This window comes from Sorex fumeus, unplaced genomic scaffold, assembly GCF_029834395.1.
Source record: "Sorex fumeus unplaced genomic scaffold, SorFum_2.1 ptg000054l, whole genome shotgun sequence".
Classification (NCBI taxonomy): domain Eukaryota; kingdom Metazoa; phylum Chordata; class Mammalia; order Eulipotyphla; family Soricidae; genus Sorex; species Sorex fumeus.
The window spans coordinates 13,408,037-13,480,125 of record NW_026606111.1 but is presented as its reverse complement, the minus strand read 5'-3'; the positions used below and the strand labels follow the sequence as shown (position 1 = coordinate 13,480,125).

Sequence of the window (72,089 nt, the reverse complement as noted above, 5' to 3'; positions counted from 1 at the left end):
TGTGTCTCTTCCCTTGTTTTGCTTTTCTTTGTACCACATGTGAATATTGTTATAGGGTATTTGACAGTTTTCTTCAGATTTATTGCACTTTAAATGATTTCTAGCTATAATCATGATATTTATAAAGGTATAATTTTATTTTATATCGTCAAGTATACACATTTTCTTTGTTCAGATGTGTCATTGGATACTTAAGCTGTTTCCATATCTTGATAGTTTAAATAATATTGCAATGAACATTGGTGTCTATGTCTTTCCAGATTAGTAGTTTGCATTCTTAGGGTAGGTATATAGACAAGGAATTGTGAAGTCATATAGTAGATCAATCTGTGAAAGTTTTTTTTTGAGAAATATTCATAGCGTTTTTCAAGAAGTTGAACAAATATGCATTCTCACCAACAGTATATGAAGGTTTCTTTCTCTCCACACTCCTGCCAATACTTATTTCTTTGCTTTTAAAAAAATTATGCCAGCTGGAGTGATAGCAGAGTGGGTAGGGCATTTTCCTTGCATGTGGCTGACCGGGGTTCAATTCTCGGCATCTCATATGGTTCCCTGAGCATATGGATCCTGCAAGAGTGATTCCTGAGTGCAAATCCAGGAGTAAACCCTGAGCATAATAAATGACGATCATGACCATCCTGTTGTTCGCCGATTGCCTTGAGCAGGCCCCAGTAATGTCTCCTTCGTCCTAGCCCTGAGATTTTTTAAAAAGTGCCATATTCAAGGCTCTTTCAGGGTTAGGAGAAAGAGACCCATCATTGTTACTGGTATTTGGCATATTGGGTATACCACGGGGAGTTTGTCAGACTCTGCCTTGTGGTCAGGTTACATTCAGTAGCCTGCCAGTTTGTCCAAAGTAGGAATGAGATGATAAGATGTCACGCAGCCGCGAATGAGGCCGCACGGTTGCCGGAGCTGGGCTTTATAGTCTCTGAGTCTTGGCTGTTGATGGGATTACATGGTGCCAGGGGGCCAGTTGGTGGGTGTGACCCCTGCCTACTGGAAGGTGGAGGATCTGGGTGGAGGATGCTCAGCCCCGATCCAAGCAGGCTTGGAGATCTTAGCCCTGGGACCTGCATGCCTTTTTTCCTCTGCTGGTACCTTCATGTGTGTGGAGAATGATCTCAGCATGGTGGTGGCTGGTTCTGGAGGTCTTCGGCTGCTGGAGCCCTGTTCGGGGCAGGGAGGAAAACTCAACCCGCTCCCCTCTAAGGGGCCCCAGCGAGGACAGCCAGGTGCGGGACAGGAGACTGCGCTGTTCTCTTCCGTGAGCTGGGTTTTATAGTCTCTGGGTCTTGGCCGTTGATAAAACCCCTGAGCATAATAAATAAATAAATAATTTATGCTTTCCTAATGGATGTAAGGTAGAGATCTCATAGTTGTTTGAGTTTGATTTTCTCTACAAGTCAAAACTTTTCAAGTTAAATTACCTCTGATATTTAATGATTGATGTGGATTCAGAATAGTCTACCAAGATCTGAATAGTCTCCTTGTAAAGGAAATAGAACTTACCATAACTTTGCTAATTTTATACTTTTATTAATTTCAGATACTCTAGAGAACTCCTGAAACCCAAGCACAAAAATTTATAAGTCTATAAGTGTACTTCATGGTGTTTCACTAATAAAAAAAATGATAAAAAAAAAAACACAAAGACAATTTACTTTCCCAAATACAGACTGGACTGAAAGGGGGTATGGTGCCACCACCAGGTTAATCTGTACCTGTGAGGCGAGTTCATCAGCAACCTGATGGCGTCTTCAGACTTCCAGTTACCCAAAACTTGCTATTGTGCCTTTGGTCAGACCCCAAAAACGGGGCAAAGTTTACCAAGAAAGTAAACAGCCAAAAGTTAAATATGCGGGAGACACACCCACAAAACACCTCCGGCTCAGCTAGCTAATTGGAGGTAAGGCCTCTCTGGTTCCTGATAGAACTGCTTAACTGCCATGATCCCAGAGACTCAGACAAATCTCGGAATCCAGCGACTTTTGGCAGAGATTCGTCCGGTCCCCACAATGGGTTACTGTTGCCGGGCCACCCCAGGGCGCAAAAGGTATTGTCCCTCAGCCTGTTCCCCCTTGGTGGGTCCATGGCTGCCATCCTCCAGAGGCCACTGGACGGTCAGGTTTGGGCCCACAGTGACGAGACACGTGGGGCATCACGGGATGCGAGTGCAGCTGGCCCCTTCCTCCTCACCACAACGAGTCCCTGAGTTGCCACCCACAAACGGCCTCTCTGGCTCCTAATCAAACTGCTTAATGGCCATGATCCCAGAGACTCAGAAACAAATCTTGAAACCCAGCAGCTTTTGGCAGAAATGAATACAGACCCCGCAATAAGTTACTGTTGCTGGGCCACCCCAGGGGGGAAAGGGTTCTGTCCCTCTGCCTGCTTCCCCTTGGTGACTCAGTGGCCGCCATCCTCCAGAGGTCACTGGACAGTCAGGAATGGGCCTGAAGTGATGAGACACACAGGGCCTTGCGGGATGGGAGGAAGTCGGCCCTTTCCTCCCCGCCCCAATGAGACCCCGATTCACAGTCCACGAACGGCCTCTGTCTCCTGATCAAGCTGTTTAATGGCCATGATCCAAGAGACCCAGAAACAAATCTCGGAACCCAGCAGGTTTTGGCAGAAATCCCTCCAGATTTAATCGTTAAAATTTCAGAATTCCAAAATCTGAATTCCACTACTGCGGCCACGCAACATCATATTTTACTCATAACCAGTAATAGAAAACAAATTGTCTACTTTTGTCTTTGGAAGATCCGAGTGTTGGGGTAAAATCCCAAATAATAATGGTGGGTCAGGTGTCAAAATATTGAATGTAATCAAAGTAGAGAGAGAATAATGTGGAATTCCCCCAAGGTAGGGGGAGGATGTGGGATGGGGGTATACTGGGGTTTTTGGTGGTGGAGAATAGGCACTGGTGAAGGTACGGGTATTTCATTGTATGACCAAGACTTAAACCCGAAAGGTTTGTAACTGCTCTCACAGTGATTCAATAAATGAAATTATAAAAAATGAAAAAAAAAGTAAGGTGGAGTTCATGCCCAATCCAATCAGCCTAATCAGTGGCTGAATAAATAGTAGTACTCCTACATTTAAAAAAAAGCCAATGGATTAAGTTGAAAGTTTGAAAAAGAGAATATGAGAAAAAAATAGACATAATGGGAGGTGAGTACTTAAACTTTCCTCACTCCATGACCTCTAGAATCCTAGCAAGCAGACAAAAGACTGAAATAATCTTCTTCAGGTAAACTGGACCAATTTGGAGGCAAGACCTAACTGAAATGCTGAAAGTGAAGTTTTCACTGTCAACTATGAAATATTAGCAGACAAGGGTAAGGTGACATTTAAGAACACTTTCTTTCTTTTTTTTTTCTTTCTGGGTCACACCCGATGATGCACAGGGCCTATTCCTGGCTCATGCACTCAGGAATTACTCCTGGTAGTGCTCTGGGGACCATAAGTGATGCTGGGAATCTAACCTGGGTCTGCTGCGTGCAAGGCAAATGCCCTACCTGCTGCGCTATTGCTCCAGCCCCTTAAGAACACGATTAATAAGAAAAACAACCCCTGAACAAAGAAACAAAATTTAAAGATAACAGGGCAGAAAAAAAATCAAAATTATAAATTTTAACTTCATACTTAATCTTTAAACAAAACAACTTTTGTTTTGTTTTGGTTTAGTTTGGGGATATACCAGCCTGTGCTCAGCACTTATTACTGTCTGGTTGCGCTGGGATCAGTCCTGATGGTGTTTGGGGGGCTAGATGTAAGTGATCAAACCATGATCAGCTGCATGCAAAGTCAATACCTTAGCCCTTGTGCTCTATCCCTGTGTTTTCTCACCTAGATCAAAGTTTGTTTTTTTTTTCAATTTTATAGATCAAAATTTAACAAAGTAGGAAGATGAAACAGTTACCAAAAATGTAGAGGTGAGGATAAGAATAAGTTTAAAGAAAAGTTAAAACAAAAAGGAAAGTCAAGAAGATGCAAGAGACACACTGTGTGTAATTAATGTAGCAGAGTGTTTTCCATCAATCAATCATCAGGAGAAAAAAAAATACTTAATAGCTTATTGAACATTTCTAGACAATATTTTATTTTTCTTTAATATAAACAAATCAAGAAATAACATAACTAATCAGGCAAGTTTCTGTGTTAAGGAATATCTGCACGCTCTAAGAGGGAAACGCAGAAAGTACTCGGCTTCCTCCCAACTCTATGCTCTGGGCTTGCTCCTTGCGGTGCTTGAGAATCATTTGCAATGCTAGACAACAGAGCTGGGTTGACCACGAGCAAGGCAAGCAACTTCTCCACTGTACTGTGTCTCCCGTCCTAAAATAAAGCACTTATAATGTTTTTTAATTTAAAAGAAAATGTCTTTTTCTTGTGATTATTTAGATTCATGGTCTCAATTTTTTGCTCAGTTTTGCTAGCAGTATTCTGACCACGGTGCATGAACACAATTCTTTCTTCTTTGTCTATTCTAAATTTGAACCAGTGGAAAATTTTAAGTAAATTTTTGTTATCTTCAAAAGGTTTTCTGCAGAACCTGCAAGGGCAATTCCAGCAGAGAGAACCAGGCACTAATTAGCAAATATATGGATTTTTTTTTTCTGTCTTCTTAAGAGAACAGTGCTGAGGGCACAGGGGAGGAATAAAACAACAGGGATTGTGGGTAAATGTTAGTCAGCATCCTGGGAGAAATCCAGAACCCAAGACCAGTTCATCATTTATATCCTTCCTGTAATTCTGGAGCCTGCTCAGTGTGGGCAACGCAGACGTCAATTAGCAACTTTACCTCTACTTTGTCAACACCGGGTTTGCATGTTTTCTTTGAGCGGGTGGCTGGAGGAACACAGTTGTGCACAGAGCTCTTTTTTGGCTCTGTGCTCAGGGATCGCTCCTGTTGATGCTCAGCTGGGACTAGATGTGGTTTGGGGTCTAGAGCCCAGGTTGACTGCGTACAAGGCTGTGCCCTTCCCATTGACACAATCTCTCTGGTCCCAACAGTCTCCACTTTTTGATATTATGGAGCGCAGGGGCAGGAGACACCCACTAGAAAGTGCCTCCTCTGCTTTGTAAAGCTGAAAGCAGTGAACGAAGTAGGTCACAGGTATTCTAAGTTTCATGAAAAAGGAAATCAATATGCTTCCTGTGTTTATTTCTCTACCATGGCTCTTTGATTAGCATGCAGAGAATAGATTTTTTCTTAAAACACACGTTTTAAACTAATGGGATTTTACCTCAATAGTTAAGTCTAGCAATTCGATTTAACTATATCATCGTGTGTTCCCTTATCTCCCTTATCCCAATATTCACTACTTATTTCATCGAGGTGAAGGCGACTGTCACACTTCAATGAAGGATCCTTCATAAACTGCAAGTGCTAGTTGGAGAAAGCTGAGATTTGAGAAACCATGCTGTGTTTCCATGGAAACTACCTGTAGTTTTAAGAAAAAAAATCTCTGAGACAGATTTTAATCTCAAATGCAAGAAACACAAAACTACACATTCTAAATGGAGAAGAAGAGTGGGATAATGGAAGAAATGCTAATTTGTAGCAGAGTGATTGTTTTCTGCAAACTTCCAAACGCATTCTAAAGTTACATTTGTCATATGCATATCATTTATCAATAATGTGTCAGTTTGATTTTTGTCAGAAGTTCAGGCACATTGAAAATAAAATATTTTTCTGGTTAAAATAAACATGTCATTTTCTTCTTAAAGCACTTGTAAGAAAGCCATTTTAAAGGAGGAACACTATGAAGGAACTTTTTTTTTTTACTTGCATAATGAGGTTATGAAAACATAGTATAGACTCATCTCTGGAAATATAACATCATTCCCAGACACTAAATTAAAAGAAAAAAAAAGATTGAGTATTAAAACTTAACTGAGGGTAGGAAGGCATGGGAGAAATATGTTGAACAAATGATTATTCAGAATAAATGAATAGAATTCTTTTGCAGTGTTTATGATGAAAAAAACAAAGAAAAAGAAAAAAGTTCTGTGATAACTTCAAAAACATTCCTTAGGATGTTAGTTCAATTAAGAGTGAGCTGGAGGAAAGTGATATTGCTAAGGCTTAGCTAAGAGGCTTAGCTAAGACAACGAAAATGTCTTTTAAAAGTTTTGAAAGATCTTTTTAGTGTTTTTATCATCCAGAAAGATCAAAGCCAACTAGATGATTACTGATTAGGTAATGAACCTTACAAAATGGCTTAAACAATTATGTTTCCTTAGTGAAAGTCATTTTTCTACTGCAGTAGAAAAGACTAAAGTGATGAGAATTTCTTAAATGTCTGAAAAAATATTGTTATGATAGTTTAAATGAGGGGTTATTTAAAGCAAACTTCTGTGTACAGGGACATATAGAATGGAGTCAGGAAATTTCCCAGTTGAAATATATAGTCAGAAATCTGATAATTTCAATTTTTCTTATTTGAAAAGGATTTTTGTCCCTTTTTGATGTCCTATTCTCTTTTGGAGACTGTTATTTCTTTTATAAAAAAATAACTTCAATAACTGTTAAGAAATTATTTCAGCTTCTAAGGGTTTAGCAGTAAATAAATTATGGGAAGTGTCTAAATACACAGAACAAATTCTAGAAAACATATATGTAACACCATGCCAGTTGAAATAAGTTTGATTAAAAAAAAAAAAAAAACAAAACAGGCTGTCTGGAACTAGAAGATCAAAAACAGGGTTAAGTTGCAGTCAACCTTGGCTTGATCCCCAGCATCACATATAGCCCTCAGTGGACAAAGCCAGGAACAGCACTCTTGAATGTGGCCCCCAAACAAACAAACAAAAACAAAGGAACAGAAAGAAAAAAAGCCTCAGGGTTTGGCAGGAGGACTCAATGTTAAAAATAAAAGAGTGGTATTTAAAGTAGTGATTTGTTTTGTAATAGCACCAATAGTATTGTTTTATATGTGTGGTGCTACCATACTCTGCCCACCATCATAATAATAGCATGCTGCCTAGTGTCTGCTACGAGACTGCCTGGATTCCTCCACTTTTATCTCAATATTACTTCTCAGCCCTCCATCACCCAGCACCCTTTCAGCACAGTTTTATTTAATCTCATGATTGTTTCCACTGGGAATGTCAAATTCCTGATGTTTTTCCCTACACTTCACAAATGGGTTAGATTACTTGGTGTTCATCATTTTCCTTTCTGACTTACCTCACTTAGCAGACTCTATTGACTTCCATCCAAGAGGCAGAAGACTAAAGGATCTCATGTGTTCTCATAGCTGAGTAGTATTCCATGGTGTGTATATAGTATCATCTATTGTTGAGCACTTGGGCTGTTTACAAATCTTGGTTACTGTAAATAATGTTGCAGAGAACATAGGCGTGCAATGTTTTTGGTGCGGCTACTCAGGAGTATGATTTCAGGATCAAGGGAAACTATTTTTAATTTTTGGAAATACCTCCAAAATATTTCCCAGAGAATTTGGATTAAGTGACTTTCCTACCAGTAAAGAAAAGATTCTGAAGCATTGCTTTTCTTTAATAAAAAAAAAGGATAAATAATAATACATTTTCATTTTACACACAAATTACAATAAGTCATAGGGGTTTTGTTTTATATTGTTTGGGAAACACATGGTGATACTCAGGGCTTACTCCTAGTTCTGTGCTTAAGAATTCTTAGTGGAAGAATATGAGGGACAGTATAGAGTTTCAGGGACCAAATCCAGATCAGTCTCATGCAAGACAAGCATCTACCCACTGTACTATTTCTCTGGTCTTACAGTAGACTTTAGTTTAATTCAAGCAGATTGTTACGCATTTTTTCTGGAATTATGAAAAGTATATATATATATGTATATATATATGTAGCTGTATAAGTTACTAACAAAAATAACTAATCAGAGAAATAAATAAGAGTATAAATGATATGCCAACACTACTTTAATAGAGTTTGAATTATTTTAATAATTAACATAAGTTTTACTATCATTTGATTGAATAAATTCTTATGGCTATCACTTTATTCCATAGACTGAAATTAGTCCAATGAAGAGAAAGGAGAAATAAGTAACCTTGGTGTCCATTTGGGTTTATACTGTTCCAAGTACAATCCTAATTCAAATAAAATCAATCATGTAGATTCAATACATTCATATAGATTCAATACATTCCTTTGTAGGGAATTTTAAGGATATTTTACAATCATTTATCTCATGCCAAATGACAAGGACAAGAAAAACAAATTTTTGTGCCTTTGGGATTTCTTCTTTTCCAATGTTTTCATAATATAGGAGAAAATAAGAGCATCAGTAGAAGCTTTTCGATTAGCCAAAGGATGCCATGAAGTCCTTTGAAAGGGGCATTTGAATTCCAATCTCCTGTAATATATTGTACCAAAACCCTGAATTCCTCCACTGTACTTCCCACTCCGCCCCCCCCCAAAAAAAAGAGAACATTTTAAACATCCCAACAAGGGATTATAAAGCAATATTACTCTTACATGACAATTTTATGTATATTATTATTGTTGTTGTATTTAAATTTTATTTCCCTGAAAGATAGTACAAAGTTGTTTTCCCACAGATCAATGCCAAAAGTTTGGACTGAGCCAATGCTGATTTCAACTTAAATTACCACCCACCTGGACCTGATTCAGGCTGTCAATTCAAAGGGAAAATTCTACCTAAGTGCAATACAGTCTCTGGATCTGTCCCCTGATTAGATGCACAGAACAAGATTAATTAGGAGAGGCGACAAAGCATTTGATTGGAGATGATTCTGAGATACAGTAGGGTTTGGGGTAACCCAAACTATTTGGCAAAGAGGAAGTTAAATGAGTTTGGAGTAAAACTATTTAAGAAATAACAAGGTTGTTCCTAATTCTGAACTGTTGCCAGAGCTTGCTGAAGATTTTTAGCTAGAAATGCTTTCAAGACAAGACTTTCTCGTTTAGATTAGCCCAAATTCTGAAAACTAGCTTTCACGATAGTGAAACATCACTATGTACAACATTTCAAACAAAGACTCACACGCAAGTCTTTAAGCTAAGAAGAAACTGAAATAGATCTAGATTTTATGTCTGGAGAACACTTTCAACCTACAGTTTTTATACTAAAAGAATCAAAAGAAGAAAGGTTAGTTTTATTAGATATTTGTGAATCTCTTACCTGAAGAAAAAAATTTCCAGGTGAATAAGCATTATAACTGGTTCAGTCTAACAATATTTTTAGTTCTTTTAAACCTATAGGATATGTTTATTTAAAGGCAGGTTATTAATCCCTGTCTACTTAGGGGCTAATATTGTGGCAGTTTTTCTATAAAGCTGGTGAGGAAGAGATGCTATTTCTGGAAGATATGCTAGCATCTCTCAAGGATTTTATATATTTGACTATTTGGGGAACTGTGAGAGTGTTTCTAGCTGTTCAGTTTAGTGGTGAGTAGGACTAAAACAAGTTACTTACTAAGTCCATTCCTTATCTGTAAAATAGGGCTAACACCTACTTTATAATAATGTAATACCTACATTATATAGAACTGTTTTTAGAATTTAAAATCCGTATAGGCAGAGTCTCCTGCCTCCGCACCTGGCTGTCCTCACTGGGGCCCCTAGGAGGAGGGTGGGTTGAGTTTCCCTCCCCAACCCGAGCAGAGCCCTGGCAGCTGAAAGCCTTCAATTCCAGCCACAGCCATGCTTAAGACCACTCTCCACACGTTCAGACGAGTCTCATGCATGAAGGAACCAGCAGAGGAACCCAGGTGTGTGGGACCAGGGGCGTAGATTTCCAAGCCTACTAGGATTGGGGCTGGGCCTCCTCCACCTAGATCTCCCATCTTCCAGTATGTAGGCTTTACACCCACCAACTGCCGTGTAATCCCATCAACGGGCAAGACTCAGAGACTATAAAACCCTGCTCCCAGAAGCGTGCCACCACATTTGTGGCCGCATGATATCTTATTATCTAATTCTTACTCTGGAAAACCTGGCAGGCTACCAAAAGTATCCTGCTCACACAGCAGAGTCTGGCAAACTCCACATGACGTATTCAATATGCCCAAAACCAGTAACAATGATGGATCTCATTCTCCTGACCCTGAAAGACCCTCCAATGTGGCACTTTTTAAAATCTCAGGGCTAGGACGAAGGAGACGTTACTGGGGCCTGCTCGAGGCAATCGATGAACAACAGGATGACAGCGATACACTGAATCGGTAAAGGGCACAAAGTAAATGCTAAATATGCTTGCCATTATCGTGTACTCTTTGTGTGTGTGTGTGTGTGTTCATGTGTGTGCGCATGTGTGTGTTTCACATAAATGCACTGAGCAAGTAGGGTTGGAAAGATACTACAATACTACAGTAGGTACAGACTTTCCCTGCATGGAGCCAATCCAAGTTTGATTCCTGGCTCTACATATAGTCCCCTGAGAAATTCTGGGAGTTATCCCTGAACACAGAGCCAGACATAAGTCCGAAGCACTGCCAGGTGTGGTTCCACCCAAAGAGAGAAAAAAAATGAGGGGAGAACTGGTAAGAAGAGAAAGAACTTTTTGTTTCCCCCACAACTTACAGAAATATTCTCTGGCTTAGCTTCTATGGAGAACAAAATGGAGATTTCCCCACCAAAGTAAGAACAGTTTCCATATGATACAATGGTTCCATTAATTGGCATCTACTCCCCCAAAACACACAGATACTTGTTCATTGTAGTACTATGTACCATAGATATGAAACCAAACTAAATGACCTGAAAAGAACTGGAATATACAAAAAGTCACGAAGAAATAAGAGAAAGAAAAAGGAAACTGGTAATTTTTTTCTTTGGTTACACCCAGCGGTGCTCTCGGGTTACTCCTGGTTCTGCAGTCAGGAATTACTTCTGGCAGTGCTCAGGAGACCACATGGGATTCCAGAGATTGGACCCAGGTCAACAGCATGCAAGGTAAATGCCCTACCTGCTGCTATGACTCCAGCCCCAAGAAATTTAAATTTTTCAAGGATGATTATTTAAGGTTATTTAGAAGAATATATATATTGATTTTTAATGAAAGTGCCAACAATAAATTACTGTCTCAATTAAAGCTAAACTAGGTTTTATCACTTCATAGTTGAAGATATTTTATTGCTTAGAGCACAATAATTACCAGTAAAAACGCATGATAAATCTAAATGGTGAATAAAAACACATTTCTCTTTGAGTTTTTGGAAATCTGTGCACAATAAAAAAGAAATACTTCAGTTTATGAATTCTTGTAATAATGCGTACAAGTTAAAATTTAAAAGATGCTTATGATTCAGGGCATCTTTAAATAAAATCAATATTTTCTCAGCCATCTAATAATAGATAACACCATAATGCTCAACAACAAAAGAATAGTTGTCAACTAGTGAAAGTAACCTCAAGTAGATTGTGGTATTTCTATTTAAAGATAGAGACAACTGAGATAAATCTACATGCACTATAATCACATCTGAAGAAAATCAGACTTTACATCAAATACTTTATTTAATATGAATATTTATGAGAAAAATATGTACACAGAGAAAAATCTGTCAAGTTTATGTGTTATGTTAGGAAGTATTGTGAGTAAATAAAATAAACCTGAAGTTATCTCAACCTGTCAGCTCTTATAGGGCTAGAAAAGTGTCCTTGAATACCTTTCACTATTTCCTCATATAAAGTAACATATTATTTTGTAAAACTGTCGTGCTCCTACTTGTGAATAAGACTTTTTAAAGTGTTATCACACTGTAAGGTCTCAAACATTTCACTTGCTTCTGAAGTAGTATTAGTGAAGATAACCCTACTAATTATGCAAGCAATTATCATTAGGATTACCTGACTAAATTTTTTTCAGCACATGAGGGGTAATATGTGATTCCCACAAGAAATTGTGCACAATTGTACATACAGAAATAATTCTTCCTTCACAATGCCCCCCCCACAGTAGGTTGTTCAGACGCCACAACCCACAGAGTAGATCACTCATTAGTAATCATATTTCTCTTAAGTCAGTTTTGTCTTAAAGCACCCTTTATCTTTAGTGTATTATTTACCAAAATTACACCAAAATTAAGTGAGTTCAGACCTCCAGTTTACCCCTTTACATGAAATTCAATCCACAATGATATTTTTATGTATTAACATGAGTTCTTAGAATGCAAGATGAATGTTTAAAAAAAAATCACAAAGCCCCTTTTCACCCCTAGATAGAACACATGGAAATCAGAAGAGTTAAACATCATATTAAAACATGGGTAAGTTAACTTTTTCCATCATTTGCTAGACCCTTCAGAGAAGACTGATTCTTTTTCTAGTGTCTATATCCACCTCATAGGGCATAATACTATTCAGAATAGTGTTAACTGGGGCTCCTAGATTTATGTGCATAACTCTAACCAAAGTGAACTAATCACAGCAGAGGTTTACAGCTAATGGAATAGATCCAAAAGTCAGAGTAGATTCAGGTAAATACACTTAAAAAAATACACTTCTACATTTCACTTGGGCAAGAGTCTCTCTTACGTGTATTTTTTTCTCCCCTCCCTACCATCCATCCCTCTCTCATTTTTCTTAGACACTTTCCAGGTAGGACTAAAATTGCATGTTCCATGTCTATTAGAGCACAGCACAACTCTCAGTTTCAGAGAGTAATTTCACCAGAACCAGAGAAATCATCCTGTTTCACAAATACAAAGAATCAACTATGCTGATGAGAGTTAAGGAACACTGAGAAAGTAGAAGCAACAAACTCTTTGTTTTGGTGCTAAATTGTGAACTCAAACATGGAAAATTTAATGCATTTTTTATGCATTTAATTTTCTCATCTAATGAGAACATTATAATGGCTTGTTAAATTCAATTAAGAGCTATAATCTAAAATAGAAGCTGTGGAGACAGTATAGAGGTTAGGCACTTGCTCATATGTGATTTCACCCCTGGCACCATGTGGTCCCCTGAGCATCACTGGTTAAGACCCTGAGATTCCCCCACCACCACCACTGTAGGGAGTTGATTCAGGTAATTCCCAGCAGGGCCTCAGGACCCAAGCAGCAATGCATCTCCTGACCTTTGTACTGAACTAATGGTCTATTTAGCAGAGAATCACTGGGAGAGGTGTCTTGAGCACCTCTTGGGAGAACTATCCCTTCCTGACCCCTTTCCCAAAGAAGGCCTCGATGGAAGGAGCTATGGAACTATCATGACATTTGTCAAAAATAAGAAACAAATATCTTTTACTTGAGACTTTATTCATATTTTAGTATCTATTTCCTTAACGTCATTTTGCTCTTCTAGGATCAGTACCAGGTACCATTTGTAGAGTTGCCATGTTTCCTTTGTCTCTTCTACTTTATAATGGTTTTACAGTCTTCCCTTTCTCAATGACATTGGCTGTTTTGGGGACTCTGCAGTATGTCCCTCAAACTGGGTGTTTCTGGTGTTTTGCTTTTCCCCACAATTGGACAGTTTATATTAAAGAACACCACAGAGGAAGCATTTTTTTTAAGTACAAAGAAAATTGAACCTGTTTTCTATTGGGAAATGACGCAACTGAAAAGCAAAACTTTAATAATCTGTAAGAGAGGATGACTGTCAGAGTCATATGCCCTTTTAATAGACAAAAGGAAAAAAAGATTTCAAAACCCAGAAACAGAGATCAAACTTATATGAAAATAAATTCATCATACATAAAGGAATGTCCAAAAGAACTTATAAGCATAATATGTATATGTGCTGGTTGTTCACTTATATTTTCTTTTGAATTTCTTGAATTTTTATTGCTGTCTAAAATAAATCACAAATCAGCTTAAAGCAATATACAATTATTTACCTCATTTCCTGAATCAGCATACCAGATATGGTTTAACTAAATCCTCTGCTCAGGGTCTCAAACGTTAGTAATTAAGGTGACAACCTACACTTGGAATCATAGATTTCAGGGTCCTCATCCAAAGCCACACAGTTATTCGGGGAATTCACTTCATTGAAGGTATAGTCCCATGGTGACTTGCTTCTTCAAGCCTGCACTGTTTTCTCTAATATTTTCCCTCACATTTGTATCTCTTTTATGGGTCACTTGATCAGGTCAACCCACCACGGTTATCTATTTGAATTAAGTTACAGTGAACCCACTAGGGATCTCAATTACATCTCCAGAATTTCTTCATCTCTGCTATATTTTAATTATGTAAATGATAACACAGTACTTGTGTCATATTCTTTTTAAGTATATTATCAGTCCTGCTCGTATTTATTATGTGATTGATTATATATGGACATGGCTCACTGAGTGAGTGTGGTATTTGATTGGGCGGAGGAGAAAGCAGTAATAATAAACAAATAATAAAATAGATAAAATAGTAATAAATTTATCTTTTCATTTCTAAACTAACATCAAGATTTCTAGAGCTTCTCGTGTGTGTGTGGTACTCCTAATGGCTTATGCATCCCACTCCTGTAATTTAATGACTAAATATTTTGAATTCTCTTTGAAGGATGTTACCATAAATAGAAAAAAAAACATTAATATTGATTGACCTATGAAGAATTATGATGAACAGATAAATGAGGCTGATTTTTAACACAAGACTTTCCTGTCTGGAAAAGATGTAAATATTTACTTAAATTTTTTTTTCTAATGTATGTTTTGTTTTAAAAGCAGTGTTGGGGCCAGAGCTATAGTACCACAGATAGGGCACTTGCTTTGCATGTGGCCGACCCGGCTTCGATGCCTGGCATCCCATATGGTCCTCCTAAGCTCTGCCCGGAGTAATTCCTGAGTGCAGAGCCAGGAGTTACCCTTGAGCATCACCGGGAGTGACCCAAAAAAGCAAAAAAATAAAAAATAAACAAAAAATAAAAAGCAGTGTTAAGATTAGTAAAATATTTAATAGAAAATGTGCAGGAATTATGTTAATATTTCAGTAACTATTACTATTTCAAACATACTGTTAGAGTAATAGTTGACAAAAAGACTGTTTACTGGAAACTTAAAGAATTGCTTCTATTAATACAGTAAATCATTCCAATAGCCTTACTCTTCTGTAAGCAATGGGGTTTTAAAATCATTTTTGATAGACAGTGCTTCCTTAAAATTGTCTTTTAGAAAACCATGAAACTAAACAATAATTTAATTTTTTATATTTTAACTAATGAAGAGAAAATAAAATCATCTATAGAACATTTGGCCACAACTATTAATCATAAAACATATTTACAGTCTTCCTGAAAGCAGCTTGAGGGAATAAGAAATGTTCATGAAAGAAACCGCTTTGTGATATTGTATAAGCGAAATTTCAGGTGAATATTTCTTCAGTTCAACAATCTACTCTTTTTCCAACAATGGGAATATAAAGTTGTAGAAGACATTAATTGCAAGTAGGAGCAATAAGGAACATGTCGGTAGGGCGTTTGCCTTGCATACGGCCGACCTGGCTGACCCAAGTTTGATTCCTCCACCTCTCTCGGAGAGCCCGCAGCTACCAAGAGTATCTTGTCCGCACGGCAAAGTCTGGCAAGCTACTCATGACGTATTCTAAATGCCAAACACAGTAACAAGTCTCACGATGGAGACGTTACTGGGCCCGCTTGAGCAACTTGATGAAAAACGGGAGAACAGTGCTACAGTGCCTTCCAACTTTTTAATGTATATTTGATATTTAAAAATGTGAATAGATTTTGTTTTTTTTAAAGTATTTGATATAAAACTTAAGTATGGCTATGTAATTTTTATTTTTTGAATGTCCATATTAATAAAATAATAAATTCTTTTAGTAATACAGTATTATTTCTATATTATGGGATAACAGAATGGCATTTATAGAAAATTCAGATAAAGACTTTTAAAAATTGCTGCAATTCAGCACTCTTTACAATAGCCAGAAACTGGAAGAAACCTGAATGCCCAAGAACAGATGACTGGTTAAAGAAACTTTGGTACATCTACACAATGGAGTACTATGTAGCTCTTAGAAAAGATGAAGTCATGAAATTTACATACAAGTGCTACAACATGGAAAGTACCATGCTGAGCGAAATGAGTCAGAAAGAGAGGGAGAGACATAGAAAGATTGCATTCATCTGGGGGATCTAAAGTAACAAAATATGTGATAAATACCCAAGAATAGCTGAGATCAGCACCAGGAGGATTATTCCATAGCTTAGAGGCCAGCCGGGCATTCTAGGGGAAAGGGCAGCTCAGATAGAGAAGAGAGCACCAAATAAAGGGTGTTTGGAGGATCCTCCCAGAAGGGGAGATGCATGTCGAAAGTAGACTATGGACTGAACATGTTTGCCACTCAATGCCTCTTTTGCAGACCACAACACCCAAAAGGAGAGAGAACACAGGGGATTGCCCTGCCACAGAGGCAGGGGGAGATGGGGGGATGGGGGTGGGGGGATATTATCCATGGTGGTGGAAAATGGGCACTGGTGGAGGGATGGGTATCTGATCATTGTATAATCGAAACCCAAGCACAAAACATTGTAAATCTACAACTGTACCTCATGGTGTTTCACTAATAATAATAAAAAAGAAATTTAAAAAAAATTGCTGCAATGCTTTACAATAGCCAGAATCTGGAAAAAACCTGAGTGCCCAAGAACAGATGACTGGTTAAAGAAACTCCTGGTACATTTACACAATGGAGTACTATGTAGCTGTTAGAAAAGATGAAGTCATGAAATTTACATACAAATGGCACTACATGGAAAGTATCATGTTAAGCGAAATGAGTCAGAAAGAACAGGATAGACACAGAAAGACTGCATTCATCTGGGGAACATAAAGTAACAAAATGGGAGACTAACACCCAGGAGTGGCCGAGATTAGTACCAGGAATTTTACTCCATGGCTTGGAGGCCAGCCACATGTGCTAGGGGAAAAGGAAGCTCAGATAGAGAAGGGAGCACCAAATAAAGGGTGTTGTGAGGATCCTCCCAGGATGGGAGAAGCATGCTGAAAGTACACTATAGACCAAACATGATTGCCACTCAATGCCTCTCTTTCAAACCACAGGACCCAAAAGGAGAGAGAACAAAAGGGAATGCCCTGCCACAGAGGCAGGGTGGGATGGGGGGATGGGAGATGGGAGGGATGCTGGGACCCATGGTGGTGGAGGATGGGCGCTGGTGGAGGGATGGGTACTTGATCATTGTATAACTGAAACTCAAGCACAAAAATTTGTAAGTCTATAACTGTACTTCATGGTGTTTCACTAATTAAAAAAATAAAATAATAAATAAAAAAGAGAAATAAAAGAGAACACAAAGAAATGGAAACACATTCCATGCTCATGGATTGGGAGGATTAACATCATCAAAATGACAATAAAAAGCATTATACAGATTCAATGTATAATGTCCCTATCACGATACCAGTAACATTTTTCAAAAAAACAATCAAACACTCGTGAAATTCATATGGAACAATAAATGCCCATGAATAGTTAAAGCAATCCTTGGGAAAAGAAGATGGGAGGCACTATCTTTCCCAACTTCAAACTGTACTACAAAGCACTAGTAATTAAAACAGCATGGTACTAGAGTAAAGACAGACCCACACATCAATGGAACAAGTTGAATATTCTGACAATGACCCTCAAATATATGATAACCTAATCTTTGACAAAGGAGCAAGAAATATGAAATGGAGCAAGGAAATCTTCAACAAGTGGTGCTGGGAAAACTGGACAGCTACATGCAAAAAATGAACCTCAGACCTACTTCTCATACCAGACACAAAAATCAGATCAAAATGGATTGATTAATCCTTCAGTCTCACACCTGATTCCATAAGGAACATGGAGGAAAATGTGGGCAGAACTCTCCATGACATTGAAGCTAAAGACATCTTCAAGGACAAAACACCACAGTCCAAGCAAGTGACAACGAAGATAAACAAATGGGACTAAATTAAACTAAAAAGCTTCTGCACCTCAAAAGAAACAATGACCAAGATACAAAAACAGCCCAAAGACTGGGAAAAAATATTTACCCAATACCCATCTGATAAGGGGTTAATAACCAAGATATATAAGGCACTGATAAAACTTTACAAGAAAAAAACATCCAATCCCATAAAAAAAATGGGGGGAAGAAATGAACAAAAACTTTCTCAAAGAGGAAATACAAATGAACAAAAGACATATAAATAAAAAATTATCCACATCATTAATCACCAGGGAGATGCAAATCAAAACAGCAATGAGATATCTTTTCACACCACAGAGACTGGAAAATGAAAAGAACAACCAGTGTTGGCTCAGATTCAGGAATAAAGAAAATTTCATTCATTGTTGGTGGGAATGCCGACTCTGTTAAGCCTTTTTTGAAAACTGTCACTGTTATCGTCCTCCCGTTGTTCATCGATTTACTCGAGCGGGCCCAGTAACGTCTCCATTGAGACTTTGTTGTTACTGTGTCTGGCATATCGAATACGTCACGGGGAGCTTGCCAGGCTCTGCCGTGCGGGCGAGATACTCTCGGTAGCTTGCCGGGCTCTCCGAGAGGAGCGGAGGAATCGAACTCGGGTCGGCCATGTTGGCTGCGTGCAAGGCAAATGCCCTACCGCTGTGCTATCGCTAAAAATATCCTTCAAAAAACTAGAAACTGAGCTCCCATTTGACCCAGCAATACCATTTCTGGAAAAACTTCTGCCATACAGACAGGCTAGGGGTAAGGGGTGGTGGGAGTAAAACTGCAGACATTAGTGGTAGGAAATGTGCACTTGGTGGAGGGATAGATGTTGGAACATTGTATGACTGTAACCCCACCATGAGCCCCTTTATTGTGTATCTCTCACCGTGATTCAATTAAAAAAAAACTAAAAATAATTGCTGCAATGGAGCTAAGAAGTAGTTATAATGTTTATTAGGTTTTATCTTTTTTTTTTTTTATGAGGTCCCTGGGATCAATCCTACATCAGACATACGATTCACATGTGTCTAACCCATTGTACTATCTCTCTGATCCCAGTCATAATGTTCAAATTAAATACTGACCAGGGATGTAAATTTATGTAGTTTCTCTAGGTGGGTTGTTAATGTGTAGGAAAAGTTCAGTTTCTAAAGCATGTCAGACCTCTGCCAAATTAAATAAAACAGACACACATACACAATGTGTATACATACTTATATTTACAGATTTATAAAGTGTGTACAGTTAAAGTGAACTATTTTATAAATGTTGCATATCTCAACAGACAATATATGAGTGCCAGATGAGCAATATAAATGAACTTTTATTCAGAAATCAAGTAAATCATATTTCAGATTTTATATTTTAAGGTACAATTTCATGTATGCTTTTATTAAATGAAAGTTAACAAATCCATATAACAAAATAGTAATCTTTTAATTATACATTCCTAAAAGAGAAATAAAAGTTAATAAATTACTAAGATAAACATTAGGAACAGCAGTTTTTAACAATTATAATCCTTAAGGGGAAGAGTAAAGGGAAAGATTGGGTTTATATAGTTAAAGCAATGGAACTGATTAAAACTGTAAAAATAAATCACTAAGATTCATGCCATATATAACTTCTGTTTTAAATAGTTACATTATTCAATTCAAACCACGATATTTTAGGTGAGAAAATCAATTATTTATTCTTTATGATCATCATAATCTAGGACTGTATTGCAAGTCTACTGATAAAGGCAGCTCTAACGAATACCTGAGAAAGATTCTGAAAGCATTAGTACCTAACAATTACAAACTTTTTAGAAATAATTTTCCTAATAATTTTATTTAAAAAAAGGAAAATAATAAATATAAACAGACCATGAGATCAGAACCTAATCATTTTTCCTTGACAATAACTTTCTGCAATGAAGGTGGATATGTTTTAACTACTTTGAAACTTATCATTACTAGATGGTTGAGGTAATATACTAGGAACAAAGCACTGAATTCAAGAGTGCTATAACAGGTTACCTAGATTATAATTAGAGGTTCCTGAACATAGTTGCCAATCGCTCCCTTTTCAGAAAAACAGTAATGTAAACAAACAAACAAAAAGTGCCCCTTAACCTAGGCCCTTCAGAGTTCTCCCTTTAGAGGGGCACTTTTCACTTTGGTGAAAACTGAATTACCTCTTGCAATAGAACCAGATTAGATAGTGGTATATCCATATGGAGGATCTGCTGACTTTGGTTTTACACATTCCCTTTAATCTCATAATCATTTCATGAAATTATTGATTTTCTTCGGTTTAAATACATAAACAAAGAAAAAGTTGTAATCTATCTTATGAAAAGATAACTGTAGCATATTTAAAGTTTATTCCTAAAATAATACAGTGGCTAACTAAATATTAGAAAAAAATCCACAGGTTATCTTCCTATGAAGATATCTGATTATATGATCATGTGATTGATTCTAGAAATTTCTTCTAAAAAGTAGATTATTATTATTGTGGAAAATCTATGGCCTAATTATTCTCTAAGAAACATCAAATTTATAAATATGTTTGACACTATTCATGACTTTTAAAAAGTGATATTTTATTTCAAACCATCTAAAATAACTATTTCATCTGATTTAAATAACTGTTTAATAATGAACTCCCCTGCTAATTTGTTTTTGAATAGTTTATATCATGAATGAAATAAATGTATAATAAATAATATAAAGTAGCTACATATACATTAGTGCTCAGCTGACAATCTAATTATAAATATTAAACACAATAAACTGTATTTTATTCTGTAACTTAAATATTCATTTTTAGCACATAGATGATTAATTTCTCACAACATAACTAATTACAAGTATAAATTACAAGACTAGAGCCATTACCTGCTGGATTCCATGGGACGTCAAAAGACCGCGTGGCCACCCACCTATGAGATGGTCAAACTTTTTCGTCAGGACCCTGAACGATCAGTTTGAGGCTCTTCGTGATCCTAGAACAAGCAGACACCATTGGGCTACACAAATGGAGACATTACTGGTGCCTGCTTGAGCAAATCAATGAGTTATGGGATGTCAAGTGATCAAGTGAAATTACAAGTATTAATTTGATTGCTACCATAAAAGTTTGTTTCTGACTGAATATTATAATATACAGTATATTTTGAAGTATTACTGGTTTTTGCTTGTTTTAGTTTTATATTTTGGCTATCTCCAGCTATGCTCAGAGCTTACTCCTGGAATCACTCCTGGCGATGCCTGGAGAACCATATGGAGTGTCAGGGATGAGACCCAGTTGGAAGGCCAAGCACTCCCTGCTGCACTTTCTCTCCAACCTTGAAGTATTCTCTTTTTAATGAAATATTTCAGCCATTAAGTACAATACTCAAAAGCAAATAAAACACATATTGGAAATAAATTTCAAATACAAGTAAATTTTCTCTATCAGTTTTGGTGACCATCCTTTAAACATTAGAAATAAATGAATCCAATTGATAGCCAATAGAGAAAAGTTAATACTTATGGTTGGTCCCTTTAAAACATTAACAAGTTGAAGACTGCTGCAAAAAAGTTTGCTCTTCAAGTCCCTGTTCTCCCTTGAACACATATCTTGCTTGCTTGGCTCAATGTTTCTTTGCTTGCCTTTTTCACCACTCCACAGAAGCCTGTGTTCTCTCTTAAACACATACATCTCTCTCTTCCCTCACATCTTTCTAAATAAGTCTTATACCAAAAAAAAAACCTGCTGCAAAACCATTTTTGTACACTATTATCTTCAAACTATTGTTTTCTTAATCACTGAGGCATACTTATGAACTTTTATATAAGAACTTTCCATATTTTCTAAAATCTGATTTTCAAGATTAGAAAGCAAAAATATTACATATGCAAAACATTTTGCATGCTAAAGATAACCAAAATATGCAAAAATGATTTCTTTTGTGCTGTGGGAAAACAAGCTTTCCTAACACAATATGGTTCACAGCAGAAAGTAAATGAAACATGTACTTTATCTTTAAGTTGGTCTTTTCTCCTCAAGAGAAATACCAAATATACACATAATCCTACTTCTTTTGATCTTGAATACAAGCAGAATTTAATGTTGTATTAACTACTTAACATAATACAAGCATTTGTTTGTGAAGTAAAACATATTAAACTGCTCTCAAAGTAGAAATGTTCTTTGTCAGAAATTCAGCAAGCCATGCCACAGGAACAGTGTTCATACTTCTCTCACTGCAGCACTGAGAAGGGTTGTTATGAGCAGTGCATACTGATCTGATCTTTCTTTCTCCATAACTTAAAACAAGAGGCATTTATGAAGTGATAATTCATCATTATAAAATTTTAATGAATGCATTAAGAATTGGCTTAAATGAATACACCAAGAGGCAGCTAGTGATCTGATGCATAAGTAGCTCTTTCCTTACTGTATTTTTCAGACCACTTGCGAGTTAGTTCTAGATATAGATTTGGTTTATGAGGCCGATAATCCAGGTATACTGTTTTACTGGTTCTTCTTGGAACAGCTTTTTCAATTTGAGTTCCTTCATGCCACTCATTAAAAGACGTGATAGAAATTAAGCTGGGCTGGTGTCTCAGTGCAGACTTGAGAGCATGTTCATAATATATTCCATTGATCCGATTTCGAGTGTTAACAGCATTCCATGGACGGATGCTTGTATCTATGTATCCTGGACCCACACTTGGGATAAATAGTAAGTTGAATTTCTTGCAAAATAATTTTAATGACTCCCAATTTCCATATGATGACCCATAAGTAAAGCCATTTGTGGCAAAATATGTGTATATTCCATCAAAACCACCACGATGAATATCAAGTGCATGTTTGTGTTCTACTAGAAGTGCAATAAATAATCCATCATAAGGAGAATTGCGAATGCTGCTACGCCCTTGGGCAGTTAAGAGATGGGCCCATTCTTCAGGTTTGGTAATATAGGAATCATAAATATAAAACATAGGAAGGGCTTTGCCAGTCTTAGTCTTGTACCTATAAAAGGCTGGATGATTTCCATATCTAGAATAAAAAACATAAATAAAAGTAAACATTTACAACTTATTTTTCATATGCAATTCTTTCTTAGGTACTAAAATGAACACAACTGCTGCAGATTCAGCATATACCAGTTATAAAAATTTAATTATTAAAATTGCATATTTAATTTTAATACTGGGAAATCAGACAGTGAGATAGGCAGATATTAATTATCTTACACTGGGATTTAGAAATGATGACTAACACCATGAAAAAGCCCGCTTTCTTGGGATTGGGGTGAATGTTCAAGCCCATGGGAAAACTGAATTTGATCTCCACATCTTGCATTGCCAGGCAGGATCCAATAAGGAAAACAGCCCAATTTCTGTATAAATTCACATGTGGCTTTTTATTTTCTGTAATATTTCACTGTTGCCAACAATTTCTTGTGACTAATGAAATACTATTCAAAGTATCTGTAAAATTTTTGAATAAAATAAAACTACTAATAAATGAAAATATAGTTTTGGATCTGCTGCTATAAAATAGATACACATTTCCGAGCGATAGCACAGCGGTAGGGCGTTTGCCTTGCACGCAGCCAGCCCGGCCAACCCGGGTTTGATTCCTCCACCCCTCTCAGAGAGCCCGGCAAGCTACGGAGAGTATCTTTCCCACATGGCAAAGCCTGGCAAGCTACCTGTGATGTATTTGATATGCCAAACACAGTAACAACAAATCTCACAATGGAGGCGTTATGGGGCCCACTTGAGCAAATCGATAAATAATGGGGGGACAGTGCTACAGTGCTACAGATCTAACAACAATTTAAAATAATATAAGTTGGAGCTGGAGTGTTAAAACAGCGAGTAGGGCATTTGCCTTGCATGCGGCCAACCCAGGTTTGATTCCCAGCATCCTTTATGGTCCTCCAAGCACTGCCAGGAGTAATTCCTGAGTGTAGAGCCAGGAATAACCCCTAAGCATTGCTGGGTGTGACCAAAAAAGCAAAAAGCAAAAAAAATACATATATATGTGCTTATATAAGTCATTATATCATCTTAAATTGTTATATTTAAGATACTTGACATCTTATATTGTCATATCCTTCATTGTTATATAAGATAATATAAATTTAAGATGAAAATATGACTTAATAGCCCAAGAAATAGGAAATAAAAGGGCGAAACAATCCTTAATTGTCCTATTCAAAAATAAATGGTAAGGAACTACAGAAATGTGATCTAAATCTATTTTTCTTACAACAGTAAATCATTGTACACTATCATTAAATCATAACAGTAATTTTAAACACTGAAGAAACTTACTTGTCTATAATATACTTGACATTTTTGTACATGTTTTCATAATTTCTATCTTTATATGGTTCTATGTGAAAAGTGACCTAAAGCAAAAACAAAACAAAAAATTAATTTGAGAAAAACTATCTGATTAAAGTTTATATCATATTTTAATGAAGAAGCTAACTTAAATAGTCTTAAGATACTTATTGAGCACCGACTTTCCTAGTAAATAACATTAAGATAACATTTAATGAGGACTTTCTCTGTTAAAAATATGCTAAACATTCTATATTTTGATCTTAATTCTTATGACTATGAGTTTCTATTTTAATTCATATTTTTTTTCTTAAATGAAACAAAGTTAGAATAGACTTAGTAACTTGTCATCTAGCTAGTTTTGTGGTGGGTAATAGAGGCAGTTTGAATTGAGTATGCAAATTATGAACCCTGCTAATACTTCTTAAACTTTATGAACAAAGTAGAAAAATATTCCATATTCAAGCCTCCCTCCCTTCCTACCTACATCCCTACATGCTCTGTTATTTTGGGCAACCTTTGGCTATGCTCAGGCAAAAAGGAAAGATGGAAAGAGAGGAAGAGAGGGAGGGGGGAAGAAGGGAGGGAGAGACTTCGATTTTCTTTTCATATATGACCATTAAGTTTGCATTGTCAACAGCAAATGTCTTGTTTATTTGGTTCAGGCAACAGTTAGAGATGCTGGAAAGTGAACAAGGGTTCCCTTGTGTAAAAATATTTAGACAAACCTAGCACTTTAAGCTTTCTCCCTGGCACAGCACATGTCTTAAAAGATGAATTTTACTCTGTCCTCCCATTGTTCATCGATTTGCTCGAGCAGGCCCAGTAATATCTCCATTGTGAGACTTCTTGTTACTGTGTTTGGCATATTGAATACTCTCGGTAGCTTGTCAGACTCTCCGATAGGGGCAGAGGAATCGAACCCGGCTCAAACAGGCTGGCTGTGCGCAAGGCAAATGCCCTACCGCTGTGCTATCACTCCAGCCCAATTTTACTCTATCAATTTATAAAATAATTCATTTTATTGTTATTGATATATTTAACAGAAAAAGCTAACCATCAGTATTACAAAAGACAAGCACTGTCTGTCACTATCCTCCCGCTGTTCATCGATATTTGCTCGAGCGGGCCCAGTAACGTCTCCATCATAAGTCTTGTTACTGTACTTGGCATATTGAATACGTCACGGGGAACTTGCCAGGCTTTGCCGCGCAGGCGAGATACTCTCGGTAGCTTGCTGGGCTCTCTGAGAGGGGTGGAAGAATCGAACTCGGCTAGGCCAGGCTGGCTTTGCGCACGGCAAACGCCCTATCCTCTGTGCTTGATATTGCTTAGTGAGACAATTTCTGCATCTTTACCAGAATAGAAAACAGTAAAGGTAAAGGTAAAGGCCCTCCCGTTGCTCGTCGATTTGCTCGAGCGGGCCCAGTAACGTCTCCATTGGAGACTTTGTTGTTACTGTGTCTGGCATATCGAATACTCTCGGTAGCTTGCCGGGCTCTCCGAGAGGGGCGGAGGAATCGAACTCGGGTCGGCCGTGTTGGCCGCTTGTAAGGCGAACGCCCTACCCGCTGTGCTATCGCTCAATCCGAGAAAACAGTAACCAAAATAATTTTATTATTACATTTTTGTATTTGAGCAACTTTCTGCAATATTCAGGGATTATTCCTACCTTTGTGCTCAGAAGTGACTCCTAGTAGTACTTGGGGGGTACAATATGTGGTGCCTAGAATTCACATCATGGGTGGCAGGATGCAAGACAAGTGAGTGCCTTAGCCCCTATACTATCTCTCCGCGCAGCAAAATATTCATGTTCTAACAAGAAATAGTTACCCATAGATTAAAAAAAAAATGGTTGGTCTTATTAGCCTCATTTTTATAAAAATTATTTGCCATGTCTAAATAACTAGTAATATAGATGGTGCAATTAATACTTCCCCATTTAAGATAGATGACAACAGAAGATTGTAAATCAAAATCTTCATTTGTACTGACTTACCAGTAATTATTAAATATTCTTAAGGCAATACAGTAAGTTTATGATGTTGATTTTAGAGTTCGATCTTCATTAAAATATGTATGAAATTATATTCGTTTAATATAAACTATTATTATTTGATTTTTTAAAAATTGCTGTGGCAGGCATATCCTGCAGTGCGTAATATGTTGTACCAGAGATCAAATCCTGTGCTATGAGTGATATCTTTTTGTTTTTAATTATCTAATAAAATAAAATATATTCCATGTTAATCAGCACTGTTTTCATAGAATTTTAAAATTAGAATTTAAGCCAAAGAATTTCCCTACTTTTAATAATTTCAGCAATTTTACACAAAGAAAATGTTTCTCATTAGCAAAATAGTCAAATACATTTCTGTAGTACATTATGTCTTACTAGGAAAGGTAGATTTTTCAGTGATGATGATGTTGCTTTTCAATTTTGCTGAAAAAATGTGTATCTACTTTAATGTTCATATACTATTACCATGGGTAATTCTTTCTTTAGGATAAATGTTGTTTTCCCATGGGGCTGGAGCGATAGCACAGCGGGTAGGGCATTTGCGTTGGACGCAGCCAGCCCAGCCGAGCTGGGTTTGATTCCTCCACCCTTTTCAGAGAGCCAGCAAGCTACTGAGAGTATCTTGCCTACAGGGCAAAGCCTGGCAAGCTCCCAGTAACGTACTCGATATGCCAAACACAGTAACAAGTCTCACAATGTTACTGGGCCCGCTCGAGCAAATCGATGAACAACGGGAGGACCGTGACCCTCTCCCTGTCATGATACATTAAAGCTGAATCATTTATGTTATCTTTCTTTTGAAAGTAGATAATACTATATTTAATGTAATTTAAAGTGCTAGTATTAATAAATGCATAAGGCAAAATAATAACGTATATTTATAACTTCAAAATTATTTTAAAGGTTTACTTAATGATGAGACCTAGTCACTATTTCCATCTTATATTTGGAATAATCTGTTAAACTAATACTAAAAAAAGTGATTGCATGATTTTTGCATTGAAGAATAGAAATCCTATAAATATCCCTTCGTTTCATGTAACTAGTTCTGACCTTGTCAGTCTCTTCTCTTCCCTGTAAAGTAAACTTCAGAAAAAAAATTATCTGATATAGTAAAAGAATGACAGCAATATATAATGTAAAATGAACCATCTTTTAAATTTTTCCATTTTTATGTACCATTTTTGGTACTGCGATTCACAACACCATTAATGACAGTTTAATGCATATAACATTCCAACACCACACTCACCACCAGAGTGCCTACTTCCTTCAACCAATAGTGGCCAGGACATCTCTCAAGCTCAATTCTATAACTCTTCAGTTCTATTGTCTTCATACAATTATACATGAGTAAAACAGTCATTATGGGTGTTTTGTGATATGGTGCTGGGAGGAATGTCACACACCAGTACAGATGAAAAGGAAGACAAATCTCTGTACAGGGTGCAGAATAAGTCAGCCCAATCACCAAGATACCTCTCAACATGGCTGGGTATAAATCGGGCAAGGGAAGACTTGGGTGAAAGGCAGAGAGAATATAAAGTAGTCTAATCTTCCTAAAATAATTCCAGCATACCAACAGAGAAAAACATCACACCCAGTGAGTGTAAGGTGGATATGAAAAGTCTGGGAAATCCTATTTCTAAATCTCCCTATCAGCACCCAGAATACTCAGGTGGGGATTATAAGACTGAATTATAATTCTTTAGTATTAGGGAAATTAAATATTCTCCACCTTAGTATTAGAGATATTAGAAAGAGACATAAAAGAATTTCAAAAGTCATTAATGAGAATGTGTTCAGTAGAAAGTTTAGGTATGATTCCCTTGGCTCTTAGTCTGCCAACAATGCCTGTGAGCCTACTGCTAATGTTGGATTTTTCCTTTTCTGTTGTTCCGTCCTTGCACAAGATGCTATCCATGTGCAATTGCAAGAGAAAGCTCTTGAAAACAGAATTCAGAAAGCACAAATGAGCTTTATTACAATCTTATGAAAGCATAAGAGTTCAATGGCCAATGTAATAAGAACTGTAAAGCAAAGCAAACCAAATTTGCCCCATAAAAAGTGTATTAGAAGTGTATGGAAAGCACACAATTACAAACACTGAAAAAAAACTCAAAAGCGCCATAGGACAAAACAATCTATTCAGTGAAGACAATGAGAAAAGAGACAGGGAGGCTATACCATGAAAGGGAATAACAGTCTGCACTCAAACGCAAAGAAAAATAATAGTAATTTAAAAATAATTCTGAGACAGCTTTGTGAGTAAAATCAACAAATAACTAAATTAGTGAGGAAAGTTAAATAAATGAGTGAATGGAAATAGTTCTTTATCAGAGAGGGGGAAAAAAAAGAATAAATGGAAATACTGAAGATGTGAATTCAATGAATGAGAAGTATACAATGGAGTACATATGAAGCAGGGAAGACACAGCACAAGAAAGAATAAGCAACTTGCTAAGTACTTAGAAATAACAAAGTGGGAGACTATATTTTAAAAAGAGTAAAGAAAGCTTGGGTGACTTAGTTTGCTTTTTTGATGGAAAGTCATATCAAAATAATTGATATTGAAGAAGAGGAGAAAAGAGAAGAGTTCATATGAAGAAACAAGCTGGGGAACTTCCCAAACCTGAGGAGAGACTTAGACATAGAAGCCTATGAAGACAATAGATCATTCTACTATAGCTGTCACAAAGCAATGACAAAGAACCTTAAAGAAAGGGCTGTGGGAGAGCATAACACACAAAGGAACTCCCCTTATGCTATTAGCAGACATCTTAGCAGAAGCTTTACAAGTAAAGACAGAGTGAAATGACATTTCCAAAGTGCTGATGGACTTAACTGCCATGAAGAATATTTTATCTGGCAGTTTTCCTTCAGATACAAAGGGAAATAAAAACAAAATCTAATGTAGTCTGCCACCACTAGTCCTGCCTTGAAGAAGTGTTAAAAGATCTTCAAGTTAAAAAGAAAGACACCATTAAGTCATATGAAAGCACATGAAAGTGTGTAAAGCAATAAGGTGAAAGACAGACATTAATAATGCTATATGAGGATGGTGTGTTAAATAATAACCGATAGTATAAAGGTTAAAGAAAAAAAGTAAAGATAACTATCACAACTATAAAGTGTTAGTAAATACACGACTATATATATATATGTGTGTGTATATATATATATATTTACACACACACACTGTAATAATAATATATGGGCTAGAGCAATAGCACAGCAGGTAGGACATTTGCCTTGCATGTGGCCAACCTGGGTTTGATTCCTCTGTCCCTCTTGGAGAGCCCGGCAAGCTACCAAGAGTATTCTGATCACATGGCAGAGCCCTGCAAGCTCTCCGTGGTGTATTTGATATGCCAAAAACAGTAACAAGTCTCACAACAGAGACGTTCCTGGTGCCTGCTCGAGCAAATCGATGAACAACAGGATGACAGTGCTAATAATAATATAAAAGGGAATAATAAAAATTTGAACTTTTATTGTGAATCAACAACAAACTTCAATAAGTCTAAAATTTGCCACTTCATCTATAAGATCTTTTTTCACCCCACAATGAGTAAACCTACATCCTGTGCAAAAAAAGGAGGAAAACAATACAACAACACCACACGCAGAAAAGAATCAATTTACAAAAGCAGATAGAAAAAAAAAACCTGTAAAAATAACAACAAAGTAATTTAGTATTATGGATTTCAAACATCTTTACAAATCAAATTTGATTTATGTAACTAAAGTCAATTCTGGGACTGGAGCAATAGTACAGTGGGTAGGGTGATTGCCTTCCATGCAGTCAAGTTGGATTCTAATCCCAGGCATCCTATACGGTCCCCCCGAGCACTGCCAGGAGTAATTCCTGATTGCAGAGCCAGCAGTAACCCCTGAAAGCATTGCTGGGTGTGACCCAAAAAGAAAAAAAAAGTTAAGTCAATTTACCAATCAAAAGCCACAGATGAAAACAAAAAGACCCAATTATGTACTACCAGCAAGAACTAATTTAGCTCTAAGATCACAGCAAGATGTGAAGTGAATGGATAAAAATATAATTATTCAAGTAGAGTTCACAAGAAAGCAGCCGTAAATTTACAGTAGGCAAAATAAATTTGAAGCTAAAAACAGCAAAAAAGTAGCAAGGAAAGCCAGTATATAAGGATACAGGGATTCATTAACAACAATATGATCATGATATAATTCATCAGGGCACTAAATACGTCAAGAATATACTAAGAGACATGAAGGAAGAAAAAAGAGTTTAGAACTCTAACCCTACTTTCATTAAAGGATACCATATAGACAGAAAACTAAAAAGAAACACGATGGGCTTTATTTGTAACATTAAACTGAAAGGATCTAACAAGAATGTCTGGACCTATACTCAGCTATAGCAGAATGCACATTCTTCTAAAGAGCACAAAGTATATTCCATAGATATCATCTTGGAATGCAAATCAAGACTTAAACACTTTTAAGAATTCAAACCATAAAAGTAAAAGGTAAAGGTAAAGGTAAAGGCCCTCCCGTTGATCTTCGATTTGCTCGAGCGGGCCCAGTAACGTCTCCATTGGAGACTTTGTTGTTACTGTGTCTGGCATATCGAATACTCTCGGTAGCTTGCCGGGCTCTCCGAGAGGGGCGGAGGAATCGAACTCGGGTCGGCCATGTTGGCCGCTTGTAAGGCGAACTCCCTACCCGCTGTGCTATCGCTCCAGCCCGTATCCTTTCTAAATACAATGTTAAAAATGAGGTATCAACAACATAAGAAATCTACAATTATTGTAAACTAAAGAAGTAGCTTAAACTAGTAGCTTTTTTTTTTGGGGGGGGGGTTGGGTAACACCTGGTGATTCACAGATGTTACTCCTGGCTCTGCACTCAGAAAATTACCCCTGGTGGTGCTCAGGGAACCATACAGAATGCTGGGAATTGAACCCAAGTTGGCTGCGTGCAATGCTACAGCCCTATCCATTCTGCAATTGCTCCAGCCCTAAACTGGTAGCTTTTAAACATTCAATGGGCTTTAAGAATCAAAGAAATGTGGTTTTGTGTAGTGATCTTATATGCTAAAGATTTGCTACATCTGTTTATTCTAATCATTTATTTGGCAGAATTTGGGGGTTCTATATATATAATATATATAAATAGTGATAGCTGTACTTATCCCTCAATTTTTATACTTTTCATTTCTTGCCTAGTTGCTTGAGATAAAATTTTGGTACTAATCCAAAAGAGGGCTGGAGCGATAGCACAGGGCTGGAGCGATAGCACAGCGGTAGGGTGTTTGCCTTGTATGCTGCCAGCCTTGCCGAGCCAGGTTTGATTCTTCTGCCCCTCTCGGAGAGCTCGGCAAGCTACTGAGAGTATCTCGCCCGCACAGCAAAGCCTGGCAAGCTACCCGTGACATATTCAATATGCCAAACGCAGTAACAACAAGTCTCAAAAATGGAGATATTACTGGACCCGCTCGAGCAAATCAATGAACAACGGGAGGACTGTGTGTTTTTTTTAATCTGAAAGAAGTGGTGACATTGGGTTACCCTTCCCTTCTTCCTGATATCAAAGTAACAATTTTCAGCTTTTCACCGTTCACAATGATTCTGATATTCATGAATAATGATCTGTGAGCTTATCATACATGAGTTTTATTATTTTGTGGTATTTCTCCTTCATACGAACTACTGTTTTAATTATAAATTAATGTTAATACCTACTAAATGATTTTATAAATCTAAGCAGAGATATACACTTTATCGTTGCTGTTGTTTATTTGGTATAGATCACATTAAATGATTTGTAGGTGCTGAATCCCCTTGCATCCCTGTAGTAAGGCCACTATATTGTGATGCGTAATCACTTTTTATGTATTATCGAATCTGGTTTGCTAATATTTTGTCAAAAGATTTTTCTGTTCCATCTTCATGAAAGGTATTGACTTGTACTTTTCTTTCTTCATCAAAAGTTGTCAGGTTGTGGTACAGTATAACAGTAGCCTAGGAAAATGATTTTGAAAATGTTCTCATTTCTTTTGTTTTGGGAAAGGAGTTAAAAGAATGATTTAGGAAGGGTGCGACTTTTCCAGTTGGGCAGCAGCAGTGGGGGATGGAAGCATAATGGTTTGCAACACAGGTACTGTAATTTTAAAAATGATTTTTTAAAAAAAGAGTGATTTGCATTAATTCTTCTTTGAATACCTGGTATTAGTTAATCAATGTAGCTACCTAATCCCAGACTCCTCTAAGAGATTTTTGATTAGTGATTCAATCACCTTACTAATAGTTGTTCTTTTCTGTTCTGTTTCTGTACTCCTTCATAAATCAGTCTTAGTAGAGTATGTTTTCAAGAATTTACCCATTTCTTCTATGTTGTCAATATTGGTTTATAATTATTTATGGCGAATAAGCTATTACTTCATTTTCATTTCTGATTTATTTGAGGCCTATTTAATTTTTAACAATGAGTATACCTCAAGCATTGTCAATTTGATTTTCCTTTTAGTTTAAGTCTGGTATTATTTCCTATTGTTGATTCTCCATTTTAGTTTAAGTCTGATATTATTTCCTATTTTATTGTTTTGTTTTATTTTTTTAACTGTGGAATATGTATTTTTTTCTTCTTCCTTTATTTGAAAGGACAGGCAGTGTTCGAGAATTTATTTTTCCTCTTGTGGTAAGCATTTACCTCTGAACTTCCTTTTTATAGACATTTGCTATATCCCAAAGTTCTGCTATATTGCATTTGATTTTCATGGTTCTGAAGGTACAAAGATATAGAAGAATGTTCAACATCAATAATCATCAAGAAAATGAAAAATTAAAACTACAAAACTGCCACTATGTGTCTGCCCAAATGGCAACTGTCATTAAATTACAAGTGTTCATGAAGATAGAGGCAAAAGAATCTTACATATTGTGGGAATGTTATATGGTTCTGCACTATGGGAAACAATATAAAAGTTTCTCAGAAAATAAATGCCACTAGAAATGGAATCCTATTATTTTCTGTGACAAAAAAGAACTATGAGGGTATCAATACACCACATAAGGTGCCTAATTTGCATCAACTAGAGTTTGATTTTTGGCACTATTAGGAATAATCCCTGAGTACAGAGTCAGGACTGAAACCTGAACACCTCTGGATGTGCTGCTTCATCCAAAAATAAAATACAGTTTTTTAAAAAGTAGCAGAATATAAAGAATATAAACTAGTGTCACAAAGTTATGATGATTAATAAGTACGTCTTTTATACTTGATTTTAAATTATTACTGAATTATATCGGCAGTAAAGGCCCTCCCGTTGATCGTCGATTTGCTCGAGCGGGCCCAGAAACGTCTCCATTGGAGACTTTGTTGTTAGCGATAGCACAGCGGGTAGGGCGTTCGCCTTACACGCGGCCAACATGGCCGACCCGAGTTCGATTCCTCCGCCCCTCTCGGAGAGCCCGGCAAGCTACCGAGAGTATTCGATATGCCAGACACAGTAACAACAAAGTCTCCAATGGAGACGTTACTGGGCCCGCTCGAGCAAATCGACGATCAACGGGAGGGCCTTTACCTTTACCTTTACCTTATATCGGCAGAGTCTGGCAAGCTACCCATGACATATTCGATATGCCAAACACAGAAACGACAAGTCTCACAATGGAGACGTTACTGAGCCTGCTCAAACAAATCAATGAACAATGGGAGGACGGTGCTACAAAGCTACTGAATTACATATTGGGTTCCAAATTGAACAATCTAGTTTCTGATACTCGTTTCATTTGTCTCTTTTTCTTTCCTATCCTAACATCATACTCTTAACTTCTATACCTTATAGTCCAGTTGTCATCTAGAAAGGTAAGTTTTCTACTAATTAATAAGTATCATTTGGGGGGAGGGGAAATGAGTGGACCACATCTAGTTGAACAAGTCTTACTCCTTCCTGCCCTGTTCTCAGGCGTCTCTCCTAGAAGTATTTGAGGGGATCATATGCAGCCAGAGATGGAACTGGAGTTGGCTGAGTGCAAGACAAACACCCAAAGTGCTTTATTATGTCTCTAGATAAAATGTATATTTATTCACTTTTTTTTCTAACACAGAATAACTAGAATTAAATAAAATCTACCCATTACATTAGTTAGAGACTTTAGTATCACCATATTTGCAACTTTGAATCTTCCCATCACATTGCTTTCTATTTATGCAAGTCTTTACATTCTTCTTGAAAAACACAGACTTTTTGGATACCTGTTGCTAGATTATTTTCAATTTATATTTTCCCATATTTTTTCTGTAATCTAGGAATCCTACATGCTTGCATATATTTAGTCTTAGTCATTTTAATGAACTCATATCTAATAAATCTTAGCTACTTCTCATGTTTTTTAAAAGTACCTTTAAAATTATATTCAGACAACTAACTAGACTTATTTTTTAGAATTTTAAACTTTGTTTAGAAATGACACTAAATAAATGATACTAATAATACTGACGATAGAAAGCATTTTTTATTGTACTCAGCTTAATGAGTATGATAATCATTCTTCATTAATATGAAGTTTGGTGATATTGGTTACTAAAGAATTTTCATAATTAATATTTTTGTTAGTAATGAACTTATTTTCTCAAAATTTGATATACCGAAATTCAGAAATGTTTGTATATTCAATTACTACTCAAAATTCAATATATACTGAATTATTACTATTTCTGTTTTGTGGACACACCTGTAGTGGTTGGAGGCTACTCCTGACTCTGCTAAGGGGTCAACTGTCAATGTTAATTGGGAAACTTTGTTGTATTAGATACTAAGCTTGAGTTTTCTGCATACAAAGTATGTGCTCAGTAACTGAGTTATCTCTCTAGCATTCAGTAAATTATCTAAGCAAGTACATTCTGTTTATTTTACTTATATAATGCTCATTCTTTGCTAGTCACTAATAAGCATGCAATCACCCAGTATTTTAGTATGTATTTCCTATTGAGATATTAGGATTCAAAGTCACAAAATTTATATAACTAAGAGGTAAAACTGAAAGGTTTTTTGGATTTGGATTTCATACTCTTGAAACTATTCTTAGATTCTTCCTAGTAGACACTTAGATAAGTTTACTTAGCATACAGATAGAAGAAGAAAAAAGGTGGAATCTGGGTGAAATGGGTGAAGATGGTTAAAATACATTTCCAGGACCAGATGTGTGGCTCAAAGTGGATTAATACGTAGTATGTAGGTGTGAGGCCCTGTACATCTTATGTGGCACAGCATGACCATTTGAGCATGACCATTTTGAGTATAAACCTGGTGGTCCCTAAGCACTGCGAGAAGTATCCCTGCCCCACACCCCAGCCCCACTATGTTTAGGTCCCCACAAACAAGAAACATCAAATAAAGGTAGAAGGGCCCTGAAAAACAGCTCAAAAGTCTACAGCATACATATGTTTTCAATGCAGAGGTCCTGTATTCTATCCTGGGTATCACAATGACCCAACCACTGAGCTCTCTTAATCATCACCTGATATGACCCCAAACCAAAGGAAAAAAGGTTCAAATTTTCAGTTGTTAAATAAATTCTGGGGATGTAACTCGCAGCACGGTCACACTAGTTTACAATGCTATTTGTATATTTGAAAATTACTATGAGTATATTAAATGTTCTCATCACAAGAAAAAAAATCTGTAACTATATGTGGTGATGTATGTTAATAAGACTATGATAATCATTTCACAATATGTACTTATGAAAACATTATGTTGCACATCTAAAAGTAATGTAAGGCTATGCATTAAACACATATAATTCAGTTAAAGACAACAAAATACCTTCAGGTTATATTTATGAGCTTTATCCAAAATAGTTGGTACCAAGTTATCAGTAGGTAATCCATTCTCATCACTTGTGTCAGGTGGGTACCAAGAGAGAGCTAAAACACCTAAGAACAAAGAAAAAAATAACAAGTACAGAAACAGAAATCACTATAGGTATTCTTAAACTAAAGAAGAGGCATATGAAGGATTAAACTACTAATATTAAAAAGGAAACATTCTCTTAAAGTGTTTTCTTTTTTAAATTTCATTAAGGTCACTTGCACCACAACATCACGGTCACGGTCACGATCCTCCCATTGTTCATCGATTTGCTCGAGTGGACCCAGTAACATCTCCATCATGAGACTTGTTGTTACTGTGTTTGGCATGTCGAATACATCACGTGTAGCTTGCCAGGCTCTGCCATGCGGGCGAGATACTCTCAGTAGCTTGCCGGGCTCTCTGAGAGGGGCAGAGGAATCGAACTTGGGTCGGTCATGTAGACCGCTTGTAAGGCAAAGGCCCTACCACTGTGCTATCGCTCCAGCCCACCACAACATCATTGTTTAAATTTTTTACTTATTATTACGTATATATAGGGCTGGAGCGATAGCACAGTGGTAGGGCGTTTGCCTTGCGTGCAGCCAGCCCAGCCGAACCGTGTTCAATTCCTCCACCCTTCTCAGAGAGCCTGGCAAGCTAATAAGAGTATCTTGCCCGCAGGGCAAAGCCTGGCAAGCTCCCCATGATGTATTCAATATGCCAAACACAATAAAAAGTCTCACGATAGAGACATTACTGGGCCTGCTTGAGCAAATCGATGAACAACGGGAGGACAACGCTACAGTGCAGTGCTAAGGTTTCATGAACTTGTGAATTTGGACCACATATATTAAATATATATGTGTACATATATATGAATTCTTTATTGAATATCACTATCTTTCAATTGATAGATTTTACATTTTAGATTAAGTTTTAGGTTTAGAGAAAAGCTGCACAGAAAGTACAGTTTCTGGGTAGCACCTGCCAACACACTAGGTTCCATTCCACAAACATTTTTCAGTTATGCATATCTTTCATCAGTATTGGCACATTTGCTATTAATCTTCATTCCTCCTTTTCCTCCTCCTCAACTCCAGCGACAGTAGACTGATTTGGTTTATGCCCTATATACTTTTGCTTTTTCCACAATGCACCAAGTAATCATAATATATTCTTATAAATAACTTTTTCAGACTAATATCTTCTACTTAGCACTATGTACTTACGTTCTTTTATTTATTTTAGAGTATGACACTTCATTACTTTTACTGTTGCATAATATGCCATTTTATAAATAGCTATGTGAAATTTTTGAATGGTTCATTAACTTTTATCAGATGATTGAAGAAAGTGAAGAAATTTTCTTCTTGTACTACTACTTTCAACTGATAGATTAGCAAAACCACTTCAACAGCCAACAGAAAAATAACTGAAGAGGATATCATTTGAATGAAGTAATTATAGTATCGTTATATATGATATATAAGACAAAATATACACAAATGTACTTAAGAAATATAACCTAAGATACCAATATAAAGAAATGTCACTAGAAAATGGCACTAATAACCAAATTAGTCAACAGATTGATTCTTCAAGTAAAGGGGGGGAAAATCACAATGGTATTAAAAGAGGAACACATAAAATAGAGGAAATATAAGGATCAAAATCTGAGAAAAGAACCATAGATATAACTCAAATGGTACATAATATGCAAGAGATGAATGATCCTGGACTCTATTCCCAGATGCCCCTCCCCAAGTGCCTCCCCTCCCCCAAGTGACTGAGAACTAAATTGTAAATTCTTGATAATCATACAATGTATGGGAAGATGTAGCAGTCCCAGTCAGAAGTGGGAGACCTTTTTGGCTATTCGTGACATCATTTATTGTCCTTATAATACATGCATATATGTTGCAAGGTAGCCCACAAAAAGCACATGATTACGCCCTGTCATGTTCCAAGGCAAGATCACATGATTTCACATGATTTCAAAACAAAACACAAAATAAAATTTTCACTAAGATTAACAAAAAATTAATGTCTTTGTTCTCTACCCAATCTGAGAATAAAATAACAGCAACTTCTGATCAAAATCTAATAAAATGCTTCAAAAACTGTGAGGTAATGTATTAAACAGAGTAAGACTCCCTCCAAAAATATCACAAAAATATTCAGTAAACAAAAGACAGTGGAATAGTAAATATGAATACTATTTAACTCTACAGTTTGTATGAATAGCTTTTCCAAAATATGTGTTTCTTTCAGACACTGAAGTATTCTTTCAAACTAAATATAGAGAAAAAAAAGAAAGGTAAGCCCTTTTTCAAATCTGAGCACCATTTAAATTACACAGAACACACTTTAGTTTAAAAATGCTAAGGCATGTAAAAAAGCAAGAAAAATAGTTTTGCTAAGAAACAAACAAAAATCAACAGAATAGAATCGAGACTAAAAAAATGCTAAAATTACTAAATAGTCAATTTAAAATTTAAAACTCTTTAAGGCCTGAGAGACAGCTCCAAAGGTTGTGGAGTGTGTGATTCCTGAATGCGGAGCCAAGAGTTACCCTTGTGCATTGGCAGGTGAGGCCCCCAAACAAGACAGAAGTATGCATGGCAACTGATGAACTACACTTACTATCTTCATCACTTCTTGTGCTTAATTCCAAGACTGGAAGAAGAGTAAGAGAGGAGAGAGAAAGAGGAAAGGGAGATGAGGCAAGAGAGGGAAGAGGTGGAGGAGAGAGAAGCTGATGGGGCAAGGTAAGAGGAATGGAGAGAGAGAGGAGGAGGAGCTGGAGACAGCATCATAATTGAGGGTATCACTGGTGGATTCTACTTTGGTTTTCACTAACCACTGCAACAAACCCTAACAGTAAATACCTGAGGGGAGCTCCACCCAGTACAGCAATCTGGATGCAGAGAAAATGACTACCAGCAAGCCAGCCGTACACTTAGAGACTAAGGGTGCTCAGCTGCTTGCCAAAGGAATTCTATACAATGATATACCCCTGCAGGCTCAGGGCCCGCCAGTCTCTGAACTCTACTAGCACCAGAGTGCTGTCCCCTTGCTGGCTCTCAGGCCATAGCCTCCCCATGGGTCCAGCACGACTGAAGACAGCAACCACATCCATACAGGTGCTTTGGAAGTCACTGGAGTCCTGGAAACGACAGGGTATGAAGGTCAGGACACTAAAGAATGTGCCTCCAGACCCAGCATCCTGAACACTGCATGGGTCTCTAGGGGCCCGGCCGTCCAGCATCTGTGGAAAGCCGCTGAATACTGGCACCCAGAAACTCCTTGCGGGGGACTGAGCACACAGCCAGCCCCACGTGCTTCTGTAGCTCTCCTTACATTGTCCCAAATCACTGTCTAATTCTCTCAATGACAGAGCTGATGCTCAACACTCTCAATCTGGGAACCCAGCACATGGTCACCACTGGACAGCCATAAAGGCACTCACCTGATGACTGTTTCGAGCTGCTCTAGACTGGCACAAACATGCCCTCCAGGATTTGTGCTAGCAATGCCCTGGCTGTTTCTTATATGTCAGGCAGCCAATTAAACTCCACCTCTGACTCGTACCTCACTGTGTTTTCTGTTACACAGAGCTGAGAGCTCGGCTTAACTTCAGATTTGATCTAACATAGTCTCCCCAGCTGCTGCCCAGATCTGCATGTTGTTGGCACTTAAGCAGCAGTCAGACACTTGAGAATTTAGATGTCCTGGTTGCTGCCAAGGGCTTTTTGGTTTATGCTCATATAGTCAGAGCTTGCCACTCACAATAGCAACAACCAGCCATTGTCCAGGCTCACTGAAACGCAATGCTACAGCTGGAAATAAGCACACATGCCTATGAATTCCTCGGTTATTGCCAGGTCTCAAATGTGCACCAGAGATGAGGCCAGTTGCTATGGAATGTGAAATCCCCCAGTGCCAGGCTCCCTGTATCCTTGATTACAAGAGAGTGAGGTACTTGATTACCTGGAATTTGAAGAAACAGGTCTGAACATTCACAAACGTGAATCATCCAGTCAGCTCCAGGCCACTGAACCTCACTGCTATGAGCAATAACAATTGCACAATCCCAGCCAGCCATTGTCTAGGCACATTTAAGTTTAGATTCCCTGAAAGATCAATAGTGCTATAAATTGATACTCAGTGAAATGAAGAGATCGATGGAAGAGAGCTTTAACAAAGACAGAGAAAGAATGAGGGAAAGTATAAGAGAAGTACAGACAAACATAACAGAGCCAAGGACTACAGTGGTTAAATGAAAAAAAAAAACACAGGGGGTTCCAGAGTATAACAGAATAAGAAAATAATAATAACAATAACAATAACAACAACAACAAAAAAGAAAAGGGTCAGATTCTGCCAAACAAATATAAAAATAGTAACTCAGAACACCCCCATCACCAATCAATACTTACTACCAATCAATTGTATGAAAACTGATAAAGAAACAATAACCTTGAATTAGGAATTGTACCAGATGTATTTGCCAAGATATTTAGATGTCTCTCCACTCTTCTCAAAAGCTGAATACTTAGCTTTGCCCAAATCAGGAAAATGCACAAATGAAATGAAAGTAAGTAGAAGAAAGCAGGCCTGGATGGAAGGATGTGGTTCAAGTGGTTGAGCACTTCCCTAGGATACCTGCTACGAAATGTACCACGAGCATCAAACACAACAAGGGACAGAATGGGAAACTCCTAAACAGTATTACCCAGTGTACCCCCGCCACTACTTTTTTTAATTAGGACAAAAACAATAGAAAGGACTGACACCAAAAGCTCATTCTTCAAATTAATTAAACTGATAAATCCTTAACTATGCTCACTAAAAAAGTAGAGAAAAAACCCTAAGAGGATCAGAAATGATAGCAGAGAAGTTACAACAAATGTCATATAAATAAAAAGGATCAGAAGAACCACTTCAATCCACCAGGTTCAAGAATCTAAAGAAATAGACATATTCTTAAAATACTACACTGTTCTAAGATTAAATCAGGAAGAACTAGAAAACCTCAGCAAAACAACTATAAACAAACAAACAAAAAAATGAAACATGTAATCAAAAGTCTCCACACCACACCAAAACCCAAAAACCCAGAACTAGGATGGTTTCCCTGGGAGCTGTACTTAATCTTGATGCACTTCCTAATACTGAAGAGATTCTGCCCCCCCCCCCCCCCGCCCAGACATGTTCTATGAAATCATTACCTTATGCCAGAAACAAATGTGGACATCACATAAAACCACAGACCCATTTTCACAATGAACATAGATGCAAATTCTCAACAAAATATTGGACAAATAATCCAACAATTTATTAAATGGGTCATATACCATGAACAGGTAGGATTCATTCCAAGGATATAAGACCAGTTCAAAATACACTTATCACTTACATATATATTACTCTAGCTCAATGAAAGGAAAGATAAAAATCATATGGTCATATCAACGAGAGAAAAACTTCTGACAATATTCAACATCCATTTATAATTTTTTAAAATATCTATTAAAATGGAAATTGAAAAGACGTCAACATATATAGGACATGCATCACATAGCCACAGTTTACAAAATGCTCAGTGGTGAAAAATATGAAACCCAGTTAAGCAAGAAACATATATAAAAGAGATCCAAATGTAAAAAAGTAGAACTAGGGGCCGGAGCGATAGCACAGCGGGTAGGGCATTTGCCTTGCACGCGGCCGGCCCGGATTTGATTCCCAGCATCCCATATGGTCCCCTGAGCACCGCCAGGGGTAATTCCTGAGTGCAGAGTCAGGAGTGACCCCTGTGCATCGCTGGGTGTGAACCAAAAAGCAAAAAAAAAAAAAAAAAAGTAGAACTACCTTTATTTTCAGATTATGTATTATACAAAGGAAAACTGAAAAACTACTAAAATATATGGCTTAAAATAATTAACCAATAAAGTGGTAGACTTTAACAAGATGCAAACATTTGCTGCATTTGTTTTGCAATAAAAAATAAAAAGGGAATAAAAGCCTAATCCCATTTCCAATTACATATAGAAGAATTAAGTATCCAGGAATAAATCAAACAAAGAATCACAAAAGCTCATACTTCTAAAACTGTACATTAAAATAAATAGTAAAACATATTAGGAAATGTAAGGATTCTAATGGATTGAAAACATTAACATTATAAATTGCTTTATCTAGATACAGTGAAACTCTTATCAAATTCTCAGCAACAGGCCAGAAAGGTATTACAAAAGGCTAGGGCTTTGCATGCAGCGGCCTAGGTTTCATTCTCAACACTAAGCAAGAGAGAGATCCCCAAGCAGTGCACCATGTATAGACTCAGATTATGGCCAGATTCAGTGCCCACCACCAAAGCCAAGAGAAAATAACAAAATGAGAAAAAAAAACCCTCTGGGAAGGTTTTATTTTTAACAAAAGTAGAATAAAATATCACTGAAATAGGTATAGAAACCTATATATAATTACAAAGAACCCAAATAACTAAAGCGATCCCAAGTTTTAACAAAAAGAATGGAGGCATCATGTGCCCCATCCTCAAACTGTATCACAAAATTATAGTAATCAAAACAGCAAAGTACTGAACTCAAAGACAACAATAGCTAGAACTGAAAGTGAAAAAATAGACGTCAATACATGGACAGTTAATTTAAGATAAAGGATCCAAGAGCCTAAAATTGAGACAGAAAAGTATTTTTTATCAAAAAACGGAGATAGGGATAGACCTACAAAAGAATGAAAATAGATCACACTTTCACATGATGCGCAGAAGTTAACTCAAAATGAATTTTATGTTACAATCCAAACCATAAAATATAGAAGAAAACGCTCTAAGATATGTATTTCCATGATATATTATGGGACTTTACACCAATGACAAAGCAACAATATATTAATCATGATTACATTAAACTAAAAAGCTGCTACACTGTGAAAGAAAGCATCACTCAAAGAAGAGAAACCCTAAAAAAGAGAGAAACCCTAATGAATGTAAAAAAAAATCTGCAAAATATATTTAACAAAGGGCTAGTATGAAAAATATGTGAGGAACTCACAAAATTTAACATGAAAATAAGCAACTCAAATCAAAATATGGAGGAACTAGCAAAAATAGACATTTTAGAGAGATGGCCAAAGGAATATGAAAAAGATACTCATCATCTTTTGTTATTTGGAAAGGCTAAGCCAAAATTAGATAAGACATCATCCCAGGCTTGCAAGAATCACTATTATCTAAAAGACAAGAAGAATTCACAAATGCTGAAGAGAACAGACAGAGGGAACTGCATGTTCACTGAACCCTGTTTAGTATATTAGGAAACCCTTGTAGACTACTTGTGGGATATAAATTGGTGCAGGCATTATAAAAAAAGAATATGGAAATTTTTCAAACAATAGAGGGACTGGGGAGATAGTACAGCAGGTAGGGTGCTTGCCTTGCATGCATGCTTCCAGTCCAGGTTTGATCCGCAGCAACCCATATGGTCCCCTGAGCACTGACAGGAGTAATTCCTGAGAGCACAAGAGAGCACAACTAGGAGTAATCCCTAAGTATTTCCAAGTGTAGCTCCAAAACCAACAAAATTAACACATTAAAATTAGAAATACTGTACTATCCAGTTATCTTACATTTGGGAATTTACCTGAAAATACAAAAAAAAATTGTAAAGATATAAGCAACCCCCATGTTCACTGCTGCCATCATTAGTAATAGCTAAGACCTAAATAGTAATTTAGCATACATCAATAGGATGATTAGATCAAGATGACATAAAATAAACATACAGATGAACACATCTCTGCTTAAAAAATAAAATAAAATAAAATAAAAAGTTCTCTCACCTGCAGCACAGACAGTCCTAGATTTTATGCTTAGTGAAACAAGTCACATGAAAGACAGAGTATGTTTTCACTAATAAGTGGTTCATAAAGAAACAAAATGAACAAAATAAAATAAAGTGTTAGACTATGAACCAAATCAGATCACAATTTAAAAGAGAACAATATTTGGTAAACTGGATTAAAGGAATGAAATGTATGGGAACCTGGGGCTGGAGTGATAGCACAGTGGGTAGGGTGTTTGCCTTGCATGCGGCTGACCCAGGTTTGATTCCCAGCATCCCATATGGTCCCCTGAGCAGCACCAGGAGTGATTACTGAGTACAGAACCAGGAGCATCACTGGATGTGACCATCTAGTCACAAAAAAAACAACAACAGCAACCAAAAAAGGAAATGTATGAGAAAAGATGTAAATCAGACTAGTGGTCCGTTTAATATAATTTATACTAACTCCTAATGATGTACACCTGAATCCTGTATTATAAACTAATGTAACATCAGTAAAAATGATACCTCTCCTTTTCCAAGTTAAATGAAGAAATATACATGCACTTAAGTTTATAACTTAAAATTAGAAATAATTTGAAATTACCGATTAATTTACTGTTCTACACATTTTAATATGTATCTATCTAAATATACAAACATATTTCAAAATATAAAATACATGCAAATAAAATAATTACCAATCAAAGCTGAGGATATTTGTTTCATGTGAGTTTCAATAACAGAAGGATCTCGAGAGCTGTAACTTCCCAATTCAGGGTAAAAATTAGAGCCAATGTCTTCTGGAGGACTGTGTTTCCCCTGTGGATAATTATCACCTATGCTTGAGTCCCAATGCGTCAGGATTGCGTGGTTCCAATGTACATATTTACCATCATATTGTGGATTTCCATACCAGCTATAGTAAAACACATGTAAATAGTAATTCAGAGGTGACTGTTCTTCCAGGTAAGGTTCAGAGGCTTTAGAATCTTTCACAACTTCAATGCCTTTTAAATTCTCAGTATTTGTTTCAATGTTGATTTTGTCACTCTTTTGGGAATAAAAAACTTTTTTCACATGAGATGTCCGTTTACTGAAAACTGGAAGGAGGTCAAGTCCAAAAGGATCTCCCAAAGTACCTTTATTTGGTCTCAGCATTTTTAAACCCATCATCAAGCAGAAAATAAATAAAATAAAAAATGACAAAATGATGCAATTTCTTTTTCGAAACTTTGCCATGATGACATACTTTGAATTCCAAAATGGTCAATGGTTATCTGCAATTCATTGAAAACAATAATCAGTAAGTAGTGTCAATAGTATTGTCTAATTTATTCAAAATGAAGATCCATAAACTTTACTACTTTGAAAAAATTTTAAGTGCATTATGATATTAAGTAGATCACCAAATACTGTTGTCTGCAGCAGAATCTATATATAGGGATATCAAAATTACATTTTTTAGATAAACATGATGATTATAATATTTTTAGTTTCAATGTTTGGGCAGAAGTTGGATATATCAATATAGGGAGAGAATATTTAATGACTCATAAAATTTTCCAAATATAAACAAAATGAAGGTTAAAAGTTTAAAAAGGAAATACTTCCAAGTACAAGAAAGCCTAAGACTAAATGGATTTTCAATGCACAGTTTTTAATTAAAGGAATGCCTTCACAAAAATAAAAAGAATCATCAATGTTAAGATATTTTTGTAAAGAAATAGAACGTGATAAAGAATAGACCAGGAAAAAAGAGCACAAATCAGAAACTCCCAGTTCAAGAGATCTTATTTTGTAACTTTGAAAATCTTTTTGAAAGAGATCATAAACATCAATTTTATGCTTCTAAAATGGTATTGTAAGTGTTTATTTTAATATACATGTAAAATTTCATGGTTTGAGCAATAGCACAGCGTTAGGGCATTTGCCCTGCACGCAGCCGGCCCGGCCGACCTGGGGTCTGATTCCTGCGCCCCTCTCAGAGAGTCGGGCAAGCTACCGAGAGTATCTTGCCTGCACAACAAAGCCTGGCAAACTACCCATGACGTATTCAATATGCCAAACACAGTAACAAGTCTCACAACAGAGACATTACTGGGCCCGCTCAAGCAAATCAATGAACAATGGAAGGACAGTGCAGTGCTACAGTACATGAACCAAATACTGAAATCTACTTTTTACTGAAAATTGTCTTATTAGAAAGCTATTTGGCAAAAATGCTAACATTGAATGTATGTATAAAATAACTCTTTAAAATAAGGGTCATGGGTTGGAGCAATAGCACAGCAGGTAGAATATTTGCCTTGCATGCGGCCAACCCAGGTTCGATTCCTAGCATCCCATATGGTCCCCTGAGCTCTGCCAGGGGTAATTCCTCAGTGAAGAGCCAGAAGTAACCTATGAATTCCGGAGAATAATACTAAGTTCTATACCTCAAGTATTAAGCTGATTAAAGAGACACAGTTTTATAATTCTACTTTGGTTTGGTTTATGGGTCAGACCCAATTATGGTCAGGGCTCTGGAATAATACCTGGCAGTGTTCAGGGTACCACATAGGTTGTGAAAATGGGGTTCAAAAGTAGTTCAGTCACATGCAAAGTACGTATTACCTGCTATACTGCTTTTCCAGTTCCTAAAACATAGTTTTTATGCTTAAAGTGCATAGAGTCTATGAGGAAAAAGAAGACAAACATGCAAATAACTCAAAGAAAAATTAAAAAAAGAGAAACAGAAGACCCATAAAGGAAGGAAATGCCATATGAACTAAAGGGCTTAAGGAAACTCTTTAAAAATACATAAGTTTTTATAAACTGTCAGGGAAAAGAGAAAAAAATGACCCTGTTGGAAACAATATGCTCTAGAATATAGAGAATTGAGTAAAAGAACGATAATTGACTTTGTTGAAACAAATTAAAGGAAGAAGATAAAAGGTGATGAAAGAAAATAATGGACAATACAGAAGTAAAAACATCAATGTCGTAGTAAAAGCAAAACAAAGACATTTTCAAACAAATTATTCGGGAAAGATTTTAGCAGCGGCATATTGACACGATAAGGTAAAGGTAAAGGTAAAGGCCCTCCCGTTGATCGTCGATTTGCTCGAGCGGGCCCAGTAACGTCTCCATTGGAGACTTTGTTGTTACTGTGTCTGGCATATCGAATACTCTCGGTAGCTTGCCAGGCTCTCCGAGAGGGGCGGAGGAATCGAACTCGGGTCGGCCATGTTGGCTGCGTGCAAGGCGAACGCCCTACCCGCTGTGCTATCGCTCCTTATTAAAGAAATTATTTATTCATCTCGAGGTAATTTTTTTAAGAAAAAGATGAAGATACAGATAGATGTGAAAATTCACAAACACTAATAGATCAATTTGTGAATAGCACTATTTGTGACTCTAAAAACAGTTGAAAAAATAAAGCAGCATTCTTTGAAAAGACATAATGTAATTTTATGTCTACCATAGCAAAAACAAAAGGCAAAAAGAATGTAATATACATATACATAGTACATATTTGCACACTCACATATATATATACATATATATATATATATAGAGAGAGAGAGAGAGAGAGAGTAACATGTTTCATCTAGTACACAAAAGAAACCCATGACAAATAAGTAAAAATCTAATGAGGGGGCTGGAAAGAAGCATAGCACGTAAAGGCACTTGCCTTGCACATGGACCATATATGGTCCCCAGAACCAGTGATTCCTGAGCAGAGCCACCAATAAACCCTAAGCACTGCACGGTGTTATAGCCCAATAACAAACAAAAAAGAATCTAATGAGGTTGATTATCTACAGGGCAGTAAGGAGGAAAAGGGTAGCAAATTTGGGAGGATTAAAAATGAGGAAGCAGCATTGGAGGAATGAGTGTGTCTACACTGAACATAGTTTCTCGTACCGTTTGTCTTTTTGAATCATGTTATAGTTTACATATGAAAGAAAAACATTAACTGCTATACTCTAGCTACTAGGTTCTATGCAACAGTATAGATTAGCAAATCTTAAATACTTCAGTGCATTCCAAAAGTAAAGTGAATAATGGATTCAGGGGTAAATTCAATCCTTGGCACAAACCCCTCTCCAACCATAGCCAGGTATTGTCATCAGGGGATGCACGCAGCAAAGGGACCACCAATTTGCCTAGCCAGAGCATGGAATTGCCCAAGCAGCCCACAGAGCCACCCCACTTGCAGCCAGCAGTTTCCCAAGTGGTCCCACCCGCAACTTGCCTAGTCTGAGCACTGAATTTCCCAATCAGGTAGGACCAGCTATGAGGGTACTAGGGCCTCTGGAACATGGCTCAGCCCTCCACAATCACCCCACCCAACAAAACAGCAAGCAAATAAAATTATGTGTTAGAAAATGTGGTTCAGGATTTGCAGTGACAAAAAGAAAGAAAGAAAGAAAGAAAGAAAGAAAGAAAGAAAGAAAGAAAGAAAGAAAGAAAGAAAGAAAGAGAGAAAAGGAAAAAGTATTATAAATGAAGTGAGATACTAGAAAAGGAAAAAGTATTATAGATGAAGTGGGATACTAGACTAAAACATGCTGTCAGACATAAATATGCACCACATAAAGTCTCCTGAGCACTGACAGGAGTGAGCCTGAGCACAGAGCTAGGAATCAGCTCTGAGTACCACCAGGTGCGGTCCAAAAAAGCAGGAAAAAAAGGCTCATGCCAGCATTTTGGTATTTTAAATATCCCTCTGTACTTAACAGAAGCTGGCTCTTTAGAGAAATGTTGATTCTAAGACCAATGGGAAAGTACAAGAACACCGAACAGCTTGCCACAAAGTAAGAAAGCGTTCAAATGACATGAAGCCATGCCCAAAGGTCACACAAGCCTTCTTGAAGGAGCAAGTCATGGGTTAAATCTAGACAACTTCAGCATCAAAATTGTGAGTAAAAGTCTGCCAAGAATCTGCCAATTTATAAACTCAGATGAAATAATGGAATTAGAATATCACCATTTAGCAACTACCATAAGAACTCAATTAAGCAACAACTGCCAAACATTAAATGGTAAAAGTTTAATAAGAACTTGCTTTGCATGCAGCTAACTGGGTCAAATCCCTGTTACCAATATTGTGCTCTACACAATACTACAAGGGATTGTAGTACTACAAGGGATCAGTTCTGAACATAGAGGCAGGGCTAGTCTCAGAGCACTGCCTCTTGGACTCACCCACAGTACACCCCTGCCCAAGATGTTAATTTGCTGCTTTAGATGGATGGACATGGAGAGTAACCTGCTAAGTGAACTGAGACAGAAAGAGAGGAACAGACATAAAATGATTGTACTATTTTGTGGAATATAAAAAAAAATTAAGTATGGGACTAATACCCAGGAATAGTAGAAACAGGGGCCAGGAGGATTGGTCCACAGGTGGAAGGTTGCCTTAAGTGCCGGGGGAGAAGGCAGTTGGGAAAGAAAAGGGACCACTATGGCAATGCCAGTTAGAAATGATCGTTCTGGATAAGAACTGCATGCTAAAAGTAGGTTAAAGGAATCAACATGATAACCTTTCAGTACCTGTATTGCAAACCATAATGCCCAAAAGGAGAGAGAGAGAAAAAGAAGGTGCCTGACATAGGGGAAGGCTGAGGAGAGTGGGGTGGCATGAGGGAAACTAAGACTTTGGTGCTGGGAAATGTACACTGGTGGAAGGATGAGTGTTGGAACATTGTATGACTGAAACCCAACCATGAACAGCTTTGTAACGGTTTCTCAAGGTGATTTGATTTAAAAAAAAAAAAAAGGAATCTATCTCATAAAGATACATCAAACAATATATAGAGTGTATACAAATATACACAAATGTATGCTCAGGATCAGATTATCCACACATTCTACACATACATATAACGAGCACTTGTATAACTAGACATAACAAACACATAAGTATGTTTTCTGTGTTATGGAAAACAAATGTAGTAAAATACTACAATCTGGGGCTGGAAAAACAGGATATATAGAAGGTAGGGAACTTGTCTTGTACACAGACTACTCAGGTTTGATCCCTAGCACCCAATATGGTCCCCTGAGTGCAGAGCCAGGAGAAAAACCTGAGCATAGTGGGGTCTGGTCTAAACACCAGCAAAAAAAATTTTTTTAAAAGAAACATTAAAATTTGGGGAAAAGACACTCAGATTTCAAAATTGCAGTATTTTGGAATTTTTTCATAAATCATTTTTTTAATTCCATTGGAGGACAGGAGCTATTAATCTAATGTCTGCTTATTTCGGCAAATGGTCAAATCACATGCTCATTCAAGCTTTGAAGGACTTCGATATCTATGCAACATCTAGAAGTGAAAATTCTATGTTCAGAATATGGCAGTACTGCCAATACGAACAGAGATGATGTCATTGATTTAGGCAAGCTTCTATTATCTGTTTGCCTAAAATTTCCAAGTTTCCTTGACAAAAACAAATCCTTTCCTAAAAGTGAGAATTTTGACAAGCTGAGGAGGATATAGATATTTGTGTACCTAATTAATCATTACAGAGAAAAAAAACAGGAATTCTATAAAAACACAGTAACAACAAAGTCTCCAATGGAGACGTTACTGGGCCCGCTCGAGCAAATCGACGATCAACGGGAGGGCCTTTACCTTTTTATATAAAAACACAATACCAAGGGATATTAAAGATGTACACAATGTAAATAAATAATAAACATGTCAAGTGGTTACCTCTAGGTAAAACAATATATTAATATTTTCTTAGTCTTCTAATGACAAAATTTCCAATAAAAAATTTCTTTGATAGACATATGATTTTTATTCTTTTTCATTTTCATTTTTCAAAAAATAAATGTCTTGTTTGTTTGGGGGCCACACCAGCTTGGGGTTTATTTCTGGCTCCGTACTCAGGGAGACTCTTGATTAGTGCATGGGTGACCAACTGAAGTGCCAGGGATGAAACACTGATCAGGCACATGGAAGGCAAATGCTGCACCTACTGTGCTTGTTCTCTCACTCTGGGTTAAGGATTTTTTAAGGAGATAGCAAGAATACTGAAGAATCATAGAAAAAGGGTAAAAACAACTACTGAATTTATAAAAAAAAAAGTTAAGAAACTGATTTTGAGATGCTGAGCAACTAGTTGGAGAACTGCATAGATTCAGGATATGTAACAGGAAAAATATTTATTCTGGAACCTGAAGGCTTCAGTTCAAAATAAGCCATACTAACACAGCCCTGTGACACTGAAAACGCCACTTAATTTCCTCCTTTAAAAGAACATTGTAAAGAATTTTGTAAAATAACTGTTTTGCAAATCATGCAAAATAATGTATATAAAAGAAAATATAAGTGGCAATGTTTTAATTAGTAACTAATTCAACTGTAAAACAAATGAATAGCAAAGAAAAAGAAAAGAAATAGCCCTGAGTTTTCAAACTTGTTAGCTTTACTGACCTGATTAACATATGAAGACAAAACATCCTTTATGGTAGCCACCTGTTCTCTCGCCTATACAAATAAAGGTTTCTTCTTTATATTTCACTTTAAATAATTACCACACCATTAAAATCCATTTACTCTATCCCAACCTCGAAATCTTAATTAGCAGTGTCATTTCAACCTAAATGCAGAATACTATGACTCAAAGTATGTGCTCTAATGCCTGTGTTCAAATTCCAGATGTGCCACTTTTCAGCTTTTTCATTTACACATTTCCTGATCTTGACCTGTTTCTTTTCTCAACTGTACAAGGAGTTACTACTTCACTCATATATTTTTCTGAGAATTTATGTGGTACATCACGATCATGATCATCCTGCTGTTCGTCGATTGCCTCGAGCAGGCACCAGTAACATCTCCTTGGTCCTAGCCTGAGATTTTAAAAAGTGCCATATTCAAGGCTCTTTCAGGGTTAGGAGAATGAGACCCATCATTGTTACTGGTATTTGGCATATTAGGTACGACACGGGAAATTTGCCAGACTCTGCCATGTGGGCGGGATACTTTCGGTAGCCTGCCGGGTTGTCCAAACCAAAAATGAGATAATAAGATGTCTGAGAATTTAATGATTATAAAATTTCTAGAACAAGTTCTGGTTTAGTGTAACACTAAATAAATATGAAAAAGTATTTATTATGATGTGGTGATTAAAGATTAGTGTCTGACAGGCAATGAGAAAACAAAACATAATTCGTTCTCTATAGTTTTCTAATTTTTAAGTACTACGTATCCTCCAAGTCATAGTCAAATGTTGCTTCTTCTAATTGATTTCTTAATAATTGCAAGAGCAAAAGTACTTCTTCATTATCTAATTAAGCAGTATTTCTTAATCTTTTTCCAAAAATGGCTTTACATTGCTTCCTTCCTGTGCTATCTGCCCCCCTGTCAGCCCTGTCAGCTGGACAACACACTGACTAGTTGACCCTCTAGGCTAGTGCTACTGTGCACCATTTACATGATTTTTATCTGTGACCCCTTTGAAATATCCGGAGTGTCCACAGAAGACCATATAGTTCCAATTGAGAAATACTAATCTAAAGCACTATTCGCTTTTTAAATGGGTTTATTTATGTACAACACCATGAGCACCATGAGATATCTACATAAGTAAATCCTCTACTAGGCTGTTCCTTAAGGCTCAAAAATTAGCATAATCTTCACGTTTAGTAATACATCTAACACACAATTAGTAAAGACTTTTTAAACAATTTAATTTTTGGCTCCTTTATTTTCAACACTGGAATATCTTTTTTTTTTTTTTTTTTTTTTTTTTTTTTTTTTACATAGGAGCACTGCTATTTATTCAGCCACTGATTAGCTTATTCAATTGGGCATCAACTCCACTACTGGCATATATCTTAAGTCTATAAAATATTCTAGTATGCCTTTGTGATTTGACTTTTGTGCATGGTTAGAAGAAGTCTGAGTGGATTTTTGCTGTTGTGTTTTTTTTTTAAATGTGGCCAGTTTTCCCAGCACCATTTGTTGAAGAGGCTGCCCATATATCTGATGATCTGTCTCTCAGTTTTCAATTCCATTTCACTGACATGGGAGTTTGTCCTTATTCTAGGCTCCTTTAATTACTACAATTTGTAGTACAGTTCAACGTTGGGAAGAGCAATGCCTCCCATTTTCTTTTTCTCTAGACCTTAATATCAAACCTGATTCTGTAAGTTACGTTGAGGAAAATATAGGCAGAGCTCTTCAGAACACTGAAGCCAGAGATATCTGAAAGCAGTCAAAGCCCTTCACCAAGGAAACAGAAACATGATAAACAAATGACTACATTAAATTAGAAGTTTCTGTACCTCAAAGGAAGTGGTGAACAAAATATGACACCCAACTGACTAGGATGAACTATTTGCCTCTCACTCATCTGATAAAGGACTAATACACCAGATATATACAACACTGATAGAACTATATTAAAAAGAAACTTCAACCCCATCAAAGAATAGAGAAGAGATGAACAGAAATTTCTTCAAAGAAGACCTACAAATGGTCAAAGGCTTATGAAAAAAAAATGCACTGAATCACTAATTATCAGGAAAATGGAAATCAAAACACCAGTGAGATATCCAACTCACACTACAGAAACTGGTACTCTTCAAAAAGAATAAGAACAACCAGTGCTGACTGGTACAGATGCGGGAAAAAGGGACCCTCATTCACTGCTGGTGAGAAGGTTCATTGGTCCAGCCTTTTCAGAAAACAATTTGGAGATTCCTAAAAAACACCAGAGATCAAGCTCTCATTTAACCCAGCAATATCACTTCTTGAAATCTACTCCAGGGGCCCAAAAACAATAGAGAAGAGATATTTGCAGCCCATGTTCCTTACAGCTCTATCCACAAGAGCCAAAATCTGGAAACAAGCAAAATGTCCAAGAATAGATAACTGGGTAAAGAAAACTAAGGTACATATACACAATACAGTATAACTCAGCCAAAAGCAAAGATAAAACGATTCAATTTGCTGCTATGTGGATGAATCTGGTGTCAAGCTGAGTGAAGTCAGAGGGATAGACACCACACAGAATAATATGTGGGATATAAAGAAACATAATACAGCAACAGTACAGTACTGAAACCAGAATTTTTTAAAATATATATGTGTGTATATATATATACATATATATACACATACACATATATCACTGTCACTGTCCTCCCGTTGTTCATCGATTTGCTCGAGTGGGCCCAGTAACGTCTCCATTGTGAGACTTCTTGTTACTGTGTATGCATATCAAATACAACATGGGTAGCTTGCCAGGCTTTGCCGTGCAAGCGAGATACTCTTGGTAGCTTGCAGGGCTCTCCGAGAGGGGCAGAGGAATCGAACTCAGGTTGGCTGTGTCAGCCGCGAGCAAGGCAAATGCCCTACTCACTGTGCTATTGTGCCTCGTTAGTGCAGTAGGTAGCGTGTCAGTCTCATACACATATATATGTATATCTGAAAAAGTGCTTCTCACAGAGGGAGGAAAATGGGGAGGGGTGCATAATGAAAGGCATTTTGGTGGAGGAGGGAAGTGAACACTAGTGAAAGGATTGATGGTGGAACATCACATGTCTTAACCCAATTATAAAAATCCTTGTAATTCATGATGACTAAGTATTTTTTTAAAAAGGTACTAATATGTATATTTACTTGAGTTATTTATAATCAGTCTATTAAACAGAGAGAAGTGACAAAAGAGCCAACAATTTTTAAAAATCTGTATTAATAAAAATGATCATACCAACAGAATCATACAAGTTTTGATATAACCAACAGTTCTAATAATCTCACAAGGTAACAGCAAATCTACTACTTGTTTGATTTTATTTCTTCTGGTTTGGGAACCATACAAGGCAGCACTCAAGGCTTCTGGTTTTGTGCTCGGTGATCAGTTCTGGTGGGGATCAGGAGACCAGATGGGGTGACAAGGATTGAACCTGGGCTGGCAGCATGCAAGACAATTTCCTTATCTGCTGTACTAGCTCTCAGCCCCTCATATGATAAGGGAATTTAATAAAAGAAGTTTCAGAAGTCACCTAACAGGAAAAAAAAAATAACTGCAAACATCTTTGTTTCGAAGCTGGCACATACTCAAACTATTAGAAATGGTGTCTATTAGAAATCTGTCTCCTTCAATACTATAACATATAATAACAGAAGCTACATATATGACATAAATTTGTTTTTTTTTAATTGAGGTACCATGGTTTATAACACTATAGATTCCTGATACCTTGAACATCTGTATAGATTTGATTTTGAGGTCAATTGAGGTCTGAGATGTAATATCTATTACTGCTTCAAAAAATATTTTCTGCAACCTTATTTCTAAGAAAATGACAAAAAAAAACAAAGTCCACTTATGATATTTATATTCTAAAAGTATACAGACTTCCAATGCATTTTCTTTTTCATTCTTGTTTTCTTCTAAATACATTTTCTAAAAAACAACTGGAAAGAGAGTTTACATTAGAAGACACATCTGGAACTTTCAAGATGAGTTTCTGTCCCAAAATTTCTTTGCTTGTTAGTGTTAATGTAAATGCGAGGTGAAAACGAAACTGGGGGTAAAAGAAACACGATTATGTATAATCTCTTCAGTTCATTTTTAATCGTCATGGCCTAGAAGCAGAGCTTTTATAATAGCATTTACAGGTAACAGGACTGTGGTATAAAGACGTTGGTAACTTTTCAAGTCTTTGAGGGATCCAGTGGAAAATTAAGCTAACATTAAACAACTAGCAAACCAAGCATGGTTCTAGAAATTTAATTTTTGTTCTCATACTATTCCACCTAGCTACAACTTAATTACAAAAAAAAAGTTTAGAGAACACCATTACTATATATTACCATGTGGCTCTGCTATGATTTACTGATTATGGTTTTAGAAAATGACCAGTGATCTTTACCATAAACTGTAACCCAAATGTAATCTGAAGACAATTTACCTTCTGATCCAACACATGGCCAACAGCCCAATCTCCCACAGTACTTTATAGGCAAAGCCACAAAACGCACTTTATAGGCAAAGCACAAAACGCACAGTACTTTACAGGCAAAGCCACAAAACACACTCACTCCGGAGTTTATAGGGCAAGATAAAAAAAATAAATAAAACCACTGCCATCAAAATAATTCTGCATACAATGTGATTTTGTATCTTTTCAACCCATCACTAAAACACTTCAACAAAAACCACACACTCACTCTTAAACTTCTCTTTTTTATTCACATAAGTCAGCATTATCTTCCCTTGTTTATTTTTCATAGCACTGCTATTCCCTTAACATTTAAACCCCTAGGGTCCTGCAACAAGAAAAAAACAAACAACAACAAAAAGTCCTGTCTTGACTTCCTGAACCTCTATTGATCTTTTGGAAAATGGGAAAAGATGCCAGCCAGGCAGAGTGGAATACTAAGACTTTGCAAAACACAAGTGTGGCAGGGCAGGGCCATGCACCGGCAAAGCTGAGCGGACAAGTCACGCTCTGCGGTGGCCTCGCATCCTTAGGGCTCTCCCCCACCTGGCTCCAGCAACCTTGAGGCTTACAACGCGCCAAAAGAGGCCACGATCCTCCCGAGTCTACCCCTGGGCTCTAGGCCAGGGCCCAGCTGCAGTTTGGGGTCCAAAGAATTCCGTGCGGGAAGACAGTCTTGGAATTCCCAACTTGCTAGGGACGGGAAGGCGAAAAAAAAAAAAAAAAACCGCGGCGATCGGTGGTTCGACTGCAAAAAAGTGGCACAGATAGGCAAGCGGGGTCGGGATCCAGCACCGCAGAACGCACTAGGGCTGGCCCAGAGGAAAAAGTAGAGTCTAGTGACAGATCCGAGCGGCACAAAGTCCCCGCACAAACAGCTCCAAGCATCAGCCCGAGGGGCGCAGGGTCAAAGGCCGTTGGCAGGCGAGCGCGAGCCGATTGGCTGGCGGGCGAGTGCGCAGGCGCTCAGGGTGAGCCCTTGTCCTTCCAGGATGCGTTTGAGGGGCCCCGAATCCGTCCAGTTACTCACCCGGGCTCTGGGAATCCGGTCACCAGGAGAAACTATAACGCTAGAACCCCGGAGGCATGAGACCGAGAGAGAAACGCTGGCCGCGGCCACTTGAAGCCCCGCCCCCTTAAAAGGCCAACGCGGGGCGTTCCGGAAGCTCTGTGGGCGGGGCTTGTGGGGCGGGGGCGGGGCTAGACGAGAGGGCGGGACTCAAATTTGCCCAAGCGGTTTTCTCGGTCTGGGAGCGTCCGGAGGGACCACTGAGAACCCGGGAATGCTTGCGGGGAAGCCGGAAAGAATGGAGAAAAGGGGCAGAAGAGAGAGGTGTGGTATTAACCAACTGCTTTCACTTCCAGAATCACCCTCCCCTCTCTTAGAAACTTGTTTTTATTTTGAAGTTTCCCCTGAAAAAGTTTGCCCTAATCTCGGGCCTCCGTTTTTTGAAGCGAGTCACTCAAAATTTGATTTTAACTCAACTACACCGTGGTTTTCAAACTTTTAAAATTAAAGAATTATTTCATGTACTTATTTCCTGGAGCTTTACTTGGAAGCATACAATAGACAAAGGTGGCAGTTTTATTTAGCAACTGTATCAAACCACATTTGTATAAGACTACAGAGAGTGATAGGAACAATTGAGAATAAAGCAGGTTTGAAGATTAAGGACTTTTTGTTTCTTTTTTTTTCCTTTTTGGAATTTCAGATAACCTTAGCGTACGTCAGCTTTTGGGAGGTTAGCTATACCTGTCTAGTTACATAGTAACAAAGAAATCCTGATTCATAGTCTACAATGTGCTGATGTGTGTACAATTTTGTAAGAACAGCCCCGGAAATAAAATTGCATCATTTAAACAAATTGATTGTGAAATATACCTACAAATTGTATTCTAGGCAGCCACATTTTAAATAATAATAGTAAATTTACAAGTACCAACTACAGAGCTGATGATAGAGAAAAATACTAGTATTTTTTTAATGTTCAAGAATAGACTTCCGAAGTATTTCTTAGAAATATCATGTAAAGTTTTACTGAATTTCTTGCTCTTTTTGAAAATAGTTATGTGAATCTCTAGTGTTGCATTTTATATTGTGCATCAAATAGCATTTTCCCCTCTTTGCCATTTGTTCAGCTATTCAGGTTTTGAGGTTCATCAAGACAAAAATCCATTTCACATAAACTAAGATACCTCAACATTCTCCATGACACCTGCTGTTGTTAGATTTTTAATTTTTGCATTTCAGTAAAATCTGGTTACTTTTTAATTTGTATTTCTCCTCATCAGTGGGATTATGTGTGTTATGATATGCTTAGTGGTTATTTTGCTTATAATGAAATCTCATTGTTTGCTTTTGAAAATTAGTGGATAATTTTTATAAATTTTAAAATTAATACTTCTCATCAGTTTTATGAGCTGCAAATAACCTTTCTATAGATTTCCTGGTATATGTCTTTGCTTTTATTTTGTTGTGGGAGGAGTCTAAAATCAATATACTATCTCCCACTGAGTTTATTCTGCCTATTATGATGTCTCTTGAAGACCAAATTTATTTTAAATTTTAAGCATTGCTAGTAACACTTTAATAACACTTTACTCTTTTATTTCATGAATTCTGCTTATTTAATCTAAATCTTTCCAACCTGAGACCATAAGCTGATGTTCTATTTTCATTGAGAAGATACACAAAAACTTACTTGAAACCTTGCTAGACAAGTCTAGCAAGGTCTCCACAAAATGGTGAAATGACAAATCCCAGCCAACAGTCTAGGTCTGCTACAATAGAGTTATAAGACCTACATGAGGAAAATTTCTAAGTAATAGTCCTTACAGTGCTCAGTGAAATTAAGATGGCAACAGAAGAAAATGTCAACAATTTAAAAGTACGAAAGAAAGTCCAAGAAAAATCCATTGAGAAATTATAGAGTCACACAGTAGCTGAACTAAAAAATTACAGTCACAACAGTCAAGAGCAAAGTGGAAGAAGCTGAAAATCAAATCAGTTATCTTAAAGTACAGTAGTAGAAAACGATTTTTTTTTTGAAAAACAAACAATCCTGGCATGAGTGAGTGTGCTTCACTATGTTTTGATAAGATGGTTAGCCTCAGAGGGTTTGCTGTCAGTGCTGTGCCCTAGTGACAAAGGCTTTCCAACTGCACTGCACTGCACTGCACTGCACTGTCCTCCCATTGCTAATTGATTTGCTTGAGTATGCCCAGTAACATCTCCATTGTGAGACTTGTCACTGTGTTTTGCATATCGAATACATCACTGGTAGCTTGCCAGGCTTTGCCAGGCAGGGGAGATACTCTCCGTAGCTTGCTGGGCTCTCTGAGAGGGGCGGAGGGATGGAACCTGACTTGGCAGGGCCAGAGCATGCAAGGCAAATGCCCTACGGCTGTGCTATGGAGCTGTGCCATGGATGTGAGGGCGATCTGGCTGCGACATCTGTTACCCCATTGATCACCAGAGTTGATTCGGTTGATCTGGCTGGCTAGGCATGTGTGCCCTTCCTCCCTCACCACTCTAGGTACATCCCTCCTGAAGCTGAGTGCTTAGTCTTAGAGGACGGCCTTCCCTGAATAGAGACAGACTGGTCTTTGGTCGAGAGTATATGAGTAGCTGCGCTCCCCTGCTAGAACCTCCAAACAAGCTCTCAGGGCTTTTCCAATTGTCTGAAAATATACTACACGCAATATATACATGGTTGTAAACACTTAAGATCTTGTTAATATTCAATTTCCTTCCAATGCCAAAAATTTAACTTTTAACTATGCAAATAACAAATCTTAAGTAAAAGATGTCTGGGCTATATGAGGGAGTAGTAGGAGTTATATAGTTGTAAATTGCTATAGTCAGTAGATTTATGTTCCTCCCATATTTGTAAGTTGATACCAAATCTCAAAGTGAAGTTATAAGAAGATTGGGGGTTTGGGGTTGATTAGATACAAAAGGGAATCCAGACAAATCTGTCACTGGTCTTCGGCCAAATTAAAATATGCTCTGACGTACAAAAGAGGGCACTATCTGGCGTTCCAATATTTCATAACCAACTTCCAAAGATGAAGAAACAAATGCTAATGTGGTAAATCATCTGGTCTGTAGTATTTTGTTATATCACCACTTAATAGAATGACACTAATAAAGTCAAATTCCCTTGAACTTGATTGTGTTTCAAGTACTGGCCACGTCATGGCAGTCTTGAAGAATGGACCTGGGAGAGAATTTCACTAACCCTACTCTACTAGACAGAGACTTCAACTCTAGTTGATGGGTACTATTAGATTCAAATAAACTAATGACTCTATAGGGCCAAATATCCTAGGAAGAACCTGTCCCATTCTCAGGTGTGGTGGCAAATAAGCCAGATTTATACCAGTAATCAAAGAAGCAGAGTTCTGTCTCTGCTATATACATTTTCATTCATTTCATTTCATCATCCTGTTATTCGTCGATTGCCTCGAGCAGGCCCCAGTAACGTCTCTTTCATCCTAACCCTGAGATTATATTCAAGGCTATTTAGGAGAAGCCTTCAGGGTCAGGTGAATGAGACCAGTTGTAGTTACTGGTTTTGGCATATCAAATACACAGCGGATAGCTTGCCAGGCTCTTCCATGCGGGCGGAATACTCTGGTAGCTTGCCAGTCTTTCCGAGAGGGATAGAGGCTTTTGGGGTGACCTCTAATCACCCTTGTAGGTGTTACCATATTTGAACCCTATCAAATATGGTACGACAATTCCAGAAGATGGGTATTTAGTGTCTTATGATGTGTTGCGTGGCCGTCCTGGAGTGTGGCGACGGCTGGGTAGTGGAAGTAGTGTCATGACAAATGACCTGGCACCCGAGCTGCGCAGGAGGAAGAGAGCAGCTTGGAACGCCTTCAAGAATGTCGAAGAAATAGCTAAGAGGACAAAGAACCTCCGGCTCCGGGCACATCTCTTTGATTCCACTGTTCTTCCTGCATTAACATATGCCTCAGAGACCTGGGCCCTACACAAGCCAGATGAGAACGCCATTCAGGTCTCCCAAAGAAGAATAGAAAGAGCTATGCTTGGAATATCACGTTTCACTCAAATGAGAGAACGAATCCGGAGTTCTGACATCCGTCGACGATCAAGGATCAGGGACGCTGTCTCATTTGCCAAGGTGTCGAAAATCAGATGGGCTGGTCACGTAATGAGATTTAAAGACGACCGTTGGACTAGAGCTGTTACTGATTGGATTCCACGGGATGTCAAGAGACTGCGGGGCCGCCCACCTACCAGATGGTCAGACTTCTTCGTCAAGATCATGAACGATCGGTTTGAGGCCCTTCATGTTCCCGGAGCGAACAGATGCCATTGGGCTACACTAGCACGTGACAGGGACAAATGGAGACGTTACTGGCGCCCGCTCGAGCAAATCAACGACTAACGGGAAGTTAAGTGATTAAGTGATTTAGGAGAATGAGACCCATCATTGTTATTGGTATTTGGCATATTTGGTACGCCACGGGGAGTTTGCCAGACTCTGCGCTGTGGGCAGGCTACATTCGATAGCCTGCAAGTTTGTCCAAAGTAGGAATGAGATAATAAGATGTCATAAAAAGATGTCCTGATAAGATGTCGCTCGGTAGCGCGGTTCCGGGAGCTGGATTTTATAGTCTCTGAGTCTTGGCCGCTGATGGGATTACACGGCGCCAGGGGGCCAGGTGGTGGGTGTGACCCCCGCCTACTGGAATTTGGAGGATCTGGGTGGAGGATGCTCGACTCCAATCCGAGTAGGCTGGGAGATCTCGGCCCCGGAACCCGCGTGGCTCTGTCCCTCTGCCAGTACCTTCATGTGTGTGGAGAGTGGTCTCAGCATGGTGGTGGCTGGTCCTGGAGGTCTTCGGCTCCTGGAGCCCTGGTCGGGGCGGGGAGGAAAGCTCAACCTGCTCCCCTCCAAAGGGCCCTGGCGAGGAACAGCCAGGCGCGGGGACAGAAGACTGCACTGTTCTCGTCCGGGAGCTGGATTTTATAGTCTCTGAGTCTTGGTGGTTGATGGGATTACACGGCGCCAGGGGGCCAGGTGGTGGGTGTGACCCCCACCTACTGAAATTTGGAGGATCTGGGTGGAGCATGCTCGACTCCAATCCGAGTAGGCTGGGAGATCTCGGCCCCGGAACCCGTGTGGCTTTGTCCCTCTGCCAGTACCTTCATGTGTGCGGAGAGTGGTCTCAGCATGGTGGTGGCTGGTCCTGGAGGTCTTCGGCTCCTGGAGCCCTGGTCGGGGCGGGGAGAAAAGCTCAACCTGCTCCCCTCCAAAGGGCCCCGGCGAGGAACAGCCAGGCGCGGAGGCAGAAGACTTCCTAGCTATATACATACATGTATAAAAGTAAAGTAAAAGTAAAGGCCCTCCCGTTGTTGATCATCGATTTGCTCAAGCAGTCCCAGTAACGTCTCCATTGGAGACTTTGTTGTTACTGTGTCTGGCATATCGAATACGTCACGGGGAGCTTGCCAGGCTCTGCCGTGCAGGCGAGATGCTCTCGGTAGCTTGCCGGGCTCTCAGAGAGGGGCAGAGGAATCGAACTCGGATTGGCCATGTTGGCTGCGTGCAAGGAAAACGCCCTACCGCTGTGCTATACACATGCTATGTACCCTATGTGTTTCTATGCATATTTTAAAGTTTTATATATGTGTATATACATATATACATTCATTTGTATATATAAATGTAAAACTTTTTAAATTTTCTATACTAAAATAATCTTTGGATATGACATAAACATCATTCTTCATTTTATATATATATCATATATAAAATATTTTTGTAAAATATGTTGATATTTGTACTTAATGATGGTTTGACTTTGTTTAATAACCATAATAAGCATATATTAATTTTTCTCATTTAAAAGAACAAAGGATCATGGGAGATAGTCCTAGGTTTAGGGTGCAAGCTTGACATGCACCAGGTCAGGTTCCACACATGACATCTCAAGAATGACAGGAGTTGCCCTGCAGAAACTCCAGAACGGTAGCGCCCGAGCAACACTTTATCCTCAACACCTAGACTGATCCTCTGGCACAGATGGTTTAGTATTATCATTAGTGGTCCCAGGGCGGCCCTTGAGGACCCTCCACCAAAAGAACAAATTTAAAAAAAAGTAAAAAGATAATAAACAACAAATTAATCAATTTGGGTCAGGATAATTGAATTCACTTGTTATATCTTCAACTATAAATACCAAAGAAAATAAATTTTGCTCTTTGAAATATATATTCCCTGAATTATTCATCAAAATACGTGAACAGACACTTTGCCACAGTTTTCTATTTTAATAATTTATATTTTATGATTTAAAAAATTTTTATCTTGAAAAGGATCTGTAATGTTAAGGAGGAGAGTAATGTTATCACTTTATGGAAAGGAAAATATTCAGAATACCTGGGTAAGACATGTCCACAGAAATCCTTATGCAGCTCATTGTAAAAGCCAAAAACCTCTGACTTCTGTTACCTCTATGGCCCCAATTAAAAAAATAACACTTTTGCAAATTACATTTTATTATCATTCCCTGTTTTTCATTTCTAATTTCACTACTTCAGTTAAAAGCTTCATCACCTTTTATGTGATTCTGATTGATCTTTTACTTACCTTCGACCTTTCAGTGAAATTGCCACAGAGCAATCAAAATGATCTCTATGAATTAAATCCTTATACCTTTCTAATTCTTTTTCTGAGACTCAGGATAAAGTAAAAAACTCTTGAACACAACTTAAAAGAGGCCTTAAGAATTTGACCTCTGGTTAACTTTACAGTATCAAACTCAGTATTTTATACTACCACACCCTTTTCACTCTAGCTATAAGAAACTATAATCTATTGAAGGCTTGCTTGTGATAGTTCATCTCTTATATCTTTTTTTTATGGTTTAATTGCCAGTTAAATTTTAGAACTCAACTTTGACATAGCATTTTGTATGAAGTTTTTTTTTCTTATAGCCAAATTATATATTTTTCTTATATCCTTAATTTTATCCCATTATCAACTTATTTTGAAAGTTATTATGCAGTCTCTCTCATATCCATCTGCTTATCTGATATGCCAATTTCATTGATCTGTAGCCATCAACAGGACATGATATAATTTTTTTATTAAATCAATCCAACAATGTATTAATTTTTAAATTAACAGATAAATGAACAAGTAAAGGAATTGATTTGAACACATAGAAACATATCAGTGTTGGGCATAATACCTTATAAAGTGAAAATGAAAAATAAGCCACATGCAGTGATGCTCAGGGATCACTCTTTGCCTGAATTAATTAAAATGAATTAATTTATAGGGAAAAAATCAATTAAACGTGTTTTTTTTTTAGGTTTTAGAAAGATACCATTGAAAATAAATCTAAGCGATTCTAACATTTCAAGTTTACTATCAGAGATGGATAAAGGCACTGGCACAGAATGGAATGAGATAGAGGCATTTCTAGTAGACACTTTGACTGTTCTGATCAAAAGTATTTTGAGTTCTATGTATTTGATGTCATATAAGAATGTAATTTAGGGAGAAAACCGGTAGTGTGTTTTTTTTTCCCCTGGTACATTATGATTCTTCCTAATGGTTAGGGTAATAACAAAGGAAAAGGCATCCAGATACATGGTTTCCATAGACAAAAGTCTGGACAAGTGGAAGTGAGAGACAGAGAACTTTGAAGGGAAATCTTGTAAATTTTAAAGGATATACCATGCAAAAAATATATTATCCTACTAGACCAACTCATATCTAAACTTTTTTCACTTCATTGTGGGACACTATATTACTAAATTTATGTTTACTGCTTTTACCACTACAGAACTATTTTGAAAAACACACTTATATATGCAGGACAAATATTTTCAAATTGTGCACATGCTTCTATTGTTACTTGGGCAACTATCAGGCCATAAATGGTTTTGTCACAGTCAAAAATGAGAACAAAATACAAAGAAAATATAAAGTGGGATAGTTCTAATAATGGAGAAAAACAGTTTTTCAAAATGTATTCTTTTGTTATTAAAAAAAATCTTCCCAGGGGCTGGAGTGATAGCACAGCAGGTAGGTCATTTGCATTGCACAAGGCCAACCTGGGAGCGATTCCCAGTATCTCATATGGTCCCCCAAGCACCACTAGGAGTAATTCCTGAGTGCAGGAACCAGGAGTAATCCCTGTGCATTGCTGGGTGTGACCTAAAAAGAAAAAAAACTTCCCTGAATAATTACAAAAAATAAAAAAAAAAGTTATCTCTTGTACTAGCAAAATTTCACTTGAATTCCAGAATAAATGCTGTATATACATAAGTATTTGTACATATATGTGTATATATGTATTATGTAAATATATGTATATATAAAATGAAACAACTATCAAAATACTATACCCAAACCCTGTAACATTCTGTTTAATGTCTTAACTTCAAGGGGTGCAGTTCAAAAAACGTGGAATAAAATTAAAGCCTCACACCTTTATATATATCTACATGACAAGAGACCATTGACCTCAGTCATTTCTGTACAGGAAATCATGCAGAGGGACATTCTTTGACATGTTTCCATGATCTGTTTGATTTCCTGTCTAGTTTGCTGCAAATGAGAAAAGGTCATCTTTTTATACTTATGGTAATCCTTTGCACACAAAGCCCCATCTTCTTTATCGAATAGTATATAAAGGTGTGCTTGGTTCCAACCATATTTTTAACTCTTGAAAATAATATTGTAATGGACATTAGCATTGGTATAAAGTTTTACATTATTTCTATATTTTTAAAAAGATACCAAGAGATTGAATTGTTGATGTCTATGCTACTTCTACTGTTTGGCCATGTAAATATTTCTTTGAAAAAGTGAATACTAAATCTCTATTCATAGTTTAATTGTACTGCTCTTCTCTCATATGAATTTTATACATTGGATATTAATCCATTTTCAGATGTATGAGGAAAAATATCTTCAAAATTTTTTTTGTCTAATTACTACGAGATAAACCTTACAAAGCTTTTTATAATTGGAATTTACTCGTGCATTGCTCCAATATCCAACCCTCCACCAGTGTATATTTCATAGTACCAGTGTCCCCAGTTTCCCTCCCATTATCCTCATCACCACCTATTCCCCAGCCTGCTTCTATGGCAGATGCTTTCTTCTCTCTCTCTCTCTCTCTCTCTCTCTCTCTCTCTCTCTCTCTCTCTCTCTCTCTCTTTCTCTCTCTCTTGCCTTCCCTCTCTCGCTCCCTCCCTGCCTCTCTATCTCTATTTCCCTCTCTTCCTTTCTCTCTCTCTCTCCCTTCCTTCCTCTCTCTCTTTCTATATTCTACATTTCCTCCCTCCATCTCTGACTCTCTATCTCTCTCTGTCTCTCTCTTTTGGGCATTGTGGTTTGCAGTACAGATACTGAAAGTTTTATCAGAAATTTCCCTTTACCTACTTTTAATACTCTGTTCTTGCCCAACGTGTCATTTCCAACTATTACTTTATTTTTTAAAATTTTTTAAATTTTTTTATTTTTATTTTTTTTATTAGTGAAACACCATGAGGTACAGTGTAGATTTACAATTTTTGGTGCTTAGGTTTCGATTATACAATGATCAGACACCCATCCCTCGACCAGTGCCCATTTTCCACCACCTTGGACAATATCCCCCCCACCCCCATCCCCCCATCCCTCCCTGCCTCTGTGGCAGCGCAATCCCCTGTGTTCTCTATCTACTTTTGGGTGTTGTGGTCTGCAAAAGAGGCATTGAGTGGCAAACATGTTCAGTCCATAGTCTACTTTCAACATGCATCTCCCCTCCTGGGAGGATCCTCCAAATACCCTTTCTTTGGTGCTCCCTTCTCTATCTGGACTGCCCTTTCCTCTAGAATGCCCGGCTGGCCTCTAAGTTATGGAGTAATTCTCCTGGTGCTGATCTCAGCTATTCTTGGGTATTAATCTCATATTTTGTTACTTTATATCCCCCAGATGAATGCAATCTTTCTATGTCTATCCCTCTCTTTCTGACTCATTTCACTTAGCATGATACTTTCCATGTTGTACCACTTGTATGTAAATTTCATGACTTCATCTTTTCTAACAGCTACATAGTATTCCATTGTGTAGATGTACTAAAGTTTCTTTAACCAGTCATCTGTTCTTGGGCATTCAGGTTTCTTCCAGTTTCTGGCTATTGTAAAGAGTGCTGCAATGAACAAACAAGTGCAGATGTCATTTCGACTATACATTTTTGCCTCTCTGGAATATATTCCCAGGAGTGCTATTGCTGGGTCAAATGGGAGCTCAATTTCTAATTTTTTGCGAATAGTCCATACTGTTTTCCAGAAGGGCTGAACCAGTCGACATTCCCACCATCAGTGAAGGAGTGTCCCTTTCTCGCCACATCCGCGCCAGCAGCCAGCATCAGTTGCTTTTGTTCTTTTGAATGTGGGCCAGTCTCTGAGGTGTGAGATGGTATCTCATTGTGGTTTTGATCTGCATTTCCCTGATGACTAATGATGTAGAGCATTTTCTCATGTGCTTTTTTGCCATTCGGATTTATTCTTTGAGGAAGTTTCTGTTCATTTCATTGCCCCATTTTTGGATGAGGTTGGATGTTTTCTTCTTGTGGAGTTTAACCAGTATTTTGTATATCCTGGATATCAACCCCTTGTCAGATGTGTATTCGGTGAATATCTTTTCCCATTCTGTAGACTGTCTTTGTAATTTTGGTCACTGTTTCTTTGGAGGTGCAGAAGCATCTTAGTTTAAAATAGTCCGATTTATCTATCTCTGTTTTCTCTTGCTCTGCCAGTGGCGTGGCATCTTTGAAGATACCATTAGCTTCAATGTCATGGAGGGTGTTGCCAACTTTGTCTTCAATGTACCTAATGGTTTCTGGTCTGATGTTGAGGTCTTTAATCTATTTTGATCTTACTTTTGTACATGGTGTTAGGCAGAGTTCTGAGCCCACTTTTTTGCATGTAGCCGTCCAGTGATTCCAGCACAATTTGTTAAAGAGGATTTCCTTATTCCACTTCACATTACTTGCACCTTTATCAAAGATTAGATGATCATATGATTGAGGGGAGATGTCAGTGTAATCAACCCTGTTCCATTGGCCTGCAGTTCTGCCTTTGTTTCAGTACCATGCTGTTTTAATTATTACTGCTTTGTAGTACAGTTTGAAGTTAGGGAGGTTGATTCCTCCCATTTTCTTTTTCCCAAGAATTGCTTTAGCTTTTCGTGGGGGCTTATTGTTCCATATAAATTTCAGGAGTGCTTGCTCCAATTCTTTGAAGGATGTCATGGGTATCCTTATAGGGATTGCATTGAATTTATAAAATGCTTTCGATAGTATTGCCATTTTGACAATGTTAAGTCTCCCGACCAGGGGAGCAGGGGATATCTTTCCATTTCCTCATGTCCACTTTTATTTCCTGAAGTAACGTTTTGTAGTTTTCTTTGTACAGGTCCTTTACTTCCTTAGTTAAGCTGATTCCTAGGTACTTGATTTTCTGGGGCACAATTGTGAACGGGATTGTTTTTTTCATGTTGCTTTCTTCTCTCTCACTGTTTGCGTATAGGAAAGCCATGGACTTTTGGGTGTTGATTTTATAGCCCGCAACTTTACTATATGAGTCTATTGTTTCTAGGAGTTTTTTGGTGGAGGTTATTGGGTTCTCTAAGTAGAGTATCATATCATCTGCGAATAGTGAGAGCTTGATTTCTTCCTTTCCTACCTGAATGCCTTAATATCTTTTTCTTGCCTAATCGCTATTGCAAGTACTTCCAGTACTATATTGAACAGCAGTGGAGAGAGTGGGCATCCTTGTCTCATCCCTTATCTTAGAGGGAAGGCTCTCAGTTTTTCCCCATTGAGGATGATGCTTGCTGTAGGCTTGTGGTAGATGGCTTTAATTATGTTGAGGAAAGTCCCCTCTATACCCATTTTGTCTAGGGTTTTCATAATAAAGGGGTGCTGGATCTTGTCAAATGCTTTCTCTGCATCTATTGATATAATCATATGCTTTTTATCTTTTCTTTCTTTTGTTGATATGATGGATTATGTTGATTGATTTCCGAATGTTAAACCATCCTTGCATCCCTGGGATGAATCCTACTTGGTCATGGTGTATGATCTTTTTGATGAGTAGTTGGATTCTATTTGTTAGGAATTTGTTGAGGATCTTTGCATCTGTGTTCATCAGGGATATCGGTCTGTAATTCTCTTTCTTTGTGGTATCTCTGTCTGCTATTGGTATCAGTGTGATATTTGCTTCGTAGAAACTGTTTGGAAGTGTTTTTGATATTTCAATTTCGTGGAAAAGCTTAAAGAGGATTGCGAGTAAGTCCTCTTTAAAGATTTGGAAGAATTCACTAGTGAATCCATCCAGGCCAAGACTTTTGTGCTTGGGGAGAATTTTTATTACCATTTCAATTTCCTTGATGGTGATAGGTCTGTTCAGGTATTCCAGGTCTTCTTGGTTCAGCCTTGGGAGTCTGTAGGATTCTAGGAATTCATCCATTTCCTCGAGGTTTTTCTCTTCCGTGGCATAAAGCTTCTCAAAGTACTCCCGGAGGATCCTTTGAATTTCTGTAGTTTCTGTTGTAATGACCCCCTTTTCATTTCTGATTTGGTTTATTAGGGTTTTCTCTCTCCCTTTCTTTGTGAGTTTTGCTAGAGGCTTATCGATCTTGTTAATTTTCTCGAAGAACCAGCTCTTGGTTTCATTGATCTTTCGGATTGTTTTTTGGGTTTCCATCTCGTTAATTTCTGCTCTGAGTTTTATTATTTCCTTTCTCCTGTTCGGGTTGTGCTCCTTTTTTGGTCCTTCTCCAAGCTCTTAAGCTGTGAGATTAGGTTACTTATGTGTGCTTGCTCCTCCTTCCTGAGGAATGCTTGTAGAGCTATAAACTTTCCTCTTAACACAGCTTTTGCTGTGTCCCATAAGTTTTGGTAACTCGTGTTCTCATTTTCATTCGTTTCTAGAAATCTTTTGATTTCCTCTTTGATTTCCTGTCTAATCCACTCGTTGTTCAATAGTGCACTGTTTAATTTCCAGGTGTTTGATTTAGTTTTCTGTTTTTGTGTGTGATTTACTTCTAATTTCAGCGCATTATGGTCTGAGAAGATTGTTGATACAATCTCTACCTTCTTAATTTTATGGAGGCATGTTTTGTGGCTCAGCATGTGGTCTATCTTGGAGAATGTTCCATGTACGCTTGAGAAGAATGTGTATTCAGCTTTTTGAGGATGAAGTGTCCTGTATATCTCTACTAAGTCCCTTTCTTCCATTGTTTCCCTCAGATGAAGTATGTCCTTGCTAAGCTTGAGTCTGGTTGATCTATCAAGAGGTCACAAAGCGGTGTTGAAGTCTCCCACTAGTATTGTGTTGCTATTGATGTCTTTTTCCAAATCTGTGAGTAGTTGTTTTAAGTACTTTGCTGGTCTCTCACTAGGTGCATATACATTTATTATTGTAAGTTCTTCCTGTTGTACAGATCCTTTGATCAATAAAAAATGGCCTTCACTGTTTCTTATGACCTTCTTCACTCTGAAATTGATGTGGTCTGATATTAGGATGGCTACCCCAGCATTTTTATGGGAGCTGTTTGCCTGTAGGATTGTTTTCAGCCTTTGACTCTGTGTCTGTGATTGCTTTGACTATTGAGATGTGTTTCTTGCAGGCAGCAGAATGTTGGGTTCAATTTTCTAATCCATCCTGCCACTCTATGTCTTTTAATTGGTGCGTTTAGCCCATTGACGTTGAGAGAGATTATTGTTATGGGATTTTGTCCCATTGTTCTGTTGAAATTTGGTGTATTTGAGGGGCCTTTCTTGCCTTAAAGTAGCCCATTTAGTTGTTCTTGTAACCATGGTTTTGAGTCTATGAAGTTCCTGAGCTGTTGTTTGTCTGTGAAATTGTGTGTTGTTCCTTCTATTATGAATGAGAGTCTCACTGGGTAAAGTATTTTTGGGGAGGCATTTATTTCATTGAGTTTTTTCACTATGTCCCACCACTGTTTTCGGGCCATGAGGGTTTCATCAGAAAAATCAGCTGTAAATTTTAAGGATGCTCCTTTGTAAGAGATTTCTTTCTTTGATCTTACTGCTTTCAGAATTTTGTCTCTGTCTAAGGTTTTGGTCATTTTGATCAGAATGTGTCTTGGGGTATTTTTATTCGGATTTCTTCTAGCTGGTACCCTTCGGGCCTCCTGAATGTGGTCACACGTTTTCTTCAGCTCTGGAAACGTTGTAGCAATGATGTCTTTGACAGTTTGTTCTTCATCAAGGTTTTCTTCCTGTACCTCTGGGACTCCAATAATTCTTATGTTACCCCTCTTGGCTTCATCACAATCTTCTCTTGCCATCTGTTCCCGAATTGTGAGTCTCTTTTCCATTTTCTGCTCTTTTCTGGAGAGTCTCTGAACTTCATCTTCGAGCTCACTGATTCTGTTCTCAGCAGCTCTTACTCTGCTGCTGAGGCCTTCCACTGAGTTTTTCAATTCACCTAGGAGATTTTTCAGGTCTGACGTTTCCGATTGCATTTTCCTCATTTCTGCCTTCAAATCCTCTTGTCTTCTATTGGCATTGCTTTCCATTGTTTCTTTTAGTTCCCTAAGCATCCAAAGTAGCTCCCTTCTGAATTCTTTGTCAGAGAGGTTGTCTAACACTACAGTACTGTTGGTGTCATTTGGGCTAGACTCTTCAAAAAGAAAGTTTGGTGGGCTTTTGCATTGCTTTACCATTGTGACAAGTAAGGTTTAGTCCTTCATGTTCACTGTTACTATTCTGCTTGATATGCAGTGTGAGTTAAGATAGGCTTATGAGTTATTGGGTACTGTGTTTCTAGTGGCTGAGCTAAACTAGAGAAGTTTCCATCTAAGAAGGTAGCTTATGGTTCCTATGGCATATGTAGTGGGAAAATATTTCGCGGCCGCATTAGCGGCTGCGGCTCCGGAAAGAGTCTCTGGCACTGGGCGAGGAGTTGGGAATGTCTCCTTGTTGGAATGAGCAGCCGTTCAGCTTTGTTGCCCAGAGCTGGGCCTCCGTGCCCGTCCCGCGCAGATCAGGGGAGAAAACTGGCTTTCTAGGAGATGGATCTAGCTGCTCATGCCCAGAGAGGGTCCCAGGCCCTTGGGGGCGGGCTGTACCTTATTATTGTCATGCTCTTCCCTTCTCTATCTCATGCACCCTCCATTTC

General features: G+C 37.6%; 1 protein-coding gene across 1 annotated transcript; it reads right to left on the bottom strand.

Annotated features, from left to right (window-relative positions):
- Nucleotides 1–19,215: 19,215 nt before the first annotated feature.
- On the bottom strand, nt 19,216–57,028 carry MANEA (mannosidase endo-alpha). The gene is made up of 5 exons (XM_056125312.1): nt 56,928–57,028; nt 44,650–45,228; nt 36,075–36,184; nt 24,235–24,311; nt 19,216–22,948 (listed from the first exon to the last, which is right to left on the bottom strand). The coding sequence occupies exons 2-5, from the start codon at nt 45,188–45,190 to the stop codon at nt 22,306–22,308; spliced, it is 1,371 nt and encodes a 456-aa protein (XP_055981287.1). The 5' UTR covers nt 45,191–45,228; nt 56,928–57,028; the 3' UTR covers nt 19,216–22,305.
- Between the last annotated feature and the right edge of the window lie 15,061 nt (nt 57,029–72,089).

Bases quoted from the DNA above. Each gene is read 5' to 3' on its own strand.
- MANEA (XM_056125312.1), bottom strand. From the start codon at position 45,190: ATGGCAAAGTTTCGAAAAAGAAATTGCATCATTTTGTCATTTTTTATT. The intron at 36,185-44,649 runs GTAATTATTTTA...CTTTGTTCTTAG, and splicing joins AATATCCTCAGCTTTGATTG to GTGTTTTAGCTCTCTCTTGG. The intron at 24,312-36,074 runs GTATTTTGTTGT...TTTTTGCTTTAG, and splicing joins CTCATAAATATAACCTGAAG to GTCACTTTTCACATAGAACC.